The following is a 72,089-nucleotide window of genomic DNA, read 5'->3' as shown; positions in this document are numbered from 1 at the left end:
TCAATATAGTAGATACAAGGGCTTATGTTCTACTAACCTAGAAATAGTTTTATTCTCTCATTTACTTTGAATTGATCATGTTTACCACATTCTAGTTCAAACGCTCACTACTAGTAGTGATGCTCATGGTACTTGCTAATCTCCAACTCTTCGCACAAATGCGTGCAAAACCCTCAAGCATAATGCGATTCCCACACAATGATGTATTTGCTTGTTTCCTTTGATACCATGTTGCTATATGGATATTATATTTTTCCAAGTGGGAGAGCCTTTTTTATAGGGCTATCTAAAAATAAATACCTTAATCCTTTATGGATTTAATTATAGGAGTGGCTGTCCACTATCTATCCTCTTTTAAATAATAGATCAATTGTTTGGGAGCATGAAGGATCTTATATGCTCATTGATTTCTCTACCTTGTAAATTTGGTTTGCTAGTAGATAATACCATTCATACTATCCTCTACCTCCATAGCTATTTGAACCAAAATAAATGAAGAAATCCAACTATTTAAAAGTAGAGAATATGAAGTTGATGATCTTTTATTATTGCATCTCCCTCCTCTATAGTCATATGTCATTTTAGAATAATGTTTGTATATGGAACTGAAGTTAATGGTCTTTTATTATTGCATCTCCCTCCTCTATAGTCACATATGTCATTTTAGAATAATGTTTGTATATGGAATGTTTTTTTAGTCAAAATGCATTAATAAAGAGCCTAAAAGAGCTACTTAAATATTGATGGCATGAATTTGCATTGGGCTTTTTAATTTTTCATAGCATTGGGTCGCTTTCTATTTTTTAAAAAAGTCATAGCAATTTATCCCTTTATTTTTTGAATTAATAGATGTATTCTTGGAGAGTTCGGTCCATTTGTTTTTTAAATTAATAGATATGGCATTTACAAGAGATTACAACTTATTGTGTATGCTATCATTATGCTTCCCATAAAGTTTTTCAAAATTTAAAAGTAAAGGCAACAAAATCATCGTGAACTAGTGACCACATGCCTATTGAATGTGTACGCTCTCACATTATTTCTATTATAATTAGGAAAAATACATTCTTAGCTAAGATGGGTAAAGCAATGTGCCATCAATCTCCTTTCTACATCTAGGACTCCAAACATGTGAAGCAATGATGTTTGCTTATAATTGTCTATTAAAGCATCTGAAGGCCAGTACAAAGTGTTGGTAAACTGAAAGGAAAGCATAGAGTGAACACAAACTCAGAATACTTGCATATAGAATGAGGAAGAGTGAGGTCCTTATGTAGGCACCTCTTACATGCTCACTGACATCACTGATGACTTCAGAGCTCCACAATCATCTCCTCAATCTGCTCCTAGATTCTCTCAATCATCCTATGTGGCTTCTACCACCACCTAACTGTGCTTATGGGCACCTAACTGTGCCTTTAGCACTCACACATAGAAACCAAGGTGTGCTTGAGGCATACACCTTGAGATATCCCAACAAACCCCCCCTCAAGGAAATGCCTCAGGCTATGTCAAGGATACAGCTAGCACAAGGTGTCTCATGCCATCTCATGGTGGTCATGGATCTATCAATGGCTAGGATCTCAAGCTAGCAAGGGTTCCCATGGGTGTAAGGTAAATAAAAGGGATACAAAAGACCTTCCAATGGTTATCTCCCCTGCATGTACATGCACACAATGTCTGCAGGAGGTACCATGGAGCAAAACACATACACATGGCCTACATCATAAGGTGACTAGAGGTGTTTACAAAACACACAAAACACAATAGTTTATTTCATTCATTTTGGAGGACTATCCAGGCTGAGTACCTTGACTCAACATAAAAAGAGAGATCTGGAGCATACATAGAGATGATTTAAAAAGCATAATTTTCAAAGGATGCCTCATCTTGTGGAGGCACATCAACTGAAAGTAGATTGGCATTTTTTGTCTTTGAAGTTGCTTCCTTTTTGGCAACCATTATCTTGGCAATCTTCAACATGGAAGCCATGTTGGCATTTTCTTCCTTTGTAGCATAACAAGACATTGCTTTATGTTTTGGCTTTTCACATATTTTGCATAAGCAAGCCATGAGAGGGTCTAACCCAGGAATTGGGCAGTGTCTTCTCTCTTACAAGGCTAGAATAACAACTGAAAAGCTTCAAAATATAAGCATTCAATGTAGCAACAACTTGTGACCAAATTTCAATCAATGATGCTTTTTCTTACATGCTTCACAGAGGTGGCTAAATGAAAGCTTTCCAATCAAAACCAGGTATAGCAACTCAAAGCAAAGCTGAAGCCACAGTTGTACTAATGCTATTCAAAACTTCAAAAACTAAAAAATGCTAAAGTAGCATCTAATGTAGCATCACTTTCAAAACCTTGTCAAAACTATCAAAAACAAAGGCATGAACTTGGAGGGCTTGTATCTCACTCTCCAAATCAAAGAAAAAGGAGCTTTTTAAGGCAAAAGAAAGCTCATATACCACAAAAGGTCCACTGAGGAGGAGGGGCACAAATTTGTGTCAGATTGCCATAGCTTGCTTCTTCAATTTCGACTGGTTTTTCTCTGTTTTCACCTTGAATATGCAGCCATTGCTACTCAGATTCGAGCACAGGATAGCTCAAGGTATGGAGAAGCTCCCTCTGAAAGGAATTAGAGAAACATGGAACAGTCTCAAAGAAATCGTGGAAGACAGGTTCGACGATCTGTGCAAAATGGCGACTTGCAACGACGAAGATATGTTAATTCCTTACAGCCAAAGGTTTGCTTCTTTGAGATGTATCTCCAGTAGGAAGGGCTTGGAGAATGGCCGAGAAATGGAGGAGAACAGGCTTTAGCAAGATTTGGAAAGAAGGGGAAGAGATGGTGAAGAAGAAGATGGAGAAGAAGATGATGATGTGGCAGAAATGGGATCAAGGGGGATCAAAGTGCTCTGATACCATGTTGGTAAACTGAAAGGAAAGCATAGAGTGAACACAAACTCAGAATACTTGCATATAGAATGAGGGAGAGTGAGGTCCTTATGTAGGCACCTCTTACATGCTCACTGATATCACTGATGACTTCAGAGCTCCACAATCATCTCCTCAATCTGCTCCTAGATTCTCTCAATCATCCTATGTGGCTTCTACCACCACCTAACTATGCTTATGGGCACCTAACTGTGCCTCTAGCACTCACACATAGAAACCAAGGTGTGCCTGAGGCATACACCTTGAGATATCCCAACACAAAGAAGAATACTGTGCTGATGTAGATGGGAGTTCCTCATGCTGAGGTCTTACCATCAAATATGCATGATTAGAAACTCTGGGTGGATCCATGCTAACATGGGGTACATCTGCATCTAATCTCTCAAGACCAATGAGGCTCGAGTCACCATCGTAGATTGGTGCATACCCTGTGGCAATGTACAATCAAAGAAAGTTCTCTTTCCACTCATGGGATTTAATTACTTCCTTATGTATATATAAACATGTAAGTAATTACTTCCTTATGCATATATAAACATGTAAGTAATTTAATTAAAGGGATGGCCTCCTCTAGCGATGGTGATGGTGGTGGCAATGGCATTGGAGATAGGTTTTACCACCTTCAGCTAAGGACATCCACCATAGCCCTCGAGACTTGGAGGCTCTAGGTCACTATCATGAAGAAATAGCAAGTTAGATTCTATCATGCTAGATATAGGACAAAGCAAGAATGACGCGATGGACGCTGAACTCCTCGTACAAGGCGGCTCCCCCCATGTGGAGGATTGGAACATGCAAAGACCAGAAGCTTCTAAGGCACTAAGAATATTACTAAAAGATTTCAGGACCTCTCCTCACATCATTCCCTCATTTCGCAAAGTTTCAAGCTAAATAGAATACTCAAAGGCTTTCTCTTTCGCATCGCCCAAGAAAACTCGTCAGCCAAATGGACCAACTCAACAAGACTCAGTGCAGCAGACGTTGAAGGGGAGACCAATGTAGGACATGCCATGAGGCACCTATGTTTTAGCAATTCAAGGAGTGGAAGAAGCCTTTCCAAGGCTCCCCAAGCCCCAAAATAATCGGCTTGGGAGTAGCTCATGCCAAAAGCAAAGTGTATCTTCAACGAACCCAGTGACACAGTAGTTGAGCCAGGAGAACCGGTTGGGAAAGACTCTAGAACAGATGGAATCGCTCAACTGTAAAAGTTCACAATGGTATCCTCAACAATATGACAAAGTGGCTATGTTCATGCCTGGTAGTGTGATACATTCATGGCCCCTGCCCCCCTGCTATGTTCCTAGAAGGATGGATAAGGAATTTCTGGACACGTAAAGGTCTAAACGTGACAAGTATCCATTTCTTGAGAAATGAGTACATTGTTTTTTATTCGAAAATCCAAAAATGACGATGGAGGTACTATAGAAAGGTACATGGACGATTCAAAGTCAGCCTCTCTCAATCCAACTATGGGAGCCCTCCTTTAGTCTAGAATCGCCACCGCCTTCAAAAGCCCCTATTTGGGTGGAATTCGTTGATCTACCTTTATCACTTTTCCGAAGCCCTTTGTATCCCTCTAGGACAGTTTCTAAGACTAGAAATTGAGAGGTTTACTAGCCCCAAGGGCAACTGCAAGCTATGTATTAATGGATTTGGATGTAGATCCTCCAAATGCTATTCGCGTTTTAGATGGGGATGGAGCTGAGTTAATCCAAAAAGTCTTCTATAAAAATCTTACCAATTCATGTTTCCTATGTGGTTTAGGAGGACATTTCATTAAGGATTGCCCTTCCAGAGCTAATCGCAAGAAGGAGACACACCACTAGAGTCAAATCAGGTACCTCAACAATCAGAGAAGGTAGAAACAGAGGTCTCGACGGAAACCCATCTCCCAAAAGATAAAGAATAAAAGACTACAGAAGGACAGAGAGACCCAAGAAAATAGATAGTAGAAGAAGGAGCTTTGGCCATTAAGGAAAACATGGATGAAAGCTCAAGAGACGAGGAATTTGTGGCCAACACACAAAATTTTGAAACTCAACTAGAACAGGCGGATCACGCAGCTCTCTCACAGGAGGAGCAAGAGTTCACTGTGGTCAAAGGAAAAAAGAATCCTACTACAAAATGCAGCAAGCTCCTCAAAGAAGATCTTGGCCGAGAGAGAAAAAAGGAGGATGTCTAGGGGATGTCTTATCACCCCAAGCCAGTCCTGTGAATTTCAAGAAGTCGAGAAATAAAAATTCTACCCAATGATGATGAACAAAACACGAGAAAACTTTTCTTTTCTTAGCGTAAATGTTCAAGGGCTCTCCAATGAACTTAGGCTTGTAGCTGTAAAAGATGGCTAAGAACTAATAGACTTAAGCATGACTTCTTAGCCCTTCAAGAAGTCAAGATAGGAGGTGCAAAGTTAAGGTGACAGTTAAATCAAATAGATGACAAGAGAAAGTGGATCATAACAAATTACGAAGAAGGAAGAGGGGCACAGCTTTGGGTATTATAAATTACCTAGCCCAAGCTATTGGTAACATCAACACAATTTTCGATAGCCATGGAGTTGGTTGGACTTCATGCACCCAAATCTTTCCTATCAAGTGTTTACCATCTATGCTTCTAACTCCTCGAGAGATAGAAATCTACTTTGGTATAGAGATCTTATATTGGATAATGCCGTTCTACTAGGTGATTTTAACATGGTAGAAAGGAGTGACAGATGGAGCGGCCTGGGCAGTGTTATCAGAGGATGTGAACTTATAGCTTGGAATCAAGTTAAAGATCGAGCAGCTCTTGTTAATATCACAGAAGACACTTCCTTCACTTGGACAAATAATCAAATTGGAGCGCTACATAGAAAAGCCCACCTTGATAGAGTTTACTACTCTAGAAAGGTTTTAGATGAGGCATCCACCTCAAAAGCAGTGCCTTAGCCATGTTCTTCCACTCTTAGACCATAAACGCGTATGGGTTGAGCTGGATAAAGGTGAAGAGAAGATAACTAGATCTTGGTTCAAGGCCAACCCCTTCTTTTTTTAGTTGCCCTACATTAAAGGAGAAGGCACTAAGGATTTGGAACAGTGCTTTTGGGGGCACAACAAAATAACAAAAAAATGGATGAGGGCTACAGATAGAACAAAGATCTTTTTGAAGGCAATAAAGCACAGGGCAGAAAAAAAACGGAAGACTAGATCAGTGCTCTAGAGGGAGATTCCACTGAGTAGGAGCATTGCTGAGAAAAGCCAGAGATAAGTTAAAAGCAGAAGCTGAGGTCTTAGCCAAGCAAGCAAAAATATACACTCGAGAGTGGTGGGTGGGAAGAGCTGACAGAGCTAATGAGGACATGTTCAAAAGCCTTATGAAGAAACATGCCAAAGAGAGTTTAGATGCTTTACGGTTAGAAGGCAGACTAGTGCAAGATCATGAAGAAATCATAGAAGTAGTTCATGCCCATTTCCAAAAATTACTGGGAGAGACAAAAATCCTTTCAACAAAGAAGGCCAGAGTGTGAGAGCTATGCAGACGGTGGGTCAGGGAAAAAAAGGTCTCCAATCTTGATAGTAATTACAAGGACCTCTCCCTAGAAGAGTTAAAAGAGGCAATAGACCAAATGGGAAAGGGTAAGATGCCAGGAGAAGATGGATTATCGATAGAGTTTTATCAAACTTTTAGGGATACTGTGGGGTCCTATTTATTAATGCTCTAGAAAGAATCTAAAGAAAATGTTTTTTTGGACCCAAGGATTAATTTAGGAATGATAAAATTAATAACCAAAGGGGGTCAAAAGGATGAACTCAAGAATTGGCGACCACTGACAATGCTGAACTGCAGTTACAATTTTTTTGTGAAAGCACTCGCCATTAGACTGCAGCCAAAGATGCAAGCTTGGATCAAAGAGGAACAAAAGGGACTCATATAGGGTAGGCATATTCTGGAAGCCATCCTGACTCTTTGGGAAGGGCTCAAACTTGCAAAAGAAATCTAGCAGGACATCTGTTTCCTAAAAGTGGACTTTGACAAAGCCTACGATAGGATGGAATGGGGATTTATTCTGCTGTCACTAAAGGACTTTGGGGTTGGGCCAGTCTTTACCTTGTTTATAGATCTACTGTGTCAGGTTAGAGGGAAAATAGACATCAATGGTAAAGTCTCTTCTTCCTTCTCTCTAAAGAGATCCATCAGACAAGGTTGCCTCTAGCTCTGCTTTTATTTGCTATAGCCGGTAGATGCCTTGGGATGGGTAGTAAACGATGATTTGGTCATCATTGGAAACATCAAAGGGATCCAAGTAGAAGAGGGAAAACAAATCATTTGTGAACAATTTGTAGATGACACCAATCTAACACCTAGCAATGATGAGCACTGTTAGAAACACTTTGGAATGCTTTAATGTTTTCTGTCTAGCTTTAGGGTCCAGAATCAACCATGAAAAACTGGCATTTTTTGCATGAGGGGCCCTCCACCTCACTTTTTGATCAGTAAAGGCTGCAACGAAATAAAAAAAGGAGAAGTCTTCAGACTCTTAGGCATCCCCATGGGATTTGGATGCTCAATGAAAGACAAATGGGATTGGGTGATTGATCGACTCAAAGGCAAGATAAATAGTCTCCAATTAACACTAGCCAGATGGAACTTTGTGTTAAACCACTACATCTACCCTTTGATCATATACTTTATCTATTGTTGGGCTCCTACAGGAAAGATTTTGGTCCAAGTTAGTAGACTTTTCATATCTTTTCTGCGGGGAGGAGATGCAGACCACCATAAGGTTGCCAAGGTGAAGTGGTTTTTCTGTACGATGCCAAAAGAACTAGGAGGTCTGAGGATAGTAGATGCGGGAAAATCTTCTACTAGGTTCTTGGGACAATGGATCTTAAAAGCGTTGGAAGATCAAGGCTCAACTTGGGCCACACTGATACTTAGAAATATCAGAAGAGTCAAGCTTCGCAGCTGCAAACACTGGCAAAACATCCTGATAGGTACGATTCTTTTTGGCAAAGGAGAATGTGTTGCTAAAGGATCCAACCTATGGAAGGGTATGTGGGCAGCTTGGGAATCGATGAGACACTACATTAGATGGAGGGGGTTTTCAAGGAAGACAAGCACCTTCTACACAAAGGATTCAATTTGGTTTTCTCTAATCTGGCCAGAAGCAAGATTATGAGATGAGACTATCAAGGATGCTTTGATACTCAACAAAAAAGGAATCCGTATTTGGGAGGACATGAGGAACAGAGAGCAAGGGGATTGGCTGGATAACGGAACTCCGATGATCAGGTTTTGACTTAATAGATTCGATGTGTTGCTACTATAGGAGAGATAGAGACTATGGATCAGGGACTCTTCCGTGGATGGGCGGAAGATTGCAACCCTCTACTAAAGAATTTAGATGGGCAGGTCAAAATGAGTTACACAAGGTCCGTATCTGGGTTGAAGGACAAGAGGAACTAATGAAAAAGCTCAATCTAAAGTGGTGCAGAAGAGATTCATAAGAGGTGTGGACCAAAAGATTTTCAAAATTGTGGGATAAGGATATCCCTGAGAAATAGTCATGCTTGCTTTGGCTAATTTTGTAGTATAAGGAGTTTGGACAGCCAAGCCGCGTTAAGAATCGATCAAGAAGACAGATTCTACAAATGATACTGCAAAAATTTTGAAGACATTCCTCACCTCTTCCTCAACTATAGTTTCTCTAGATCTGTATGGGATATAGCGTACAAACATCTTTTTTCCATTCAATTACATGTATCTACTGCTTGGAGACACTCCGAGTAGAGCCCCATCAAACTGGAATGTCATTCATAGTTCTACTATTTGGACCATTTGGGTTCAAAGGTGCAATAAAGTTTTTAAGAATGTTCATGTGGATGCTAATGAGGTTTTACTGAATTTATGGATCAACACAAGAACGAGGTGAAAACCTCCAGAAGATCAAACAACTCCATCTGCAGGTGCAAGAGTGTCTCAAGAAGGAGGAAAATATGGCTAAAGATGAAGCTGTACTTCTGGCACAAATGCAATCCCTAGTGGACAAGGAGACACTAGAGGATGAGGGCCCCAGCCATGTGCTCTAGCAACAAGTCCAAGTAGCTACCCTCCAGACACCCAAATCCAATTTTCCCGCCCATCCCCACAACTCCCCTCAGACTCTCCCCGTTGCTTCTACTCCCTCTCCTATTGAGAGACCAACTTCGACTGGTTTTTTGGTGTACAGTTGCCCTCTATAGGCTCCCTACAATCCTATAGCCCCACCTTCCATGCAGCAAGCTTTCAAAAGACCGATATCCAGGTCCGACCGATTAAGTGCCATGTATAAGGTTCTACATGAAGAGACGACTTGTCTTGAACCCACTACTAAACACAGAACAAAGAACACTTGCCCCCATCCATTCATCCTAGGGATGATTGTGCTCAAAGTTACTTCACGTTTCGTGCCAAAAGTTCTAAGCCTCTGGAAGAGGCAAAATGATCCATGTGATGATTGCTCAGTGTTCCCTCTTACATCTACTCTATTTCAGAGCTACCACTTTGACCCATCTGACTCACTGTTTTAGTTTCTGCAATAGTTGCCTTGACGGTTTTGTTGGCTACAGCATTTCAGCTGACATGCAGTAGCAGCTTGTTGGTACTTTGGATATCTTGTTAAGTATACCCTCCCCATTGTATCTCACAAGGGTATGTTCCGAGAAGTTGTATGACTTGACATTTTGATATTATTAATATAAACCCTCATTTTTGAAAAAAAAAGTAATTTAATTAATATAAACCCATCGGTTGAACTCATGTAATAGAGTTAGGTGCAATTAGTGACCCCCTCAAGATTGTGCAGAGAGCATTAACACATGAACAACTAAAGAAAAGACCCACCTTAGATGTCATGGATTTCTTGAGGACCAACTTGTCATATGGGGACCAAGCCAGCTATGTGTCTAAGGAAACAAATGTAGTATGAGTGTTTTGTGGGGTTAAGAAAGGAGGTGTTGATAGATCTATACAATAGTATTCTCAACTTGTGCTAAAGACACAATCCATGCATTGCATAAGAGGAGCTACACAAGAGGCTAGCAGGGCAATAGCAATGAAAAGGTTGTCATGCTACTGCAATGTTTGTACTAAAGAGTCTTAGAGAAACTAGGATACTTTAAGAAACTGCACCAATAGAAAGCATGGTTTTATTGGGATTGCCACATCCTTGTAATTAGCTGCCTAATCAATTAAAAAGGCCCATCATAAGAATTTTTTCCCAATGCACGACACTTCATTTTCATGAGGGAAAAGCACAAAACCCCAAAACCCCTTTGAAGAGAGTTGCAAACTTTGTTGATCAAATGGTCATCCCATCTTGCAAGTCAGGTCATTGTAGGAGTTCAGTGGCTATTTGATTGGCTACAAGCTTGGTGGATAAAAAGAAGCATCATTAAGTCATCACACTTAATCCTAATCAAGCTCCGATGGCCACCACTTAATCTTTACCACACCATCATTTTGCTCTCCGCTCCATCATTATTATAAGTCTCCATGTTCCACCTATTGAATGCTAGCATGGTGGCAATTGATGACCAGCTGTGTGGTATTGTGTTTCCAAGTAGTTAAATTAGTTTAGTTAAGTTTCTGAGCTCTCTGCTCCATCATTATTATAAGTCTCCATGTCTTACCCTCGTCTTACCTATTGAATGCTAGCATGGTGGCAAATGATGACCAACCTGGTGGTGCTAGACTCTCTGCTCCATCATTATTATAAGTCTCCATGTCTCACCTATTACATGGCAATTGAAATAATTAATGATCAGCCTGGTAGTTGAAATTGTTGTGTTTTCAAGTAGATAAATTAGTTTAATAGTTTAATTTCTTGGCTATTTCAGATCATACACGGGCTAGCTTGGACTCTGATTGTCCAAAACTAGCTTGGTGGTTTTAACAGCAATATATAATTGTTGGGATATACTAAAAACAAGCATGGGTTTTATTATTTGGGATTTACAAAAACAATTTAATAAAGCCAACACGGTGGTTGTTTGAGATATAAGAAGCAGTCTCAATACAAATTTCATTTTGTAGGACAAGTGGACATATTGTTTCCCTGCAATTACTAGACTACATACATTTTCTTAGTACTATCTAAGTCGTCCTTGTCCACCGCTCCAAGACACCCCAAGATGTGCTCATGCATGTTTAAATCCAATTTGAAGACACTCTTGCCCTTCATTGTGGCACACGTTGCATCGGGAACTTAATAGCTCTTATTAGATGAGAGTACCCACACGTTTGTGGACTCTTATGTAGCAGTTCGTAATTGTGGCCTCTCTTGGATGTTTTTTAATACCAAAAAGCTATGACTACTACATCCCACTTCTCATAGGTTGTTCCCCAATTATCCTTAAATGTTTCCTCAACCTTGTACTTAGGTTTTGTGCACTGCAACAAAAAGTATGGGTCATCTTCCTCATTCTCCCCAGGATCTGTGACAACTGCAAAGTTATCCCCCTCTTCCAGATAGTCAGTGAGGTCATGGAAACTCTCCCCAAACTGTGGCGAGTCGTTTGTCTCTCCATTGTTTGTGACTCCATCTGAACGTAGAGGAAAAACTTGAACTCGATCCCATGTCTTCGTAGTTGCAATGTTCTCACAATCGTCACGATCCCCTATGATGCACACATTGCAGAAACAAGAAAGTTTTCTCGTTTTAATCAATTGGTTGTTTGAAAAGCCCCATATGCTGTGCAAACCACAAACTCCTTTAATTTTCTTGCAATCGTGTCGGCTTCTCCTTTGCACTTCATGGAACACTCTGCATACTATAGTATTCTTAAGGCTTTGTTTACTGTATGTTGAATGCGCTTCTGTGGAGAGGTTGGCTATAAGCCATGTTACAGCATCATGGGCATTATTGAGTTTTTTTGGAGGGCATGGTAACTGGTGTTTAAACATAGCTTTCTTAATAACAACACCGCATCCATCATGTTCACCCTCACCATGGCTAGACCCAAAGAAATTCCACATCATGTCTAGACTGCCCGGTCAGGGATTTGAACCTTGAGATGAAGTAGAATCCACATGCTGATTTAAATTGAGAGGCAGCACCATCTGACCACACCCAATGTTGTTTTATATTTCATGCATGGGGATTTTCCTTTTTCAACCATTCCCAATGCAGTAGAAAAGCATGCTACACAGATAGGGTGTCATGTTCCCTATCATCTGAAATGTAGAAATAATAAGATAGTTGCACTGACTTGGACTCCTGTGAGTCATCAAGCAAATTGGCATCAGGCATGGAAGAATCAAGCAAATGACTATACATGATATGCACAAGAATTGTTATCTGCTTGTTGTACTAGTGAGCACTTTGTATCTCATCTTGTTCTTGAAAAGAATAATTTTTTGCAAAATCTATGATAGATACAATAGTGTCACGGGGAAAATTGGCAAGGCATGTCCTGAACTGCTTATCTTGCCAGCCGGCTGTGAAATCGTAAATCACATATTTTGGGATGGATTGAACCACGTGACCTACAAGCTCCCTTGGTTGGGTGCTCCTATATGATAGTAGCCATCTCTTTTTATCAGATCCTTCAACATTGACATTTTCAAATCTCCTCCATTTTAGAGCAACGTGGTTGTCTTCCCTCATTTCATTTGGACTGACATTGAATGTCTTCTTCTTCAGCTTCAAACTGCAATGATTGCATGTGCCGTGAATGCATTCAATCCTGTGCCACTCACGGTCTCCCTTTGGACAAACCACTGGTTCTTACAAAGACTTTAGGCTACAAAACCTACCCTCCCTTGCAACACATGATGAGGATCTAGGTGGCCTACAGACTGCGCATTCTTTGGGGAGGCATGGGCATTGATCCCCATGGAGCAATGCTCCAACATGACTAGATCTCAAGTCATTCATAGCTTGCCGGGCCAGGTCAAAGTCTATGTGTGTTTTGCAATAACAAACATTCTTGTATTTGAGTTTCCTAACATACTAGGGCTTACAATGCTTAAAGCTCCTTTGCCCAATTGAAATGTTCAGATTCTTATCCCACAAACTTGAGATACAACTCCGTCTGCTGGCCCAACATGTGGGAACAACAAAACAATGAGCCCCCTTTTTGCTACTACTAAAAGAATACAAAACACAATCTAATTAAATTATATAATGAAGTAAAACAATTTCAACCACGGCTCTGGTTTAGGATAGTCACAATTTCAATCATTGGGCTCTGGTTTAGGACACGTTTAGGACAGTCACAATTTCAACCACCAGAATGGTTTGGGACACTGTCACAGTTTCAACCATCAAGATGGTCTAGCCTGACGGTCTCAACTTCACATATTAGACAATAACAAGTATATTTCTTTTCATTTCTGAATTTCACCACCATTAAAAAATAACAATATATTGCTTTTCATTTCTAAATTCCACAATTTAACAGTGGTATATGACCCGAATAGCAAGAAATTAAATTTAACAAATTTAAGTACTAAGAAACACAATAATTTCAACCACCGGGTTGGTCAATAACTAATGTTTGTTTAACCACACTAGTTTAGGACAATCACATAACTGGTGATTGAGCTGAAGCAGCCACAATTGCATGATGTTCCAACCATCGGGCTAGTTTAGGACAATCACATTTATGTTGCGAAATATCTCAGGGGGGTCACTATGTATAAACCCTCTATATCACGTGTGTTCAAGGCCTATATTTAAAATCTCTTATCTGTAAATTTTTTCATTAATAAAATGTACCCCTTTTCTATACAAATCTGTAAATTTTTTCCAAAACTATTTTAAATAGTCCCTTATGTATATTTATTTCTGTAAATTCTAGAAATAAAAAATATCCTTCTGTTGAACTCACGTGATAGGGTTACATATGATGAGTGACCCCCCCCGAGCGAAATATATTGTTGTTAATTTCTGCTCAACCATGCCACCGGGCTGGACAACAACTAATGTCTGTTCAACCACGCTGGTTCAGGACAATCACATCACTGGCGATTGAGTTGAACTAGCCTATGGTTGCATGATGTTCCACCACTAGGCTGGTTTAGGACAATCACATTTATGTTGGAAGATAGCATGGAAGCAACAGAAGATGGACACAATGAAAAGAAATGCTCATAGAATGAAGAACAATGAGAGCCATATGTAGGGCATCTCTACATGATCATTGACATCATCGATGACCTCTGACCAAAGGCCATCGAGCTCATCTATCCCCTAGAATCTAGCCAACATCTAGATGGCATCTACTCCCACCTAACTGTGCCTCTAACACACACATAGGACCAAAGGTGTGCTAACAAGGAGGCATTACCTTGATACATCCCAACAAACCCCCCCTCAAGGGAATGCCTCAGACTATGTCAACTGCTGACAAGGGCTCCCAAGGGTGAGGTACAAAAAAGGGATACAAAAAAACCCCCAAATAGTTATTTCCTAGCATGTGCAAATAGGCCTACAAGGGTACTATGGAGGGCACAAAACCCCCCCAAATGTTATCACCCTTGCATGTACAGACATACCTGTCTACAAGGGGTACCGAGAGGGCATAAAACACAACCCCCCCAATGGTTATCTCTTCTGCATGTACAGACACGCCTGTTTGCAAGAGGTACCATGAGGGAACACACAGTCACATGGCCTACATCATAAGGTGGCCAGAGGTGATTACAATGATAAAGACACACACAAAACAAGCGGAGTACAAAATATCATAGATATCTTTGCATACTCATAATGGCTACAAAAGGTTCAGAGTCCTTTTTGGAAACATGATCTGAGCAGGGCACCCTAGAAATGGAAATCCGCATTTTAGGAGCATAGAAGCTCTAGCTTGTTCCACAATTCATGTGCAGTGCAACCAAAATCCAAGTGATGCATGACTCGATCAGCCAAGGTTGAACCGATGAGGACAATAGCTTTGTTGTTGAGATGCTCCCAGGTTATAATTTTGTCTTTTCCCCTTACTAAATTCCATACTCCTTCTTTGATGAGAAGAAGCTGCAACTTGTTTTGCCAAATGAGGAAGTTTGGACCAAAAAATTTCTCCATAGTAGCAGATTGAGAAGACTCCATGAAATCTAAATATAGAAACTCAAGAACTGAAAAACAATTCATTTTGCAACACCTTATGACAAATGTCGCAGCAAACAGATGCAGGTTTGGAAAAGCAGTTTCTTATCATTCGATGCAAGAACTAGGAAATGTCAAAATTGTCAAAATGCACCGCTCTATCTTGCAAGTCCTCAGAGTTTGAAATAGGCTGATAGCTTCAGAGAATATTGTCACTGAACATACACATATCTCCTCCTAGTTGACCATAGAAAGAAAAGCAAGGGTGCTCTTCTTGCAGATATGAGCTCAGAGATACGCTTCCAATAGTGGAACCAATGTAGTAGGCCAACAATTTGTAGCAGAATGAAGTTCACCAATGGCCAACCCTTTAGAGCCATCACAATTGAGACCTGAATTATTGACTACTCTCTGCATCAAAGAAGCTTCAAGAGCTTCAACTTTGAGAGTATAAAACGACCATGAACAATGATGGTCGAGCACCAATAAACTCCTACAAATCTTTATCAATTGAAACAGTCAATGAAGAAAAAGAACACTCCCAATTAGAGAGTCCTTGAGAACCACGAGCGGTAGCCCGGAGTCTCCAAGGAATCTTAGCAAGTCTATTACTTAACGTCATCAGCACAGAGTAGATCAACAATAATAAACATTTTATTCTATGGAGAAAACAATTGTGGAACAACAACAGCAAGTGTTCCTAGAACAAATGTTTTTGGTGGGTACAAGCAGATCAGAATACGAAAGCCACGCTTCTGAGCTTCATCAATTATAGAAAAATTGTAAATGATGGATATTGCTATAGCACGACTAGGCCCTTGGCTAAACCTCCAATGACTTCACGCACTAGCAGTGGGTAGAATGCTGTGAACAGCATCCCAACCTCTCTATATTAGAATTAGTATAGCTGGAAGGGTAACTACAGAACACGAGTCTCTCACATTAGCAACCGATGTATAGAACCTCTCCTAGCATCTTCTGTGATGTTCAACTATATGCAAATCTTCTACGGCTGCCTTTAAGCTATAGAAATTAGAGGTTGTTCTTGTTGCAAATGGAAGAAACCCATCCACTGACTCGAAGTAAGCTTATGTCAAGAGTGTTGCAAGACCAAAGACACGCAGTGGAATATAGAGCTGAGGATGAGAGAGCTACAGACTTGGCAAGAGAAAGAAGAGGGAGAGAGCCACGAGAAGAATGACATCGAGCTCAAGGAGGATAGAACCGCTCTGATACCATGTTGGAAGATAGCATGGAAGCAACAGAAGATTGACACAATGAAAAGAACTGCTCATAGAATGAAGAACAATGAGAGCCATATGTAGGGCATCTCTACATGATCATTGACATCATCAATGACCTCTAACCAAAGGCCAGAGCTCATCTACTCCCCTAAAATCTAGCCAACATCTAGATGGCATCTACTCCCACCTAACTATGCCTCTAGCACACACATAGGACCAAAGGTGTGCTAACAAGGAGGAATTACCTTGATACATCCCAACAATTTAGTCCAAGCCTAGTTTAAGAAAAGAAACAAGTAAACTATCCCAAAGCTCAATCACAAACAACCACCGGGATGGATTAGGCACCACTGACATGTGTTGTATTTAGCATGTGTATGATGTGCTCTCCTCAAACACCTTTCATTTCGTCTGCTTCTTACAGATGTCGTTTCTATTTGGAGAAACTCTTGTATCTTCATGCCATTGTCACTATAGCAATGACTTCTGCACTTAGGCTGTTTCTCCTTTTCTTGCATTCTATTGAAGCCCATAGACTTCTCAGATCGGGATGATCGTGCATTGCTTTTGCTCTACTTTCAACCAGTGGAGCCACGTTGGTCCTTTTGATTGACAACATCTTCGACATTTTGCACCGAAGCCGTTTCTCCTTTGTTTCAGGGGACACCAACATAGCTAATGTCACCCTCTTTGCAACTAGTTGATCTAAGCTGTGTATCCCTTTCTTTTTCTGTAGGCCATTTCTTAGGTTAGAGAGCATCGCCTCTTGGGCGTGCATCTCCCAAGGTGGTTGTTACTCTACGAACTTTAGGGTGAAGGCTAAAGCTTGTGAAGACTCGAGACTAGTAATTACCTGAATGGCCTGATGTTGTTGCCTCAAATGCTCCCACCAATCGTGACACCACAGCTTGTGTTCTTCGCTTCGATGGCAATGATCGAATGCATGCATCTGACAAAAGGATGGATCAGTTGACACAAAATGAAAGCTCTAGAACAAAGTTGATTGATGAGATTAAGAACAATGATCGGCCTACTAAACGATTTGAAGAGTTGGCGTAGCACAGTCTTGATATCAAAGTGGAAGGATTTGTTCAAGTTTGGCTTGGCTCTACCCTTTCGAAAGATTTTCTCTCAAATTTCTCTCAAACAATAGAGCAAACTCAAGGATCTCTCAGTAAATCTCAACAAGGCTTTTCTCATAGTCTCTCACAAAGGGAAACTCACTCTCTCTCAGAATAAAGCTAGTCTTTCAATGAATGGAAATGCATGATGGAAATTTCTCTAGGTAGAAGAGAACTCTCAATCTAAAACTAAAACTAATCTTAGAGAAAACATGATCTCCTAAGGCATGTCTACAACTAATCTAGGAGACTATACCTAAGCTTTGATACCATGAGAAAACATGTGTGCCTCAGGATCTATGGAGTGCTCTAAGGTGGATGGAACCTATGTGGAAACATAATGAAGAGAGTAGGTTCCAAGATAGATTAGCTTGGACTCATAAACATAATCTTGAGCGTATATACATTTCTCTCTACTCAACAATACATGATAGGCCTCTTATATATAGAGTGCCCTCAGAATAGTCAACACTTGTGGGATCGTCTGATCCACATCTCTCCTTGTGGATATGCTTGATCCACATCTCCACATCATGTAGTCCACATCCTAGGGTGGCTACTTTAATTATTTCCTATTTGTGTTTGCTTTTCTAGTTTGATGGAATACAAAATTTTGTAATCACTGTAATCTATATCGTCCATTTCCATAATGTCCTCATGAGTTTCCTCCTGTATTTCTTCTTTGAATATAGCCTTACCCTTTCTAGCCCTTTCATCTCTTTCTGGAGTTGTCATTTTTTATATTTTTTTAAAAGTGAGAATTCTCCAGATATTATAAAGCACAAAGCTTTATAACATTTCCACATCATGTAGTCCACATCCTAGGGTGGCTACTTTAATTCTTTCCTATTTGTGTTTGCTTTTCTAGTTTGATGAATTCTGAATACGAAATTTTGTAATCTATATCGTCCATTTCCATAATGTCCTCATGAGTTTCCTCATGTATTTCTTCTTTGACTATAGCCTTACCCTTTCTAGCCCTTTCATCTCTTTCTGGAGTTGTCATTTTTTATATTTTTTTAAAAGTGAGAATTCTCTAGATATTATAAAGCACAAAGCTTTATAACAAAGAGAAAAAATTGTGATGCCCACTTCCCTATGAGTTATTCAAGGCCTTGGATTTGTGTTCGAAGTCATCATGCCTTTCTCACGACCTTGCATTCTAATTCTCCTTTGAATTCACTTTCCTTGATCTTGGTCTCCATAATCTTGCTCTCGAGTCCTTTTCTTTAAAGAAGTTGGTGAAGCTAGAAATTATGAAATTGTGGTGAGAGCTTAAACTCTTGAAGAGAGGAATGAAGGAAAGGATTTAGGACGGACCTTTGGAAAGAGAGGGCTTTGGAGAGGGGTATAAATAACTTGCTGATGTGGCTTTTTCAAATGTTTGAGACCTTTGATGATGTGGCAATGCTCTTCTTTCATATTTGTGTCTTGTCCAGGTCGTGTGTTGCCACCGTTTCCCTTCTTGAGATGCTCCCTTTGTCAAATGGTGGGCACTTCCATCTGTTACCCTCTAAAGTCTTTAATTTAGCACACCCATACAACAATTATGCCATACGATTCCAATAGGCAACCTCTCAAACATACTGTAGAGGTTCACGTAACGCTTGTCGGTGAAGTGATAAGGAGGGATTCTTTTGCTCATGTTCAGCTTACGCCTCCTGTCCCTGAGTCCCTAGCTTCTGACAACTTTTCTTATCTTATGTGCATCTCCATTTGTTGCGCTCAACCACGCTTTTCATTTCTACGATGCCTCTTGTGGTGATGAAGGAACGTGTAAGTTTTCAAATTGTGCATGCTTCTTAATAGCAAAGATTAATATGCAAATTAGTATCGGATTACTACAAGTCGGTTTTGACGATACATTTTCATGAACCTGCTACAAATGGTCGGCTGGCTTTGAGCATAAGAGTGCTTTCCCACGAGCTGAGAAGTCGGCATATGTGCCACCGAATGCCAAGAGAGCTTGCCGTTCCACCTTCAACCCCGCGATTGTAGGTGCCGATTCTTGGCAAATATATGTCCCGCTGGAGATTGATTCTGGGCCTCTACCCAGGCTTTGCGGGGCTATCCCATATCTCTCCATTTAGAGCTTCTGTAGCTCAACCCCATCCTGCAAAAACTTGCAAGCATAGCATTGCTAGTTTTGCCTCATGCAGGAAAGCACTCTAAGATGAAAATATCTTCACGATTAGATAGAGTCTGGACCAGACGCAACCTTTGTCAACCAAGCTATACAAATCTAAAATTGTCATGTCAAACTGATTTGGGTGGCATTGCGGAGCACACACATAGACGGCTTCACCACCATGAAAATGGTTCATGGTGGGTCCTTTGTTTCTTAGTTTCACTGCCGACGGACAGTCTCACTGCCAATCAAAAGTGTCAATTAGTATGAAAGCTGCTCATATATATGTCCATTGAATTGTTTTCTTTTTATTTTATAGTGTAGCTTTTATGTACTACAATAAGGGGGACTCATTAGCTGAGCATTAAAGTTTGGTTTATACACCAGCTAACGATTAAAATAACGAATGGGATAGCATCACTTTGAATCAACATCATAAGGCCTTCCTGAGCAATTACAACACTGAGAGAGCGTGAATGCTTATGGGTTAATATTAGATAGGAGAGAGATGTCATTTTAAATTACAGATTCTAAAAACAATTATAGATCGAAAAATCATTTTAAAAAGGTGCAAAATCAGGACACCAGGAGAACAAGAGTGCACATGTACATGTGGGCACTCCCTCCTAAGATAGTGGTAAGCTTGACTTTTGGATGCAAAGAGGAAGTAAAGAATTTTTTTAGTTATTAAAAGGAAGGCTACCATTGGGCTATTAAAAGATAGTTTTAGCATGAAGGTCAAAGCTTTGTAGAATGATCTCAATAAAAAGCAACCCAACTCAAATACCTTTTTGTAAAAATGGAAATTCACAAAAAACAATGGGCGGGATTTTTGGTTCCTCACGAGTGGAAATCATTGGCTGCCAGATGAAGGGGAGCACATCCGTTGGGGAATTTGTAAATGCAAATATGTGGCTGCCATTGTTGGAAACAGTGAAGTCACTGCTAGGGGATGCCTGGAACTAGGCCGGTAGACGTTATTGCTAATTCACAACAAGTTTTAGACAAACTTCTATGTGAGAAGAATTATAACTTTTAAGACTTTTAAAGTGAGAAAATCTAAATTCACACAAACAAAATATCAAACCCATTTTTTATGTCTTAAATCAGCCTTTCATAAGTGCTAAAAGAAATACTCCCAGATTCAAATGTTCGTTTTAATATATGAAAAATTTTCAAATGTTGGTTTTGATGTATGGAAAAAAAACAAGTCAGCAAGTGATAATGATTGGGCAGCCCAATTAGTGTCTCCGTTGTCATGAGTTTGGGCACTAGGCTCAATTGTGCCCACGCTTTAGTAGGACGGATTCTCCCTCACCTCCAGAGGCACCTACGCTTGGGGCAACGCACTAATTGTGACCCTGGCAGGTGACTCCTTGGGTATGGAGCAGGGTAAGAAAGAGGTCCTACCATGCTGGAAAAGAAAAAAGAAGAAGCAAGATGCGGCGGGGAAGGATAGGGAGAGGAGAAGGAACAAAACGTGCAAAAGAAAGAAAGGAAAAGGAGGAGGAGGAGACTACTCATGTAGATGCTATTATAGTTGAGGCCGAGCAATCTGGCTAGAATGCATCTCCCCCTCCACCACCACCTTCTATGCAACATGTGGGCAGGTGCTTCTAGGCTATTCTAACACCTACTATGAACCTTCGATTGGTGAGCAACGCCGCAGCCATCTCGGATCATTTGGGGCTCCAAACGGGCCCCACAACTCGAGAGTGGGCTGCCCTGAGAAATGCTCCATCTACCCTTAGTGCGGTCAGTCATGGGATGCCTTCTTGCACTTGCATGTAGCCTAGTTGGCAGTGTGCCAACTCTATCTGAAGCCGTCCAGCCATCAGGCCACACATGGCCCCCATCTGGTGTCCAAACCAAGACCTACTGGATAACCGAGCTACTCAAATGCCTTCTCCTCATATGGGGGGCTTACAAGTAGAGTTAGCTAGTTCCCGCGTAGTTACACGAAAGTGGAGCATTGATATCTAACAGTGAAAAGTAGAAACTTCTTCATCTTTCAATGAGCAATATGTACATTTTTCAAAATAAGTTTCAAACTATGCTTGAAAAGTTATGAAAATAGTTCTCATAAATGTCTCCAAAAGATTGATCAATATTTAAGACTAGTGAAAAATCATAATAGCCTATTGCAAATGACAACTCGTGACTCATTGTCATTTTTCATGACTCGCTATTATTGCATCTTTGTTAGATGCACCAACCAATGACAACAGGGTAGGGGTACCCCCCCAGACCTCCCATTCTTATTTGGTGTCGACGTGGCCTATGGGAGAAGGATACCTCCAGTTGCACCGTCAATCGCTCCAGTTGCATGGTGGCCACCACCACCTTGTGCTCGTCAATGGGATTCATTGCATGACAACGAGAGCCACAAGCTCCCTGCCATGCATGAATGCAAAGGTGGACAGAAATCTTCCCTCCTGTCACCCTGTCTCCATTCCCCGCCTCCCTCCTCGCCAGTCCAAGCTCAACGACGCCATGGCTAGCTCCACACCCGCAATGGTTGACCTCAACGAATACTACGATAGTTGTGATGCGGAGGAGGAGTTTGTGCCCAGCACTCAGGGGACTAAAGACATGGAGACATCGCATGAGGAGGACACCCATCACATTCGGGTGGATTCATCGTCGTCCCACCATGAAGTGATCGGAGGGCATGAACCAGTTCTTAGACTATGATGTCTGTGTTGAGAGTTGTGGTGCCATGAGCACATGTAGAGCAAAGGTATGAGCAAAGGGCAAGCTGCCACATGGCATGGAGGACATATCCCACATGTGAGCAAGCAAATGGATGTAAGTACCCTCACCCATAAAAGGGAGGTTCATTTGAAGTAATATCAATCAAGCACTTTGCACTATCTCAAGATTCTCTTTATGAGTCCAAGCTAATCTATCTTGGAACCTAATTGACTTGAGGTACATGTCATGAGCACTCTCTTCATCATCTTTGCACTTAGGTTGCATCCTCTTTAGATTAGTGTTGTACTAGGATGTTGTCTTAGTGACTAGGAGAGTACGATCCTCACTTTGTCATGGTATCAGAGCTTAGTTCTAGCTCTCCTACATTAGATGTAGATTTTAGGTTGAGAGATTTCCGTCCATAGTTCTTTAGTTGAGTACTCACTGAGAGTTTGAGATTGTCATAGAGTTCGATGAGGGCTTGCTTGTGAGGCTTTGCTACATCCCATGAACTCGGCCATGCTGCAACCTATCTCTACAACACCCGGCGCAGGTTGTCACTTCAGCCCTTCAGCATGAATCGTATTTTCAAAAGGTCATTTGCTTGTAGAACCGAGGGAGGTGTAGGTACATTTTAAGGTGCCCAAGCTCACAACGCTCTCACCCACGACAAACTCTCAAACGAAGCTCACAGGACGAGACCTCTCCTACCTACAGCAACAGCGACTACAGCTAAGGAGGTGGCCGAGTTTTTTACCCACAGTCAGTGCATGCACTACAGTCGTCTTCAACAAACAGCGCATCTTCCACAGTGTGCCTCTCCTCACAATGCACACAGTTTGTAAATCTCGCCTCACGGTCGAGCATCACTAGTAGACTAGCAGCTCTCTGCATTAGCCTTCTACAAGGCACCACGGCTCATGACCAACGACCTTGCAACAAGCCGCTCCATCACCTCGACTAAGGTTGCCTCTGCAAACCTTCTACAGCTTCCGTTTGGTGTGTATCCCCTCAGCGCCTTCAGACACGTGACTCGACCAGCAGGAGCGCCAGGCCGTCAGCTTCCACGCCCATGCAAACTAGCCCACTGCCTCGACTGAATGATAGCTTCTCTAGCAGTGACGCCCATGGCTCGCAGCCCCTCGACAAGCCCGCATGAATGCCTTTCCAAGGCAACTCCAGCCAGTCTTCAACGACCGTGACCACAGAAAAAGCTTATCACCGGCCTACTTCATTGACTCCACACCAGCGACTCGACTTCAGCCTCCTCCACGAGAAACTCTACAGACGTCTCCATCACGATCAATAGCAGCGTCGTCGCCATTATTTTTTTCCTGTGGCGAGATAAAACTTTACCCGGGTTAAGTTAGTCAACCCTGGGTTTGGGACTAGTTACCTGTCTACCACGTGGCAGGATAAGATTTAGCCATGGTTTAAGTTTTCTTAGACTTGAGTTAACTCAGTCTGGTTAGAAAACTGCCACATGGCATAGTGCCACCCAAGCACAGTCTCTTTGTAAGCACAATTTGAATTCTACATGTGAATCCTTGTGCCACATCATCAAGACCCCCTCTTCTTCATAGAATCTTCGACAAGCCATAACTTGCAATCCAGGAGGAATTTGCACACGCTCCAAAAAGGAAAAGTGATCGCCTTTTTGAGCTCTACACACCGGTCAACTCGAATTTTTTGTATGCAATTAGAAACTACCAGATTTGAAAGTATCATCAAACTGGTAAGACCTTTACAATGGCAATCCGCACCCCAACTATTGAAAAGTTCATCGGGGATGGATTTCACACATGGTCTACACAAATGAGATATCTCTTGATGCACCAAAAGCTTTGGAAGACTGTAAAAGAAGACATACCCACTGCACAAAATGATGCTTGGAAGGAAAAAGATGAAGCAGCACTATCACTCATTGGATTGCACTTGGGTCCAAACATAATTCATCATATAGAATCCAAAGATCATGCCAAAGATGCATGGGATGAGTTGAACACAGTGTTTGGTGCAAAAGCCAAAAACCAAGAAATCCATCTTAAGATTGAATTCTATGGTATGCACATGGGCTTCAATGAATCCATGGCACAATTTGTCAACAAAATCAAAAGCATTATGACTCAACTAGAGGGCATAAATGCAAAAGTAGGAGAGAAAGATGCACTTGCAATTCTCCTTAAAAGCATGCCTGCAGAGTATAGTGCATTGACAACCACTTTGAAGAATTTACCAAATCCAAAGTTTGAAGAATGTGTATCCTCTCTTCTCGAAAAAGAAAGAGAGTTGAAGGCATCGACATTGACATCGACATCAACACGCAACAGCTATAATGAAGAACAAGCATTATTCAGTAAAACATCAGCGAAATGCTACCATTGCGGAAGGACGAGGCGGAAGGATGGGTCACTATCAAAGTGACTGCAGATTGAAGAACAAACCAAAGTGTCACCATTGCAAGAAGCTGGGACACAAGGAAGAAGATTGCAGATTGAAGAACCAACAGGTCAACTACGTGGAGTCGTCATCAAGCCATGAGCCAAAAGATGACATCAATGGAATGTATTGAAAAGCCAAAAAAAAAAAAACCTTGCCAATCTTGCCTATATTTTGTAAATCAAGCCTGACCACCTGAGAGTAGCCATGTAGGCACCCAGGGGAGGATTTAATCTTGTAACTCACATCTGACCACCTTGCAGTAGCCAAAGGATCATGACACCAAGGGGAGGTGTTAGAGTTGTGGTGCCATGAGCACATGTAGAGCAAAGGTATGAGCAAAGGGCAAGCTGCCACATGGCATGGAGGACATATCCCACATGTGAGCAAGCAAATGGATGTAAGTACCCTCACCTATAAAATGGAGGTTCATTTGAAGTAATATCAATCAAGCACTTTGCACTATCTCAAGATTCTCTTTATGAGTCCAAGCTAATCTATCTTGGAACCTAATTGACTTGAGGTACATGTCATGAGCACTCTCTTCATCATCTTTGCACTTAGGTTGCATCCTCCTTAGATTAGTGTTGTACTAGGATGTTGTCTTAGTGACTAGGAGAGTACGATCCTCACTTTGTCAGTCTGTGGATGGCTAGACATCGTACGTGGAGGCGCATCAACTACAATGATGGGAGCGGTGGTCGCAAGCATCCCCCCTCCACCTCCTGGCAATTGGACATGTCGGGCACGTCCAAAGCCCAACCCATATCGCCCAATTTCTCCTTCCTTTTCGTCTACTCCCAATGCTCCTTCTTCTCGCCTTCTTCCTCTCAATACTCTCTTAGCTCGCCCTCCATCCTGTCCTATGCTACCAGCAAACATCACACCTTCTAGCCGCCCCCCTACCATCTTGTTCGACCGAGCTACTCTCCCCTCTTCCATGCCCATACTCATCTCTGATGACTTACAAGGCAAGCATAGCACTTGGGCTACACCTACAAAAGGAGGAGCACAAGGACGACAGAACTAGTGGGTTCAAGATGTGCTCACGTCCTCATAGAGAAGAAAAAGGAGATGGAGATTGAATGTCGCAAGGGAGGAATTTGTGCCCTCATGAAGCATCGATGGCACTACATTTCAGAGCTTTGAATTGCAACAGGAGTGCAGCACTCAAAGACGCAATGCAAGTCAAAATGGGAGAAATTGAATGGTGTCTTTCATCGCATCTACAACTACGAACGGAACGTACCGTCCAGATGCTCCAGTTTACTAGAATATGACAGAGCTGAGGAGAGGAGGGCCGCTTGCCTCCATGTGGATGACTTGCCCAAAGGGGTTTACAAGAAGCTCGTCTCTTTCTTTGGTGGAGACTGAGATGTTGATCGTGGTCCTATCCTCTTTCAATCGGGTTCTAAGGAAGGCGCCCCGCATGATGGTGATTATGAAAAATCTATCTGGACATCCTACTTTGCATCTCTTGAACTTCTTCCTCTCATTGTTGAACAAAACTTTCTGACTTTCTTGTTGCATCCTTCATTGTTTGTTAGATGAATCAAGCACTGCATTGTCCTGTGTGAGAAATTTTTTTGATTGCATTGAATCCTTGCAGTGTGTGTGGCTTTTGGTGTCTTGTCTTTGTTTCCTGAAGACAAATAATGCTGGAGTCCATTATTTTTGTGGTTCCCTCAATGTTCACGATGTATTTTGCTAGCGATCTTGTGTTTAGTGATGCCATCAAAATTTGTTTGTTTTGCCTTCGCTGCTGTCTGTTGATGGGAGCTCTAGACTATCGTTACCCAAGATGCGTTCATGTTGAGTCTATGCATCTCGTCTTGCACATCTTTATCGACATGGAAGTTTTCATTTCTAATTGGTTCTAGTAGGTACAACCTTTCAATGTCCTTGACTCGAGATAGCGCTGTGTATGCTAGCCCATGTCCTTGTCCTCCCTTTGGTGAGAAAGTGAGCCTTTCCAATGTTAGCCCTTGTGCACGATGTATTGTTCTTGCAGTTGCTGGCTGTATAGGAAATTGTTCTCGAGTGAGGATGCTTGTTTTTTATGGCCCTACTTGTACCTCTTTCACAATTCTTCCAGTGGATGTTGAACCCATCATGAAAACTCCATTGGTGCCGTTTACCAAGCTATCTTGTTGGTTGATGTTTCCCAAGTAGAGTTCTACTAGCATTCCTTCTTTTATCTCAATTTTGGTGTGTAGGCCGCATGTGTTTCTTGGATCCTCTAGTGTTTGTGTTCTACTGCATGTTGCGTGTGAGAAGTGATCCCTTGCAAGAAGTGCATGCTTTTGCCCAGTGCAAAGATGCATTATTGTGTTGTTGTGTTTTCTTGTTTGCAAATTTGTGTAGTATAGGTGGGGGAATGTGTGGTCTAGTGGTGCTAGGTGCAAGCATGTTTTGTTGATGTAGTCTAAGTCTTTGGTTGTGTGGGTGCATTTCCTGAATGAGTTGAGTGTGTTTATGAATACACCATTGCTTTGGTGCATGATAGATTGTAGCTCAAAGCATTTGGGTTTTGTTTGCCAATATGTCTCTGCAAGACATTCTAGTTCTCTCTCAGCTATTTTGAAGACCCACGAATCTTTGACTGGCTTGGCCTGGTAGAAGTCTCCACATGTAATGATGTCTACATCTACAAAGAAGTGTGTGTGATCTCTTTTCAAAGTACACATTCTTAAATATGTGAAATTCATTGTCCTTCTCCCAACCAAGGAGATTCATCAACAACAATAAGTTGAACTTGTGAATATAGAGCTGCCAATGTGTCCAACCTCTCTCTTAGCAAAGATGTCAAGTTGTTTGTGTGTGTAGGAAGGTGCAAGGTGGAGTGAAATCTGTTACCATTAATATTACGTGGTGCTTTTCTAATGTCGCGAGCAAGAGCGCTATGGGGAGGTTGCAGTCAATATGTTCCAAATTCCTGTGGTAGTGTCTAAGCAAGCCTTGCACTATAAGGAGTAGAAGATATGTTTTGCCCATCCCCGCCCCTCCAGTAAGAAACAAGTGTATTTTTTCTTGTGGGTCTAGATGTTTTTGCAACATTACATCATCAAATAGCTCACGTTGCTCCTTGTTCAGTGATCTTATCTTTTGGAAGTACTCAGCATTGTCCATTACAACCTGCTCTTTGGTGTGACCATATATTGGTCGCTCTTGAGATGACTTTTGATATCACGGGCATGTCTAAGGATATATCGTAGGAGTTCTCTTTTTGTGGTTCGTTGCTTGGAGTCGGGCTTCTGCTATTTTTGTTGTCGTTTGTGATGTTTGTAGGAAGACTTTTTATGTCATTTGTTGTCATGGTACTAGTAGTTGTAATTCCCTTTGTTCATGCATATTATATCATCATTTGCGTAGTAGGCTTCTTTCCAAGTCCTGTGGCTCTCAATTGCTCCTCATCCTCTCTGAAGGGGCAATAAAGAAGAAGTTGTTCATGGTAGTGATTATCAGGGTCTTTAAATTTGTTGAACTTGACAAGCCTCAAGATTTTTGGTTTCTCTCTTTTCTTGGAAGTATTGTTGGCGTGGTTGTATTCGATGGTGAATGTTGCCAGACATAAGTCGTCCATGTGCTGTCGGTCGCTATATTTGTCGATGATGCTATGTCAAGAAATGTCGGTGGAGTCATTGTTGAGTGCCTGCAGTTTGTCTTTACCCTTTAGAATGAATGCTCTTTTCCCCTTCTCATTTGTGTTTATGAATTGGAAGTCTCTACTGCATCTGTGCAAAGGTAGTGACAGAGTCATGAATGCTGTGAGCTCATTTGCTGAGTGTGCATAAAAGTATTTCCCATTTTCCTTAATCTCTCTTGCATGGGATTGTTCTCCTGCAAGCATGTTGTCAATGTGTCGTGCATTGATTGCATGAGCGTGATGTCCATTTTTGTGATGTACGAGGTGCAGTACGATGCAGTAGTGTATGGGTCCAAGATGAACTGTATGTCCATGTTAGATTGCCAGAGGAAGTTGATCTTTTTGTTGAAAGCATTTGTGAAGATGTCCTTTGGCTCACGCTTTAGGAATAACTTGGTTTTGATATTGAAGCCCTTAATGATAGGATGTATGTTTGTATGTCTATTTGCAGAGTGTCCAACCACTGTGGGAATGTAAGGTCCCCTATTGTCTCGATTCTTTAAATTCCTTGCTAGATCCAAATACAGGCTTCCTTGACATTGTACTATGGTGCTTGTTCAACCCACAAAATCCCATGCTCATGTTGGCTACCTCTACTTTGGAACTCTGTGACAAAGAAGAAATCAGCTACCCCGCCTATTATCAAGGTGTCCTTGCGCAATAAGTGGATCATATTTTGTAATTTGTGCATGTAGTATCGAGCACATAGCGAGGGGTTTTGTCTAATGAGTTGCATGATGTTTGGCTCCTAGAATGTTGTATTTTGTGGTGGAGTCCCTACGTTATACTTTGTTTTGAGAGCGCTCACTAAAAGTTCCCACATCCGTTCGGCACAAGAGAAAGTAACCAAGAACATGGTGGCTCCAATTGATGCATCATTGCAAATGCTTCTTTGCGTAGTCTTTCCTTGTGGTCGGGCGAGGTTCGAAGGTTTTCAAAGTCTCTATATCCTATCCCTGATTTCATTAACTCTTCAATGTTCATGTTATTCTTGACATCTTTTGCACATAGCAATTTATTTTTTAGCATTTATTTTCTTAAGCGCACCCATATGGATTGCATCGCTCGATGGATCAAAACCTTTATAGCTTGAAAAAAAAGATTTGTAATGTTATGAGCAAATTTCAATGACTTGTGCATTTTGATTCTCTGAAGGCGCCACATAAATCACCTGTGTTTCAAAATCTATGACTTCCTCTGTGCTAACTAGGTTGTGTATCAATGTGTCGGTTTCTATCTATTTTAGGTATTTTGATAAGAGAGGATGCTTTGTCACAGGACAAGCAAAAGACATTGTCTCCATCTCTTGATATCTTGTTTCCCTTGCATATGGCACATGCACTCTCATAAAGGGCTGAATTAACACCCGTTACTGTCAAGGTCCCAATCACCTACAAAGTCCCTCAATGGCCTTAGTGAGACTTTTAAAATCATTCGCACAAAATCTTGGCTGGTGACGGGGACAGTAAACAAGTAGACCTGGTTGCCATATCCAATGTGCTAGATGTGTGTAGTGAAGACATGCGAGAGATAGGAGGTTGGGAGCGATGGATCTTTGATGGGCATGATTATGGTGATGTCAAGCATATTTAACACAATAGGTTGGGTGTTCTTATTGCATCCAACATTGTGCAATATGAACTTTGCCTCTCCAAAAACTTTGAATTTGTCCGCAATTTTGACAAAGTCAGAGCGTTGGTTGCTCTAAAAAGTGAGCTATTCACATGTGTTCAAAAGTGTAGAGTAAAAGTTTTAGATTTGAGCTGTAAGAGTGGAGAGAGTCATAGACAAAAAAAATTAGAGATGTATCAATCCTTTGAAATTAAGTGGGTGTCTTACTATTATTAGATCCTTAGGCAGGTCACCATCTCCCACAATCAGCTCGGCAAGAGTTGCAAAAGGTAGCAGGCGCCCCTCACCCTTATTTACTAGATTCCTACATCTCTCCTTGTATTGGTAGATGGTTCCCTGGGGACAAATTTCTGGCACCACAGCAAATGGTTCTATCCTTTCGACTCTAGTAGAGGGGTCAAAGGCAATGCTGTAGTCGGTAGTCCCTCCATCATTCCTAGGGTTTCTAAAACAAAATGGAGAAGTTGGTTAACCTAATATAGTCACCTATGTTCAACAACTTCACAAACTCTCCATAAAAGAGCTCGTCAATATGCAAGGTTATGAAACCTAGGCCGTGACCCTATCAACTAGATCAACTTTCAAACATCTTTGATAGTTTACATTTGAAAACATGTAGGTTCCTTATTCAACACCTTCCCATCAAAAATACAATTCTTGATTGTAAGATCGATTTCAAAAACTGGACAACTTTGACAACTGGCTCTATTTCAGGGCCACACCAGTTGTGTGCTTCATCAAAGCAGGCACATTCACATTGCCTACACAAGGCAGGTACTCTTCTTTTACCTCTACCAGTTTTTCCTTGCTTTCATCAAGAGAATCTACTTCATCTACCTTTCTTTTTGGACAACGCTTTGTAGCCACAGTTGTTTTCACAGTAGGTGGTGGTGAGGAACTTAAGAGAGAAGCAACACCACCTACAAGGGATGGAATCACAACATGTACACTCAAAGGAGAGATACTAGTTGGAAGAGCACTATCTCTCTTTGTTTGAGGGTGCACAACATCTATTTCAACAAACTTAAATGTGTTAGAGTTGACAATGATATGTTTTTGTCTTAGTTGTTTGTTAAAGTGAAATAATAGTATGAATAGAGAATTGCAACATTGGAGGTTTTGATTTAACTCAAATCAAAAGGACCTAACATATATACAAATATATTAATACATGGAGAAGTAGTTCCTATTGCTACAATGTTTTCGTATATATTTTTTCTTTTATGACGTAGTTATCTTCTCTTTAAATCCATTTAATAACAATGTAGCAATTGATACCATTTTTTCCAGCAAACCACAACACTTTATTTTTTATCTTTTAGTTTGATTATAGGAAAAAAGAAATGTGGGGGAATAGGGCTTATTTCCTCTTTAAATTCATTTATAAATATTGCAAAAGATGATAACATTCTTTTACTGACTCATAACAATTTTGTTTGTCTTTTAATTTGATTAGCGAAATCGAGATGTGGGGGGCTATATAACCTATACGCCATTCAAACATTCACAAACTTGGACACTCAGTCACACATAATGCAATAAAGCAAGCACAAAATATACGCCAAAACATTAAATTCATTTACAAATATTGCAGGAAATGATAGCATTATTTTATTGATTCATAACAATTTTGTTTGTCTTTTATTTTGATTAGTGAAATCGGGATGTGGGGGGCTATATAACCTATATGCCATTCAAACATTCACAAACTTGGAGACAGTCACACATATTGCAATAAAACAAGCAGGCAATATACAACAAAACATGATGTGTCACTAACTGTTAAGCCACAGTGCCATTGACTGTCAAATGACACTTACTTCCTTCTAAGGCCTTACCAACGCTGTTAGCAAACCAGCATCATCAAAACCCAACCATACAGCTTAAATCCCTACGATCAAACCCACACAACAAAGCTAATGCTGCAACTAAGGACCTTACAAACTATACTGCTACAAGAAACATGTCGCTTGAACATGCTAAGTAGTCCCGTCTCGTCATGGAGTAGCATAATACTAAGCTAAAATTCTTCCTAAACGTCATGGAGTATCCTAACATACACAACGAACACCACTCACCACTCTATTCTCCTCTACACAACAAAGCACAGAACCCTCGGGACACGGGCATGCTTAGATACTCATGTCTTCTCTACACAACATATCATTGAACCCCCAAGACACATACGCAACCACTTGCCAATCCATTCTCCTCAATGCAGCAAACCACCAAACCCCAGGCCACACGCACATGCTTCATTCTCCTCTACACAGCAGACCACCGAACCTCGAGCACATAGGTGCAAGCATGAACTTCTTCTCCTCAACACAACAAATCACCGAACCCCACACGGCACACACGCATGCTTCGTTCTCCTCTACACACCAGACCGCTGAAGCCTGAGGACACAGGCGCAAGCATGCACTTCAAGAAAAATACCACCCAAATGTCCTACGTTTCTACGTCTGCAATAGGCACAACCCCAAAAAATCCCATCCACAACACTTGCATGTACTGCAAACCAAGGATCATAACCAACAACTACAAAGAAAGCATTCAGCTCTACGACCTTCGGAGTCAGCCATCTCTGTATCAAAATATGTGCAGCAAGAGTCACATAGTGCGTGTACAACCATCACAATCTCACACCTATCCAAGGATAGCCATAGGGCAAAGCATGATTGGGATCACTTATAATATCCAAATAACTCCCATGACAAATTTTGTCATTCAAGTTTGTGTGGTGCATGTGAATGTATGAAATGCATGCTATGTCAACCCACTGGTACAACTACTTTACCACAAAATGGTATTGGTAGCCTATTGCATTCTACCCATCCGTTGCATGAGGCCTAGATCCTTTTCTAGAATTTGGTACTTTGTTGGGATCCTGAGGGAGTATTGGAGCATTTCTAGCATCTAAGGGACTGAACGAGCACCAATACCTACACCACATACATAGTGCAATGAGGGAGGCCATATTAACAATGAGGGATCAAAAGCAAAACAAATTGATAAGAGCTTACATTTTTTAAAGCAACCAAGAATCGTCTTTTGACTTTCTGAGGGGCCCATCCTCTCTATGTTCCTTCTTTTGGATACGAAAGCTTTTAGGGAACATAGAGTTTTGGCTCTCTCCCTCTTTGAAGTCATCAACATGATCCATTTTGATGTATCCTATGTGAAAAACCTTGTATCAAGAGCCAAGGTATTCAAAAGCTCCCAACGTAGGTTGCTCACATTGAATAAATCAATGGGAGGTGTCTGCAATTTGCTAATATCATATCCAAAATAGGTTGGTTTTAAGCAAATCATTTTTTCTCTACGTCTTGAATCCTATCATTGAAGAAGTTGAGAAATAGGCAAGAGAATGTTAAAAGAACACACCAAGCATGGAGTGAAAAGAAAGGGATGACGTACGCAGTCACTGGTAAGGAAGCCATGGGGTCATTGGTAGTGAGGAAGCTTCACTGAGATCCCTTTGTAATTCTTGAAGGATGCCCACCTTAAACTGACCTGGACCTATAGAGAGAAACCCTCACCAATAAATATTTGTTCCCTTTATAAAGAAGACAAGGCACTCCACTTTCTATTCAGTGTCGAAAAGGAACAATCCATAATGATATAAAATGCCGTTATATCCTTCATTTTCAAATTCACAATAGGTCTACACATCTGGTAATCGTAATCTCAAAGAGACAATGCCTCTTGAAATCAATTTCTCTCTTTGGAAGTACATTATCTACTCTCATAGCTCTATATCCTTAGAGAGGTCTGATAGGTTAATTAACCCAGATTATATACCTTTTGAACGGGGGATAAGGAGAGGTAAATTATTACTTCAAGGAACAAGGAGATCATAAGGGGGGAGGGGGGTGAAGACTAATGGAGGAAAGTAAGGGAGGGTGTCAGAAAGGGGAGTAAGTGGTGGATAAGGGAGGGGATTAATGGAGGGAAGTACCCTAGATAGGATTGAAAGTAGGGAATAAGGAATGGTCGATAAGGAAGGCGGCTTAAAGTGGGGGTAAGGGAGGGGAAAATTTGTTGAAAAGCTAAGTATCTCAAAGCATCTTCCTCCATTTCTTCGATACTGTGGACTTAGTCTCCACGAAATATGAATCTTCATGAAAGATTGATAAAAGAAATGTTGATGGAACGAATATTTCTTGCTATTTAGTACTGACCCCTAGTCTCGCAGACACAAATTTCCATTTTTTATAAGAGGGAAGAGTAAGAAATAAGACAAAGCCAGCTTACAAACTGCAGGCCAAATGGTGAAGATGAGTGTGAATCTTGTGGGGAAAAGGCAGTGCAGAATGGGGAAAAGCTGGTGCAGAATTGTGAACGTATGTGCACTTATTCTCTTCCTAAGTTTGGTATTTTTAATTTCTCTTGAACCAAACTTAGGATTAAAAATACCAAACTTAGGATACTTGGTATTTCTATTTTTATCAATACTATGGACTTAGTCTCCACGAAATATGACCATGTTTTAACTCATGCTCTTCTTAAGTTTGATATTTTTATTTTCTCTTCAACCAAATCTAGGATTAAAAATACCAAACTTAGGATACTTGGTATTTTATTTTTATCGATACTATAGACTTAGTTTGGTATTTTTATTTTCTATTGTATCCTATGTTTGTTATTTTTATTTTATTAATGGAGGGAAGTAAGGGATAGGATTAAAGTAGGGAATAAGGGGTGGTCGATAAGGGAGGCATAAGAGAGGGGAAATTTTGTTGAAAAGCTAAGTATCTCAGAGCATCTTCCTCCATTGCTTTGATACTATGGACTTAGTCTCCACAAAATATGAATCTTAGTCTCCACATACTATGCTTTGATACTATGGACTTGTCTCCACGAAATATGAATCTTCATGAAAGATTGATAAAAGAAATGTCAATGGAACAAATATTTCTTGTTATTTAGTGCTGACCCCTAGTCTCACAAACACAAATTTCCATTTTATAAGAGGTAAGAGTCAGCAATAAGACAAAGCCATCTTATAGACTGCATGCTTGGCTTGCCAAATGGTGAAGATGAGTGCAAATCCTCTAGGGAAATGGCAGTGCAATCCCTTTCCATCATTCATGCAATCCCTTTCTTCATTCATGCAATCACTTATTTCCATCATTCAATATGCAATCCTTTTCTTGGAAGTGGAAGTGGCAGGGGAAGGGAAAGGGGAAGGAAAAGAGAAGGAAAAGAAAGGGGAAAGAGAAGGAAAACACAACAAATACTATCGGAGCGCGTCTATAGGTGTGTCTAACAGCACGTCTATAGGCATGACTGTATGTTTTCCCAAACATACGCATCCATAGATGCATTGTTAGACGCATCTATAAATGCGCTCCGACAGATGCCTTTTTCTAAGAACTTGAAAAGGACATGTGCCCGACCACACTAGTACAAAAAACATCCGTTCGACCTACATACGACAAAGGACGAATCCAAAGAGAGCAACTTCCAAAGAAGATCAACCATCAAGAGACTTACCTTGGATAAAGGTATGGAAGGTTCTTGTCCTTCTTCAAAGTTGCTTCTCTTTCTTCTCTTCCTTGTTCACCCTCTACTTCTCTTTCTTCTTCTCCTTGTTCACCCTCTTCTCTTGTGTCCTTGGGGATGATTATGTAAGATTGGAGATGAGTGTGGGTGCTTGGAGATAAGTGTGGATGCTCGGAGCTATGTCTGTTAATAGGAAAGCAAGCCGCGTGATGTTAAAAGTATGTGAAGAAAAGAAAGCGCGCTAAAAGTAGGTTTGAAAATCAGCTCGCAGTCTATGCGTCTATTTGCGCATCTAAAAGTGCGTCTATTAATGCATCTAAAGTACGTTTTAAACGTGCCTATAGACGCACTCCACAGTACAAATGCACTGTTAGACATGCTTTTAGATGCTCCACAGAGTTTTGACATTTACAACTCATCCAAGAATAAATTTTTTGGGTTGTTTATATGTAGGATGTCTTCATCTTCAACAAGTAGCTCCAGTGAGGATGAATCCCTCCATACCGCCATCACAAAATGTGGTTGGAGCAAAAAATCAAATGTATGTGTGATCGATGTCGAGGAAACATATATTGTGCATGCAGAATTACACTCAATCACGTCTCAAAGTATGGAGAATGGGATGTGACCGTAAACATGGTAAGTGTTAAAGAGTTAAGGTTGATTGAGATACATATGGGTATTCATGTGTTTGAGTTATGATCCCGTTTTAATTTGATACAGGATGCAGTGCCACACCTGCATATGTTGCCCTATGCTCATCATGAGGAGGCGAAGCATCGGCGATATGAGGTGGGATCTTCAAGCGGGACCGTTACGGATGCATGGAGTGATGGTGATAGTAGCCCTCCGCCATTACCTCATGAGGCCGTGTTTGATGATATGGTGTGGGATATATATGTCCATCAATCCTCAGGTAGGGATGATAGCATGGAGTAGGATGATCTTTTTACCACAACATCAAGTCCATTGTTTGAGCGGTGCACATTCTCTGTTCTACGTGCCTCCCTTGAGTTACTAAACTTGCAGACCATCTATGGATGGAGCAATGCAAGTTTGAATGCATTACTCAAGTAAGCTTTAAAGTCTATTTTGCAAACATGGTGAATTATGCTAGTGGCTCAATTACTCGAATGCTTTTTCTGATTTATGGTCTTCACGTGTAGGCTATTGTGTAAAATGCTTCCAAGGGAGAATAAATTATCGACCTCAAGAGATATGGCAAGGCAACATGTGACCTCTGTTGGAGGATTAGATTACAAGTGCATCCATGCATGCGTCAACGATTGCGTTCTATTTCGTGGACCACATAAGCACCCCTTATAGTGTATGGCCAGTGATATTGGTGAATTATAATCTTCCACCCTCTATGGCGATTAAGAAAGGACATGTTATGTTATCCCTTCTAATTCCAGGGAAACATAAAGTCAAAAATCTTGATGTTTATTTGGAGCCTTTGATTGACGAGCTAGAGATACTTTGGAGAGGTATCGAGGTGCATGATGTGAGCAGGCCTCCCTCATCACAAGACTTCAATTGCAAAAGTAGTCTTGATGTGGACGATGCATGACTTCCCAGGCAATGGCGAGTGTTCAGGTAAGCATTGCACTTTTAATTATGAGTAGGCAATCGATGTGGCACCCTAAACCCACCTTGAACTCTTAATTGCATCTAATGTTCAGGTCTCAATACATCGAGTTACCATGCATGTCCTATTTGTGGTCCTTTGCTAGTTGCCTCATGGGCAGATGCATTGAATAAGGTCATCTATGAGGATCACCATCGATTTCTCCCACCTGGTCAGCCTAGATCTGTCGCCCCTTGGAATGAAGTCCCTCCACAGTCACTCACTGCAGGAGATTGGATGAGAATTTGGGACGAATCCACGACTCCTCCACCACTTGGCATGAGCCGATAAGGGTTTGTAAACTATTATGTGCTATATTGAATGGAAATAAAGATTGCCCGCTAACACCAACTTTTGTTTAGATACTCCATCTTTTATCGTTTACCATATTGGTCCCACCTCAAGATCAATCACTTGCTTGATCCCATGCATATCTTCAAGAATGTGGCATCTACCATTTGGGAACATTTGAATGGGACACGAGATTCCATAGGCATAAGGGAGGATCTATGCACCATAGGGAAGATGCGTGAAGCTTGGCCATAAGAGAGGCCAAATGGGCGTGTATTTTTACCTCATGCACCATGGAGGTTATCAAAGCTAGAGATGGTGGCACGGTGAAGCGAGCTATCACTACAATTTGTACTCCCACTGGATGCATTGAGTGTTTGAAGGGGGCCTTCACAAAGAGCAAGAAAAGAGGTGTAGAGCAATTATATGGCTTGAAATCTCATGATTGGCACAAGATGCTCCAAGTAAGTATTTTATGTGCATAATATCTTTTTCCTTCCAAATTTGTGAGTGAATTAGAAGCAACTATCAACCATTCCTCGTGTGTTTAGTTCATACTACCTACTAGCATTTCTCATAGTGCATCAAAAAACGTGAAGGATTGTACTTTACAGGATACAAAATGTGAAGCGTATCAATGCTCCATGCAAGGTGTTCATATTGCTAATATGACATACTTTTTCCTTTCTAGGTATGTGAGCTCAAAGGAAATAGATCCCACCACGCTTGAGAATGCTCGAGTTATGTCAGTGGAGGTGGTTTGTTTAGTGGAGGAGACATTTCCATGTCCTATTCTCACAAGCCAACTACATCTCATAGTGCATTTGGTGGATGAGATTGCTATATGCAGTACTGTACATGCACGATCGTTGTTCTTCCTCGAGCACTTCATGAAGACCTTGAAGGGTTTCGTGAGACAAAATGCAAGACCCGAAGGTAGCATGGCCGAGGGTTGGTTGGTACAAGAGTCACTTGTATATATTTCTGAGTTTCTTGTTGATGTGGATAGCTCTCTTCCACAACTATGGAGAGATGATGAAGACCTAAGGATGACCTCTATTGTGCCTCAAGGGAAAGGACGCAACAAAGTATTAGACACGGAGTTGTTTAATAATATCAAACTCTATTGCATGCTTAATAGTAATGTGATGAAAAGATGGGTGACAAGAGACAAGGATGCAAAGGCGAGAAGACAAGGAGAAAGGGCCCTCTTTCGTACACACCATGGATCTCGTGTGCCATATCCTCAACATCTAAGAGCACTTCCAAAGGATATTCATGTGGATTGGCTACTTGACGAAATGGAGAGAGCAGAGAGAGATGAGGGGATGCATATCACAATGGAAGAATGGGAGTTTGCTAGGGGATGCATGAGCAAGGTCGGTACATAGAATGTTATGCATAAGTTAGGAGCTTTCAACAATTTAGATTGCTTATTTAATTGATTTTGTCTTGGTGTAGTGTACTATGTTCAATGCTATATGGTGTGAGGGCAAGCATTTTCAAACCCAATGGATTGATGATAAGAGAAACACACAAGATTGCGGCGTCATTGCTAGCTTTGAGGGAGCCAATGGAGCCATGGATGATTATTGTGGCATAATCCAAGATATTATTAAGCTTGACTTTCGATGCTTCTTTGTGTATGTTTTGGATGTAAATTGGTTTAAGGACGTGGTGGAAAGAGGCCCTAATGCAACAATCAAATGCCATGCAAGTGGCTTTGTAACTATTGACTCCACAAAGTTTTGGCAAGTAAGAAGGACACACTAGTACTACCGCAACAATGTGAACAGGTATTGTACACACATATAAAAATACTCACTTTTAAATATTTGATACCTTCGATGCAAGGAAAATAACATGATTGTATTTATGTTTGAGTTAGGTTGTCTATCAACCAATGGTGGATAATAATAGGTGGTGGCATGTCATACCTATTCCAAAGTGATGTATAGTACATTTACTAATATGGAGCGTATGGAGGATGATCATGGTCATGGAGGTGATGATGACCGTGATACGAGAGAGGAGGATGGTTATGAGATGGGAGATACAGATATTGAGGCCATTAACCGTGAGGACGAGCCTACCATTGGTGATGCTAATTTTGATGAGCACATGAGTAGCACAAGTAGTAGTGGGTTGAATGTATATGTAGATCTCAACACTGGTTTGGATTTTGAAGTAGATAGTTTGGCAAGGGTTGATCTCATTGAGGATAAGATTGAACCGTAGCCCATCATTGATATTGGCAAAACTATTTTACATATTTTCTCATTCTCCTCACCTCACTTTATTTTTGTATATGTGAGTTTGCCAAAAAGCATTGATATTTTTGTTAAAATTACATGCTTTGGTAATCATGGGCAATGTTAGGAAAGCAGTGATGTACATTTATCAACCTGCACCAAAATTTCACTTTTTGTATTCTCTATTTTGCATCTAAATCTGCATCTAAATTCGCGTCTAAGTCACAGTGCAGATGCGCTAATAGACGCGCTAATAGATACGCTATTAGACGTGCCCATATTTTTGCTATTCTAGCAGTGCCTATAGATGCGCCTACTATTTTGGGCATCTATAGTTGCTTTGTGTTGTTGTGGTTGAACACAAGCAGTTGTACATTGAGCACAACTAGTTCCATGAATTTTGTTTCTTGGTGAAGAGTTGGGCTAAGCTTGGTCGGCCTCATTCTACTCATCCACTTCCATTCTCACCATTTGTTGTTGTGTGTGATGAGATTTTTGTAGGAGACTATTAAGTTGTTGTGGATGATTGATGTGTTTGCATTTTCTTTTCCTTGCCTTGTCATCATGTGTATCACTTCATGTGTTCTTTGCACATGTGCCATAGGATACACATGTCTATGATGAGTGGCTGTAATAAGGGAATCCTTGAATGAAGCCAAGAGGGTGTTGGGTATGATTTAGGAAGCTACTCCAAACACGAGTAAGAAGACATTATTTAGTGCACATACATTATTATATGTTTATGTATGTGGATGATCCATATCAGAAGCATCAAGTGAGAAGACAAAGAATCAACAAAGGTAGGTACACCATCTCCTTTAACTAAGGATAGCAAAGTTGACACTCCAAGGTAGAAAGGAACACAGTTTGATCTTGAATGGGAAGATATTAATGTGGAGGTTGGGGAAAACTCCCACCAACTCTCCTAGAAAATAAAAGGGCAAGTCTCCATTGAAGTCAGCCAAAAATTTGGTATTAGATGATGAGACCTTGTGTTACCTTCTATGTAAATGCAACAGGATGCCTCCTAAGAGGAAGAGGATAGTTACAAACAATATTGTTTACTTTGTGCTGTGTCCTTTTTATGTTTAGGACTTGGTCTCCTTAATTTATTATCATCCAAACTGAAAGTTTTGGGTCTACTAATTCTTTTGCCCTATGTTTGATACCTTTTGCAACATTTTTCCTGATACTAGGTCAGGTCTGACATGCAAGTGACTATAAAGATGACATGCAACCGGTATATGGTTTCTCAAAAGCTAGTCTAGGTGGTAGTAGCAAAGAAGGGAAAACATCCAGTGAGAAGGCAGATAAGTCAAGAAAGACATGTCTAAGTTTTGGGGAAACCCATACCCACTAGTGAAAGACCTCCCCCTTTGTCTCCTACTAGTAGAGTGGAAACTCCTAGGTGGAAAGGAACATGTAATGATGTTGAATGGAGAGTCGCTAATGTGGAAAATGTGGCAACTCCTCATGACTCTCCCAAAAAATCAAAGGGCAAGTCTCCTCATACATCTCTTAACAAATCAAGGAAAAAACTCCTCGCAAATTTTCTAAAAAATCAAAGTCACCTAAGAAGTTACTCTTAAATTAGGTGTCAAATGAGGAGGAGAATGCCCCCCCTGTGTAAGCTATAATACATAAACATAAAGGTGTTCCTGATAAGGGGAAGTGGATAGGTATTGATGTGTAGGTTGGGGAAAGCCCTCTTAATTCTGGCACAAGTTAGACTTGAATATGGTGTCAAATGGGAAAGATAACACCTCCCTGTGTCATCTTATAAGATAAACATAAAGTGGTGCCTCAAAGAAGATGAATGGAAATAATGGAAACATAGATGTGTGTGTGAGTTGGCATGTATGCCAAACTTTGTAAGGGGAATCCCTCCTTTTTAATGATATTTATGATCAATGTGAATGAATTCCCTTCTTGTCTCATCTCCTCTGTTTTACTTGATTATTTGCCTTGTATTTACAACATTTTAGGTATGATGATCTTTAGTTATTTATTGACATGTAGGAAGAACAAATGTATCTCTTGTACAATGGGAATACTGAAAAGTATTAGGCAAAGGAACACAATTAACACAAGCTCAAGTAGATCTAATTGTCATCAAATTCCTACTCAGAGGATGCCAAAGGTGTTGGGCCTTTAGCAAATGCACAACCAATTGATCTATAAACATAGGGTGATATGTTTGATGTTCCTATATCAAATCACATTAGGATGGATAGTTTTGAACCAAAGGGTTAATAGGAGGATGCCAAGGTTGGTATATAGCTAGTTGATCTACAAGTAGTAGGTGATCTGACCAATGTGTCTATATCAAAGCAAACTGGCATGGATGGTTTTGATCCAAAGGATTCAATGGAGGATGCCAAGGTCGATGTGGTGCACAAATCTCCTTTGGAAAGTCAGTATATCAACATCATGGATGAGGTCTTGCATGGCATCCTCACCAATGAATCTGTCATGGAGGTTGTGCAAGAGGAGGTCCCTTGGAGACTAAGAGATACAATTAAGGACAATCTTGCAAGAACAGATGAAAAGAATCCCTCATCAAAACCTCTGACTTCTATAAGAAAAATAATGGTTCTTAAGATGAATGGTCTACTCCTAAAATGACTAATGTCATGGGGCATGCCACTTTTCCTAACTAAAACACACCAATCTAGAATTGCAAAAGTGCATACAACCCTTGTCTAATGTTGTTTGAATTGAAACTAAGATGTTATTTTGGGCCACCAAGTTACAATTTGACCTCATTATTTGGCCCTCTTGTACCATGATGAACATCATGATTGCTATGAATGCCTGCTTTCCATAACTTTGGAACATTCATGGTTTCTTTCACTATAGGGTATTGGCTAGTTTTTGACACATATTTCGATGAAAAATGTGTAGGAATTTTTTTGTTACTATTTGCAAAAACATTAGTACGGCCATTGGTATGTCTGTCAAAATATGCACGTCAGTATCAACATCAACCCTAATAAAATATGATAGTATTTCATAGCGTCAATATGGCCGTTGGGCCCCAATGTTGTGTTTTCAAAAAAAGTTACTTTTGGAGAAGAATGGGGCTTGTTTTAGCTTGACTCTGCCCCACTATATATATTTTATTACATTGTAATATAAAAATGAATGCATGCCATCCAAGCTAAAAAATTGCAAAATTGCTTGAAACTCTCACATAATTTATTATTACAAACGTTTCCTTTTGAAGAGGATAATTCAAAAAGCAATGAGAGGTACAAATGGAAAAAATAGGAAGGATAGCTAAATCTAAGCTAAAATATTGATCATCCTCCTCATCTTCATCCTCCTCCTATTGATCTCCACCAGTCTCACCTCTTGCACCCTCCGGTCCCCCATCTCCTCCCTCTTTGTCCTTGCTTATGTCCTCGCTCAGGGCGGCAGTGCCCTAGGAATGTTGCGTGAAACAATTTAGAAAATATAACTAAATCTTGATTGTAAAAAGGAAAGTTCAAGCATGATTGAGAACAAGGAGTATCAAAGACTTACATGGTGGCTCCCCACAATTGACAAGTGCTCCCACATGGTCCAACTTCTTGAAGAGAGCCTAGCTACCAAGGCTAATATGCATATCTATACTCCTCTGTACACATTTGGCCAACTCCAAAATACTTGTGCACCCAAATTAAAAACATTAGATGAAGTGCCATGAGCAAAATAATGTATTCAAACCAAACTAAATGTAGCACACAAATATAGAGCAAATATATACTTAGCAACCACGCATCCATTCCTTTCTTGCCACTACACTCAAGATGTGAAGTACCTTTGTTCCATTTACATACTCGTGTGATGCCTTCCGTTGGTTGTCTGAGTTCTCTGATTTGTCTTGAATATCCACCTTGGCCCTCCTGCAATCAACTCTATTCACTTGAGGAGGATTGGGCTTGCCCTCCCTCATCACATTGCAAATATTTGATCGGTGATGTTTGAGTACATAGCACATGCATCTAACATGTAGCAAGTATCAAGCTTACGACCATGCAGTACTGTGTAATTTTGCGTGAGCATCTCTATGACATAAGCCAGAGGTTACCTTGTCCTTGCAGATGCTACAAAAGAGAAATTTGACAAAAGCACCATATTGTTATGCGCCACATGAAGCGTATGAGGATATTTTGGAGATGCTTTTCGATTCCTAATGTTAATGATGCTAGATCATTGGTGAAAACTTTGAACACCTTAGGAAATCTTTGAAAGGATAGACATTCAACACATAATAATGGAGTTGAGTTTTGATGCATAATTTATTTTTTTCTTTTCGTCACTAAAGGTATGACTATGTGTATGTGTCCTTACTGCTTAAGCTGCTGTTGCACAAGGTAAGGTAGGTCCCTAGTCTTGAAATCCATAATTCTCCTTTAAAGAGAGACAATAGTCCGATTCTACTCTTAAATATTTCTTCTTATTCAAATTCATGATCCTATTAGAAATTTCCCATGGATGAAATGCGACATGGGTGGAAAAAGATTAATTGTTTTGGTAAATTTCCTTATTTCCCATGGATGAAATGCGACATGGGTGGAAAAAGATCAGTTGTTTTGGTAAATTTCCTTATTTCTTGCATCCTTCCTTTTTTATGCTGGTAAATTTCCTTGTTTCTTGCATCCTTCTTTTTTTATGCAAGGTCTTTTACAATCCCATGATTTCTTTTGATTTGGGTATGTGTCATGGTTTATATATTGTAAATCTCTACAAAGAGAGATACATAATGCTTTTTTAGGCTTTATTTTTTGTGTTAACATAATATAAGATGAGCTACCATGTCTCCTTGCACATAGCTACTACAAACATTATGTATCCTCCAGTTATGGATTCATTTTAAGTATGGGAGTTCATGTAGCTCAATTAAGAATTTAACTCCATCTCTGCATGTCGTTATGTGTGGCCTTTATGGCTTTATTATCCAAGCTTGTAAGAGTATTATGGCAAAGTCAATATTCCTACTCCTAAATCTTTTCCTATCCCTTGTTTCTTTATGATATTTAGCAATAGCTATTTACTATGTTGTATTCTTGATTACAATAACAAACAATCAAAGCTTATAACAAAATTTTAGTCCTAGGCAATATTCTCAACAAATTTGCTAGATAAATGTAGGTAGCAGGTTTTGACCTTCGTAGCATAAACTCTGTGCTTTCAAGCAAGACTTTCAAACTTTTTGTTTGTGTGTGTCTTTTTTCAAGCACGATTTATGTGCTTTATAGCTTAATCTATGTGCTTTATAGCCCATCCCTCCATCATCGTCCTTAGGAAACATTTTCATGTTTGGCAGTGGTTCTATTGTACGTCATGTTAGAATAGTAGGGCACGACATAAATATGTGGTCAGTTGCAAGCGAGAGTACATAAGACAAGTCCTATAAGCAAAGCTGTTACACATGTAGCTGCTAAGCATCATTGAGGTCTCCATAAATGTTAAGACAACAATGTGATTGGCCTTTTTGACAAATGATGCTTACTTGATAAGTTGTTCATATATTAGGATACGAGCAGCCCATGCTATATCAACCAGAACGGGCTACCCAATCCATGGAGGGTGTGCTCGCATTTAACATCATGCAGGGTGTGCTCGCATTGAACATCAAGCACAATCTAGTTGTCCAGCGTTACCTCATGATGTTCAAATGCCCCCATCGAAAGCTCAGGCTATGCATATTGCTCACTCACTTAATCTGAGAGCACTCAACCAATAGCCCATTTGATCTCATAGCCAACGCACAAACACAATTTAAATTCCCTCTCCGTCCTTCATTGGTGTCACATCATAATTTTTCAAAGCCATTGTCTTCAATTTAATAAAGTAAAAACATGTTTCCGGTGGATGTGGTCGTTTGAGTTTCAAAGACCCATTAAACTCAAAGACCCATGTAAGTAGGACGAACGACGTATGGTAATTAGTTGATTAGTTTCCGAAAGCATGATGAGAGGGCTTTCTAATATGATTAGATTGGGAAGCGTGATGAGACGAACCGTTGCGTCCCTTTTACTACCGAACTTCAAAATGCATTTCACATGGAGGAATGCCGTTTTGGCTTCAACGAGAAAGGCTGTTAGTACCTTAGACGAATTCTACAACCACTGACGACGTAAGGAGTGCGCTTTACTAGAGAAGACCCAGACGAACACCAGCTGAACTCTCAAGACGCGAACACTAACTGGGTTTTGTGGCTAACGGCCGTAAACATACCGTGATCATGATGCCTGGAACTTAGCTGGATTCAACTGAAAGATGAAGGGACTCATCCGGACCCCCTGCCTAACTTGTTTCTGCTTTTGTAGAAGTAAAAAAAGAGAGCGCGCAGCCGACTGGAAAGCCGTGCAAGAATCATACGATTCCGATGATAATGTGGCTGCCTTGAATGAGCAGGCAGACCAATACTCCGTCGATGACGACACCGCTTGCCCGACTAGACACAAGCTCTCGGATATTTCTGAAGAGGAAGCCAATGATGTTGAAGAAGAGCCCATTCGAACTGAGGAAGCCCACTATAATCTCCCGCCAGTGCTCAGAAATAGAGCGGAAATGGTTGATGAATATGAGGACTCGGCCAAGGTTATTGCCCATACCAAATCAGACGCAAACCAGGCAACGAATGCGACAAGCAGTGCCCGTGTGCACAATATAGATCCCGAACAGGTGAATTTTCCGCGCTTTGCAACAATACCTGCAATCGATCACAGCCCCGAGATGCAGGCAGATAAACAAAACAGGGATGGAACTGGGATTGCCACTGGCGATACCCGAGAGCGAGTGGATGGTCAAGGCTCCGCGAATATTCATGGCGGCACTGAGCAATCAGATCAAGGTGAGGCTGATGAAAAATTGGTTGAAGGCCCTGCGTGAGAGTTTCCATAAAGTTCTACAAACATGGCAAACACTTCGAAAAGCCGGCTTCCCGATGTCTTGAAAGCCGATCATGCGCGTAGCATCAGAACAAGCTCATTCGCCAGACTCCAAAGTTTGTTGCGTGTGATTGTTCTTTGATCCTCCCTGTTCGATTGCATTTTTCTTGACCTTGTTAGCCTCGAGCATAACTTTTAACACTTTTATTTTATTACTTTGTGTCTCTCCTCTTCCACAATGGTTACAATCTCCTCCCTTCATCTCCTTACTTCTACTTAATGATGATTTTCACCACTCCTCATCTCCCCTCACCCTAATGTGCATTTCTGCATGGATATACTCAAAGGTGACATGAGGTAGGGGTAGGATTAATGTGACGTAGACACCTATTTAGAATCGTCTACTTATAGCTACAGAGGTGCGTAGGACTATTTGTAGGAAAAGAGAGAGAGAGAGAGAGAGCGAGAGAGAGAGAGAGAGAGAGAGGGAGAGAGAGAGTTTGTGGAAAGGGGGGGGGTCATCATAAAGAGGCAAAAAAAGATGACGTGGTGGTTGGGAGAAGGCCTAAATTGTGAAGGCATGGTACATCTAGAATGATTGGTTATAAAAGCCACAAGCTAGCAACATGGGAAAATGCCCATGAGTAGTGAAGAAGAGAGCATCATTCCAATTGTAGTAGAGAAGATACACATCACTCCAATTGCAAAGGGAGCAAAGAAGTCAATAATTTGACACTCATGGGGCTATTGCGCCTAAATTATAAGATGTTTTTAATAGTATGCCTTTTTGTTTAATAGTATGCCCTTTCCTTTTTTATAAAATATTAAAAGTAAAGATTTTGAGCTATTATTGAATAGGGTCATGGGAATCATAAAGCCATTTAAGCCATCAATTTTGTGTGGGAACAACACGTTATTTGGATGCAAGATTGTTTTTCATTCATGTTAACAATAATGAGTGATGTATGTAGTTTGAGGGATCTATCTATCATGTGGCAATCTACAGAAATTGGTCTATAACATCTGTATAGCTTAATGCATACATGAAAAACTTTTCTTTTCTTGCAACTTCTTGGTACTTGGTTGGCAACATGCGTAGACTAGTCATATGTCTTAAAAGTAAAATTATAAAAGGCATTGCTACCTCGAGTAGAGTGTATAAAAATTATCTAAAATATCTATGAGGGAATGAAGGTTAATGAAAACATATTAGCTAGTTTTGTACAAATTTACATCTTTCCTTGAGAATCGAATGACTTACAAACTTCCTAATAGTAGGTTCTTTAAAGGACGAAGATGGCATGAGGAAATAAGATTCTTGACTTTGGGAAAAAGTATAAGGAATATGAGGTGGATATAGTTAAGGATGGAAAATCAATTAACCAAAATGGAAAAGAGTATAGCTGATTACAAAGCAAACAAGGAGACAATGCTCATTCTTTGCAGTCTTCACCTTCTTGAGGTCGATCTCTGTGTGCTACTTGAAAGTTGAATCATGGCCCGCTCTTCAGGCTCAGGGAGAACATCTCAAACATGTACCAAACCATGTGAGTGCACAAGAATGGTATTTTTGAAAGACATAGGGGTATATTAAAAATTTTAATGTATAGATATAGGAGGGTTATAGGGGACCTAGGGGGTTGGGGTGAAGGGGCCTATATGTCTTTTCAATACTACTCATGATGTATCTTCTCATGCATAGGGGGACCTAGTGGGAGTGGGGTGTAGGGACCTATATGTCTCGCCCAATACTAGTGATGATATATCTTCTCAAAACGAAGCTTCTTTGTTAGTTCTAAAGTTGTAAAATAAGAGGTTCTATGTCTTTTTCTTGCTCACATATTTCACATATACACAAGTGTCAATTCTCAAGAGCTAGTAAATTAAAAAGTTCATGTTTTTTCTTGCTCACTTCGATGTCAACATGAGGGTACTTTTTGAGATTGTTTCATACACCCAGATGGCCTAAGAACATAACTAAGCACTATGGAATGTATAAGGTTGAAGAGAATCAGAAGTTCATACAGTGGTGTCTTCCATATATCTTGAATAAGATAGAAGAAATACCTTCCGTGCTCAAATTTGTTGGAATGCTACTCATAGATATAGCACATATATTTTATGGCTATACTAGACATGAAGGATGGAAGCTAAAAGATATAGAAGTGACATGCAAGCTTCTATTGGCATGGCGTATCATAAAAGAGGAATCGGAGGGACCAAATTCATCACCCTTGGAACATGTTGCAGCAGGTAAGATTTCATTACTTCATATCTCTTAAATCAATACTACTACTTAATATTTGACTAAATTGTAATGTGCATTTCATTGCCTTTGAATAGGAAATGCTGAGATGTTAGATGATGTTTTGAGACATGAATCACATGACAATTCATGGTGTTATGATTTTGAAAGAAGTATCTATGGGTATCTCTCCATCTGTATAAATAATTGCATGAATGAGATGACCTACATGCAATATCATAGTAGAATCTTATTCACTAGAGTTCAAAATAAGCTATATACTGAGAAGGATGGATGGCTACCAGATGAGCAATTTGTGCGAGCAATGCATAAGTTGGTGAAACTACCTATAGGCACTTGCAGTGATGAAAGTACAATAGTTGTGCACAAGGAATGGCACAATAAATGCATGCTAGTTGCATCTTTCGAAAAGATAGCAATAGAGCTATTCAAAAATGCTGATTCATTGCCTCCAGTTCCATGTAAAAGCATAATGCAGAAGAAAGGAGTGGTGGTAGGTCCATCAAAGCCTAAAGTCATGATGCTAAGTCCATGGGAGCATGCTGAGCTTAGCACCTATTGGAGGGAGACTGTAGTTGTGGGGGCTACAAAGTGTTCTACTCAAAGATTTTTATGAATGAGATAAAGTATGCTGTTGCAGATAGTGTCATATTGCATAGCACTTCAAAATCTTCAATTTTACAAGCTGCAAGACTTTGTGCCTTTTTCTCTCATGAACATCTTGGAGAACTTCAAGTCTTTGCCACTATACAGTACTTCAACTCGGGTAATGACTTGAGTGTACTTCAAATAAATGAAGCAATGGGAATGAGAGTCCTTACAGACAATGAGTACTCAGAAAGGTCTTTGGGGATTTGGAATGTTGGTGATATATGCCATACAGTGTTTCTTTATGCCATGTGGAACAGAACGTGAGTGGATTATTTATGAAATTCATGACTTCACATATCATAGCCACCTATTACAGAGTGGAAGGCCTGGTTGTGTGCCACCATGGTTGGAGGTAGGAGATATTGTCATGGTGATGTTTGATGAGGCCTCATCAACTTCTCATATGGCTGTTGTTAGGGTTGTCAACAAAGAATTACGAAAGGTTCAGTTAGGGTTTATGTGCAAGGATTTGGATACAGGGGAGTTGATAGTAGTGAGAGAAGATGTCACTTGGTGGGATTGGAAGATGTGCATTGAGTTCATAAATGGGTGGTGGATAACAACTGAAGAGAGGATAATGATAATCAACAACATTCAACATACAAGGAGTGTACGGTGGAAAGAATTGGTTAGTATGCAAGTCTTTGGTTTAATATCTTTGTTGCATTTAAAGATTTCAATTTTTAAATTTCTATTATTGTATACTATCTTCCTATCTTAGCTTATAGGGATGATAGATAACTATTATTGCCTGGAAGTTTGACTTATATACTGATATCACTGGCATCCTTTTAGCAACATAGAAATATATTAATTTTATTGAATCCAACTTTCACATGAGGGAGGGATATCAAGTACATTTTACAAATCTTTAGCCTAGGCCCTTACACCAACAACCCAAGGTAGCCCGAGAAAATCCATATGCACTCATGTGCAGCCACAATTAGGTGCCAAGCACACCAGGTCACCTGTATATCAACTTGGGGTAGCCTGGGCACAATTAGGTGTGAAGGGCACGATGCATGGTGAATCAGCCGTGGTGTGGTAATAAGGGATAGGAAAAAAGGTTGTAAAAGTCAATGCACATGGACAGGAACAAAGCTAATGATGCAAGTCATCACACGGTAGAGCTTCCTATAAAACTAGTCCTGGAGCAACAATGTCTAGCACACCACCCACTAGTAGGGACATTTGAGTTGCAGCAGCAAGCCCTAAAAATGTCCATGATTCTAGTATAGTTTGCAGCAATATCAACCTCGAGGTTTCTCTGTAATTCGACCTATTTGTCCTAAATTAGCTCCCTGATGAAACTTTATTAAACCTTGATGTTCATTGTCTCAGAATAGAATATTGGGTTTTTGGCAATCACAGTGCAACACAGGTTGTTGTGCAAAGGATCACCATCATATCCCCTTCAAGGGCATCCATGTCTTCCAGTATCCGATGCACAGGCGGTTGTGCAAATTGCTTTTGTACTCATCATCTATCCAAGTTGATTGTGTCTTTTTGAGCCACATGATGGTCCTGACGCAGGTAGACCATTTGGTATTCCAATCACATCCCATTTTGTAACATGACCACAAAAAGTAATACCTATCTAATATGTGATCCCATAAATCCATCTCTCGAGGGGAAGAAATGGAGATGCAAGATGATGGTGACAACGGAGATGGAGGTTTTGAGGGTGATGCTAAATCTTTTCGTCCATACTCCTCCACTCCCTTCAACCCAGTGGATATATCCTTTGACTTACCTCAGCGCCTTTTTGAGCCTGACTTCTTGTCAAACTTCTCGAGTGACGTCGACGCTTGCTTGCCTCAGCTCCCAGACCACCTCAACATAGCTGACGAACGCTGCTTTCCCGCTCTTGTCTCCAACTAGTTTGAGGAATGTGAAATGCCACCCTTGTGTTATGGAGCTCGAATGGTTTCCCAAAATGGAAGAGGAGGACAAGGAGGAGGAGTTGTGCGCCCCTCTTATGTGCATGCAACTCAGAAGCCACGGGGTGGCTTCTTTAGCCTCCCCTCAGGATCGAATTCTTTTGCTGGCTCTCTTAGTACAGAGGGGACCTTGGTGGCCAGAGACCTACAAAAGCCCACATCACGCAGTCTCTCTAGCGTAGAGAAGCAGCTGGCAGCAGTGAAGGAAGAGCCTCAGGCACCGGTGCTAGCTCTGCATCCAAGCATTTACTCAACCAAAGTAGTGAAGGCAGAACCATGCAAAGCGATCAAACAAGAGACAATGGAGGTCGACCAACTGCAACTGGCGACAGAGTTCCCTCAACTAGTGGAGGCTCCTTTGGCAAAGACTAAAGAGGAGATAGAGTCTATTCTATGCCGACTCCACGAGACCCAAGGCTACCTGCAATTGACGAGGAAGAAATTGAGGACCTCTCGCCATCGGGCATCATAGAACCCCAGCATGTTGCACAACTAGATAAGGATGGAGCACAATACCCTATGGAGTGAATCCTGTAGATGGAGAAGGTAAGTCAGTAAAGGCTTTCTTGGATGACAATTTGCTTCAAGACTCTCTGGTCTGGCTAAGGACCCATGCTTGGTGTAAGGCCCCCTCTCACTTTCATTGGGTCCTGGATCAAGATGAATTGGATTAGGAAAGGTATGAATGTCTTGAATGTAAGATTTCTCAAGAAAGGCTTTTTTGTCTTTCTGTTTGAAAAACCAGAAATGGCCTCTGGAGCCATGCAATATGGTCTTTGGACTATTAGGAATCAGCCCTTGTATCTTGAGTGGCGGTTGAAAGAATTTTCCCCTGATACTCCTAGGTCAACTAAGATTCCTATTTTGGTGGAGCTCCCAGACTTACCTCTTTATTTATGCAACCAACTTCCCTCCTTATGGAGTGGGGGCTAGGAGAAGTCCTTGGAGTAGAGCAAGAAAATCTTATCAATCCCAAAGGAAATCCCCAGTTTTGCATTAAAATGGACGTAGCAGAAGCGATGCCTAAAATTCTTACCATTCTTAACAAAAATGGTAGTGTTTTTAGGGAGCAACCTCTTTCTTATAAAAATCTCCCTCATTCTTGTTTTCTGTGTGGACTGTCCACTCAGTGGTCAAGAATTGTCCTCTAAAGAGACCCAAAGCAAAGGAGCCATATGCCAATGCTGCCAACCAGCCCTCTCCCACTGAAAAGTGGGTACCTAAAACTTAGAACCCTCCTACTAAAAGCCATAGAAGGAGTGAAAAAGATATCAGATAGTCTTAAACAATCAATAAGAATTTTTTTGATCTCTCAAGGAACAAGAGGAGAGTTTGGAGAAGAGGGACATTGTCTATCAAGATGATAACATGGTCATAGAGGCTGGTTGGTCCAAAGAATTTGAGGAGGATGTTAATACGGATGATGCAATGGAAGAAGCAAAAGCTAGTGAGGAAGACACACTAGTCAAGGCAAGGCATTCACAGTAATTCAGCATAAGAGAAGACAACAATCCAAAGCAACCATAGTGCTAGTGAATAGCCCTAACCCCAGGGCTAAAAAGGGGCATAAGAAGAATGTTAGATAAATCAATGACTTTCTTGACTCTCAATGTCAGAGGATTGATGGATCCTTGTAGGAGTGAAGAATTAACTTTTTGGCTAGGAGCTAATTTACTATCATCTCTCTTTTTAGCATTGCAAGAAGTCAAGGCAAGTAGGTCTACTCTTGAAGATAGACTAAAAGTAATAGATAGAAGAAGGATTTGGTATTACACTACTCATGAAGTTGGCAAAGGGGGCACAACTCTAGGTATCTTGTCCCACCACAAGGATTGTATTTCTCATAACAGATGATTAATGCTGCAATGTTGTGTGAAAGAAGTTTTCATTATGTTTATGCTCCTAATTTAGTTTCAGAAAGGAGGGGTTTATGGGAATCTCTACAATGCCCAGATGGCAATTGCATATTAATGGGTGACTTCCATATGGTAGAGAACAAAACCGACCGATGGAAGGGAATGCGAACATGCATTAGAGGATTTGAATTACTTGCTTGGGAAGATTGTAAAGAACACTAGCAGATGGTTGATGTTAGTAACAATAGTGAGTTTACTTGGTGCTAGACCAACAATAGAGAGTTTATAGAAGGGAGGCTAGACTAGACAGATTCTATATTTCCCAAAACCTGCTAAACAGACATTTTTCTTTAAGAGTGGTAACATACTCTTCTTTAAGCTTATCAGACCACAAGCCTATCTTGTTGAGATGTGATTTTGACTTTGGGGAGAGGAGTCCCTCCTGGTTCAAAGTTGACCCCAAACTTTTCTAGTTTAAGAGTGTGCAGAACCTAATAAAGATGGCTTGGCATAGTGCTTTCTCAAAGCATACCTTAGCATCACATGCTTGGGAAATGGCTGTCAAGGATACTCAAAATATTCTAAGAACAGCCAGAAAGAAAAGGGCTCAGATTACAGCTGAAAGGATGGATTGCATTCAAGTTAATATCAGCACTTTAGAGCAAAAAGCTAGAGAGGGTGATGAAGAGGCTCATGCAGACTTAAACAAGCAAAAAGAGAGCTCAGAAAGCAAGAATAACTCATACTAAATGATTCCAAAGTGTACTATAGAGACTGGTGGCTGGAAAGATTGACAGGCCCACTAAGGAAACCTTCAGAATTATCAGAAGGAAAAGATGTCAAGAGGAGATTACCCTCCTTAAAAGACCAAATGGTCCTCAATTAAACAACCCTGAGGAGAATATTAAATATATTCAGAACCACTTCAAGGATCTACTCTCTAGCACTTGCCCTCCTAATGAGGACACCTGGAGAGCAAGATAGCTTTGCATGGATGATTTTTTCAAGCTAGTTTTGTTAAGAAGCTTAAACTTTATATTGGCATTGAAAGTTTATATGTACTTTAAAAATAAACAATTGAAAGATTAGCCAGGATTTGAAACTTTTATGCAAAACATATAAAGTTTCGCTGAGATTTACATTTTTTACTTCAAAATTCAAAAGAACATATATAAAAGTATACTACACCCTATCAATATTGTGAAACTAAAAAAATGAGCTTGATAAACTTTTGCTAATATTTTATATTAGTATATAAGCATAGCTTCGATAGAAACATCCCATGTAGCTCTGCCAAATAATAAGGGATAAAGCTGTTAAATTTTTTGACCTCCCCTATCTAGAAATACCCTTCAGTCTAGAGGAGTTGAAAGAAGCTGTGAATGTCATAGCAGATGGGAAGACCCTATGGGAAGATGGTCTACCTATTGAATTCTACAAATCTTTTTGGGAGCCAATTGGACCATACCTTTTACTGCTATGGTAGGAAATTGTTATGGAAGGTTATCTTCCTTCACATAAATGGAGGAATTATAAAATTATAAAAAAAGACCTCTTACAATGTTAAAATGTAGCTACAAGATATTTGCCAAAGCTTTGGCTCTAAGGATTCAAGGTAAAATGAAGAATTGGGTTCTTCCAGAACAAAAAGGGTTCATCAAAGGACGTCACCTTCTTGAATCTATCATCAACATTTGGAAAGTGTGAGTATGCTAAGGAAACCAAACATGATATATGTTTTCTTAAGGTGGACTTTGATAAAGCCTATGACAGGCTGGAGTGGGACTTTATAATTCAATCTTTGCAAGATATGGGAATGGGCCCCTTCTTTGTCTCTAGTGTTAAGCTTTTGCTCACTAATGCTATGGCTAGGGTCAATGTCAATGGTATTATGAGTGACCCCTTCTTTCTCAAGAGATCAATTACACAAGGCTGCCCTCTAGCTCCTCTTTTATTTGCAATTGATGTAGATTCTCTAGGATGGCTTCTTAGAAGTCAAGTACAAGAGGGATCTCTGAAAGGGATAGAACTCAGTAATGGTAAACAATTATTATGCCAACAATTTGCTGATGATACCACCCTAACTCCTAGAAACACTGATCAAGATGTCAGGTGTGTAATGGACTGCTTGGAAGTTTTTTGTCAAGCCTCAAGTTCATGTATTAATCACTCCAAAATAGGATATGCTACTCTCAGTGGAAAAGATCAAGTGGTTTCCAAGTTGGTCTCCATCCAAAACTAGTTTGGACAGAATTATTAGGCTATGTAGATCCTTTTTATGGGGGGGGGGTCTAACAAAATTTCTAAGGTAAGATGGGAATATTGTATCAAACCCAAAGAAGAAGGGGGTTTAGGGGTGATTGACATTTGCTCTACTGCCAAAAAACTTTCTGCCACCTGGATTATCAAATCTGCTCTACATCCAGAGGAGGATTGGGCCCAGTTGCTGTTGAGAAACATGAATTATATTAGACCATGCAGGCACCTAACTTGAAAAAGTATCCCTTTATTTCTGTTCTTTTTAACCCTGAACCTTGTAAATACAAGGGAAGTCCCCTATGGAAGTTTATCTGGGGAGCTTTTGAAGAGATAAAAGCTTATATCCTCTTCTCTGGAAAAGGTAGCTTCATGTCAATTGATTCTATTTGGGTGCCTTCTATATTTAGATCTGCCACTCTATCAGATGATCAGTTCATAGTTGTTGCAGCTAGCTTGTTCAAGAAAGGGCTTCAAACTTGGGGGTAGCTTTGGAATAGAGAACATATTAGATGGAAATCCTGGCTTGAAATCAGAAGAGAGTTCTCTTTAACCAATCAACATCAGAGACTGATCATGGGGAGACTGGAATTATGGCAAGGGGATGTGACATGGAAGGGAGGGTCAGTACTGTGCATGCACAAGGAGTTTAGTTGGGTGGGTTGCTCCTCTTTATTACCCATCCCAACCCCCACTACTAATATGGAGGATCTATTTAGAACTCTTAACAAAAGTTGGAAATTGAATGATGACAGAGCCAAATGGTACTTCAGATTCCACAGAATTTGGATTAGGAATGTGCCTGACAAAATGTCTTGTCTTGCTTGGCTAATACTTCATAAGTCAGTATGGTCTAACTCAAGAGGACTCATTATTGGTAAAGGGGATGGCAAGTGTATGAGATGTCTAAATTCTGTTGAAGATGTCTTCCATCTTTTTGTTGCTTGCCCTCATGCCAGAAAAGTATGGAAATTTATTCAAATGGAATGTGGTGAGCCAGTTAACTAGAAAGCTATTCTTCTAGGAGATGCTTGCAGGATAAGGCATGAGCCTTGGTTTCTCATCAGGGCCAGGCACAAGCGCTCTTGTTTTATTTCATATGATCATGCAAAGTTACCCCTTTTTCTTCAAAGAAGATCTACAACAACTGGGGTTCCCCTACCCTTTTCCCTAGGCTCAGCACCTCATCATCTTCATGTCTCTTCAAGCAAAGCTCCCTCTACTTTTGCTACTGCTGGTCCCATTCACTCTACCTCTACTATTGGTTGCCTCTCCATCAATTCCCCTTTTGTGGTTGTGGACCCATCAAAACAGCCTCAAGATTCCTCTCTTGGAGCCAACATTCAGATCTTTGGTTCTGGTTCTTTTGCTCAGCTCACTCCTTTCCTTGCTGATCTCACTCAGGTGTCCTCTATGTCTATTGACCCTCTCCAGGGCCTTTCTGCTGCCCAGGGACATTCTATAGATACTACTGTTGCTCAGGGACACTCCATAGGCAATTTTGCTACTGTTGCTGCCTCAGATTCCAAGGAAGAAACTTCTAGCTTTTCATTTCATCTTTGAAAAGACACTCTTAACCTCTCTAGGAATTTATACTTTAGTTGTTCTTTAGGATGTAAGGCCTCTTTTAGCCACAACAGACAGCTCTAGTTCTATGTTTTTGACGTATCACATGATTTAAAGCAATACTTTTCTGCCCAAAAATAAATAAATCCATCTCTCATTGAGATACATGATTACCCTAATGCCAGCCTTCTAATGAGGTACTCTTGGCTTGGATCACAATTGGATAGTAAAATCGCTATGTGGGTGTGTATTGGTGTCACAGAATTAAGTCTAGTTATTGTAGCAAAGAAAGACAGTCGAGAAAGCCTCTTATTGTCTCCAGTCACTTTCAACACAACAATACTACATAAAGCACAACAAATTGTAAATTGTAGAAGATACACAAGCTAGAAAGAACTAAGTTACTGGCATCCACAGATGTGGGAAACCTGCCCTAAATGGGTTTGCAAACTTCCAACAGAAGCTAAGCTACGAACACTCGCGATCTGTTTCACTTCCCATGGCACATCCCTCATTCGCACTTCAAATGCCTCCTTTTGTGCAGCTCGAAACTTGTGGGCCTCGATTATCCTCTTACCTTCTTCTCTCTTCTTATGTTACTTTTTTGTTGCTACTCCAATATTCTCTTGGAATCCTTTAGAATACGGGCCTTTTGGCCTTACGATGTATTGATTGTGTGCTAGAATGAGGCTGTTTGTGTAATCAACAAATGCTCTCTAGAGTTGGCCTTTGAATTGTGGTTGCCTCTTTAGTAGCTCTTAAGGATGTTCACAATGCATGATCTCCCATCCTTGGAACCCACTCATGTAAGGCAGACTATGTTATTGGATCACAAAGGGTGGTCATGCCTCCATAGCAGCCCCCTCCTTGTTTACTTTTTGGTTTAGGGGGGGGGGTTGTGTGTGGCAATTGTTTACTTTTTGGTTTGGGGGGGGGTTGTGTGTGGCAGCCCGTGGACCATGTCTTCAGTTGAATTCTATCAGTAAAACTATATCCTCATTAGTGTCCTCACTTTGTACAACATTTGAAAGGTTAGAGTCACTTGATTCTATCATGCACTTAAATAGCTTGAGGAATCTTCTTTGTAATGCACAACCTTCAATGATCAAGCTATTTGTCCCTCAAGGATTTTCAAAATAGCAACATCTATATTCTGGCAGTGTATCCGTGGGAACGATATTGTTATTCAAGTTGTCGAGCTAGATAGTTGTGGCTTTGAAGACAACTTGTATGTACAATTTGCTTCCAATTGCCTCTTGGTGATTCTTTCAAGCTCAAATGTGGATATTTGCGTGTAAAGATTTTTGCAGTACTATGTCTAGGGGCTGTAAGTTGTAACCTTTATGATGTATGGGTAAGCAAGATGACAAGCTCCAACTTCACCTTACTTGCATGACCATCTACCATAAAAAGTGTTAGCTCTTAGATATGTATTACTCTAGCAATGCAACCTCTTCCACATTGGCAAAACATAATGTGATTAATGATTTCCTTATATCACATGTCAGATCAGTGTATGGGTCCGCTCTTGCAAGGACTTTCATAACCTTGTCTGGGCAATATGTGTAACAAAAGCAAAGAGAAACACGCGCCCAAGATGGAGGAAAGATACTTGAGAAGGAGCAAACGTAGATAAGCGAGATCCCATGCTCATACCACTGGGGCAGGCCCTGGAGAGATCTATATCTTGTAGTTGACCCAAAGCTTGTCATTCAATCAGGGCATTGTAGGAACCACCTCTTGAGATGCCATCAGGGGGGGCGACTGCCACACTCCTAGATCACAATCTAGCTTCACCAGAGCTCATCCCTCCCATAGTCATAATCTTTAGGTTTGCATTTGGTCGATCTCTAGAAGCGGATCCTAGTGACACTCTGTCCCCCTCAAGCCCACAACTTGTTCTTGTTGCCAAGGGAGGGTAGGCACCTCTGTGACCCCATCATCTCGACCCCTGCGTGAGTCAGTTTCCCTCGCTTATAACAAAATATGTGTTTGATTTTGATGAGTTCTTGATCCTGCTTGTGCCATCAGTGGGATTCCCAAGGCGGATAATTCTCCTAGTCTTTGGAAGTCCCCTGGGAGAAGAACCTTGTGGTACTAGGAGGAGCCACTCTGTTGGGAGGGCCTCTTTGATTGTTGTCCGTTTGGAGGCCACCCCTCTGGTAGAAGCTGTCACAATCTAAAGAGTCTAGACCTTTGAATGACGAAAGATGTTTCTTCATACTCTCAAGGAGCATGTTGGCCCACTCTCCCATCCCCCCTAGGTGATCTATAAGCACTCGTGTCATTGTCTGCCCTCACTATCGATCACCCAGCTATTCTAGAAGATAGGCTACTTGTTTATCTCCCCTTGGCAGCTAAAAGGTAACTGACCCAAGCACTGTCGCTTGCCATGTGATACTGTTAAGAGGCTATGAAGAAAAGGAGAGTGTGGTTGCCTCACTGGCATGGTTGTGAAGATCCACCTTAAAGAAGGCTGCCATTCCCCCCTAGCTTGAGATGGCAAGAACGAAGCCCCTCCTGCATCAAGAGCTTCTAAGTCAGCCCTCTTGGTGTGAGGGCTTGGTCGAACGGACGCCGTAGGTTAGTTGCTCTATTTTGCACCACGGTTCTATCGTGTGGTCGGTGGCCTATTTCGGGACCAACCTCCAATCGGCTGTTTTGGGTCGACTGGGTCGGTCTCCCAATTGAGTCTAACCGACTACGACGGGTGGCTATATAAAAGCAAGCCCATGAAGCCCATATTCATCACTGGCTATAGCAACCCTGATTCCTTAGCATCCAGCCTCCGTCCTCTACTGTTTCCAGCATGCCATCGAAGCTTCTCACACAGTGTTGGTCGACCAACTACCTCCACTGGTGAAACCTCTGGCATCGACCTTCTGTGTCTCTGACGTGCCGACGGCTCCAACTCTCTGCACATGTAAACATCAACAGCCTGCAACAGCGGCAGCTCTCGGATCCCTCAGCGCCAACGCCTCTCCTCATGCTACGCCATCAACAAGCTGCCACCAATAGCCTCGACTACTCACCGGCTCCAACGCCCATGCAAAGGCTCCATAGCCTACAACGATAGTGACCTATACACCAGCTCCTGCATCTCTGCCAGCAACGTGCTCCCCATCAACCTAGTGCCCAAGCACACACAGCACCACCTGCAGCTGCTTCTACGGTGGCGGTGCCCTTGTGATCAACGAAGCTTCTACGAGCAATGACCTCTCAAGCTTCAATAGCCCTCCTTCATACGTGATGCCGCGCCTCCATCCAGCTTGATACTGCTCCCAGCGATAGATGACGTTTCTCTACATCCTCAAGCAGACCGATGAAAAGAATTGATCATTGTTATGCTAAAGGCTAAGGATGAGAACGGAGGGTCGCTAATGCGCAACAAAGTGCTGGATATTCTGCTTTTCTTGCTATCTCGCTACCATCAGCCGAAATTTTGGTGATCCCGCAACCCTGCAGCGGGCCTTCAACCATCCACAAAGTCTCCTCCAAGGTTCTCTACCAAAAAGACACGTGGCAATAGATGGAGAAGACATGTGGCAAGATAAGATGTAGCTATGGTTAAATTTAACTTAGCTTGGTCAATGATTAAGTAAACCCAAGTCTGGTCAACTCAACCCACACTAACCCATGGTTAGATTAAGTTCAGGGCTAGTTAAGTGCCACCTAAGCACAGAGACCCTTGCTAAGCATAGTATGGAATTCAGCATGTGAATCCCTGTGCCACATCATCAAAGGCCCTCTTCTTCACAGAAACTTCGACAAGCCATAACTTGCAATCCAAGAAGAATTTGGACACACTCCAAAAAGGAAAAGTGATCGTCTTTTTGAGCTCTACGTGCTTGTCAGATCAGAATCATTGTATGCAATTAGACACTGCCAATATTGAAAGAAATCAATTGGTAAGACCTTTGCAACCAATGAAAAAGCAACGCATGAATGCAGAAAGCATGCCAAAAGCACAAGTGCATGAGATGACCATAGCTCGAAACATGGCATCCACACACAAAGCATCAAGGCACATGGAAGAACAAAGCATCATGTAGGTAGCTACACCAAACAAAGAAGCAAACGAGTCGTCATCAAGCCATGAGCCAAAAGGTGACATCAATGGAATGTATTGAAAACAAAAACCTTGCCAACCTTGCCTATGTTTTGTAAATCAAGCTTGACCACCTGACAGTAGCTATGAAAGCACCCAGGGGAGGTATTGACATGTAAAAACCACACTTGACCACCTTAAGTAGCAATGCAAGCACTAAGGGGAGGTGATGGAATGTAACTCACATCTGACCACCTTGCAGTAGCCAAAGGATCATGGCACCAAGGGGAGGTGTTGAGAGTTGTGGTGCCATGAGCACATATAGAGCAAAGGTATGAGCAAAGGGAAAGGTGCCACATGGCATGGAGGAGATATCCCACATGTGAGCAAGCAAATGGATGTAAGTATCCTCACCTATAAAAGGGAGGTTCATTTGAAGTAATATAAATCAAGCACTTTGCACTATCTCAAGATTCTCTTTATGAGTCCAAGCTAATCTATCTTGGAACCTAATTGACTTGAGGTACATGTCATGAGCACTCTCTTCATCATGTCTCCACATAGGTTCCATCCACCTCAGAGTGCTCCATAGATCCTGAGGCACGCTTGTTTTGTCAAACTGGAGAAGATTTGGCTTTCTGGGCTGGATCAAAGAAAGGTAAGGGTAAGGACTCTGGTAACCCATCTTATTCTGATGATAAAAAGAGAAAGAAGATCAAATGCTTCTATTGCAACAAGGCAGGCAACAAGCAGAATGAGTGCCGGAAGAAGATTGCAGATGAGAAGAACGGAGTAAAGAAAGAGTCTAGCAACAATGCGCAGGCAGTACCAGTAGAGCTGTTTATAGCAATTGAGGAGATTTGCACGGAGGCAGTTCATGTACCTGCAGATGAACCTTGGATTATTGATAGTGGTGCATCACGCCACATGACCAGTCGGAAGGATTGGTATACCTCTCTACATCCGGTAGGGAATGACATCCTGGTAGCAATCGGCAATGATGCAAAATGTCCAGCAAAAGGAAAAGGTACGATTTCTCTCAAGTCAGATGGAGTTGTAAAACAGTTGTCCGATGTTCTTTATGTGCCAGACATCAAGAGGAACTTGCTGTCCGTTTCTGCGATCATGGATCGGGACCTCAAAGTTCAATTCGATAAGAATGGCACACAGATTTTGGATCTTCAAGGGAAGGTCATTGGTAAAGGTACACAGTGAAACAACATCTACGAACTCTCAGCTTTCAGTGCTCAAGCCAATGTGAGCAACACTAAGCTGTGGCATGAGAGGTTTGGTCATCTAAACCTTAGTTCTTTAAAGGAGATGCATAAAAGTGGATGATTGCAGACCTGCCAAAAATTACAGATCTGCCTGATGTATGTGAAGCTTGCATGATGGGCAGGCAGCATCGGTAGCCCTTTCCTAAAGAGGCCAGTAGGGCAAAGGCTCCTCTAGAGCTCATTCACACAGACCTCTGTGAAAAGATGGAGATGGAAGCTTTGGGTGGTTCCTACTACTTCATGACGCTAATCGACGACTACAGTAGAAGGATATGGATATACTTCCTGAAGACTAAAGATGAGGCTTTTAGTAAGTTCAAAGAATGGCATGTAATGGTCGAGAAAGAAACGGGGAGGAAGGTGAAGAAGTTGAGATCAGACAGAGGTGGTGAGTTCACATCAAGTGAATTCAAAAGTTACTGCAAAAGTCACGGGATCAAGAGGCAGAAACCCCCGCTACATACACCACAGCAAAATGGAGTAGCAGAGCGCAAGATGCGCGTCATCTACGAAATGGGCAGGAGTACGATGAAAGGGAAAGATTTGCCAAAGACTTTCTGGGTTGAAGCATGTAACACAATAGTTTACATTCTGAATCGTAGCTACACGAAGGCTGTGAATGGGATGACTCCATTGCAGGCCTTTTCTAGTAAGAAACCTTCACCTGCACATTTCAGAGTTTTTGGATGTGACTGTTTTGTGCATGTCCCTGATGCTAACAAGACCAAATGGGAACCAAAGAGCCGGAAGTGTATTTTCTTGGGCTATAGTGAAGAGGCAAAGGGTTACCGTCTCTATAATCCTGTTACCAAGAAGGTAATAGTAAGTCGTGATGTGGCCTTCTCAGAACAGTCGCATCAATTGGAGGAGGATGATTCCTTCCTGGACAACTAGGACCAGGATATCCATCCAGTACAACCACCAACAGCAGACCGAACTCCCCCAACGGTGCTTGGGAGGATTCAAGATAAAGAAGAGGAAGAAGAGCCTGCAGAACCACAATGGCAACAGCCATTCCCGAAGTGGGTAAAGCAGCTTTTGAACGACAGAGAACCTCCAGCCATTGAGGAGGAACCATCCGAACATTACCGGTCCAAGAGATTAGAGGAGCAAAGAAGGGCGCAAGAACCTCGCAAGAACACTTGGTCAACTACGCTTTGATGACAGAGGTGATCCGTGCTGAAGAACCCAAGTGTCTTGAAGAGGCATAGGGTGATGATAGGTGGATGGAGGCTATGCAATCGGAGTATGGCTCCATAATGAAGAACAACACTCGGGACCTTGTGGATTGACCACCAAAACGCAAGGTAATTGGCACCAAGTGGGTGTACAAGACCAAGTACAAGTCTGATGGCACGTTGGATAAGTACAAGGCTCGGTTCATGGCAAAAGGATTCACACAGGTACATGGTTTTGATTATCAGGATACTTTTACTCCCATAGCTCAACTAACCACAATTCGCAGTATTTTGGCTTTAGCAACACAGGAAAGTTGGCCCGTGTTTCAGATGGATGTAAAATCCACCTTTTTGAATGGAGATCTCAAGGAGGAGGTATACGTGGAACAACCGCCAGGTTTTGTGGTCCCCGGTTCAGAAGGTAAAGTCTGTAAACTAAAGAAGGCACTTTACGGGCTGAAACAGGCCCCACAAGCATGGTACCAGCGGATTGATGCCTACTTTCTGCAAAACGGGTTTAGGAGGAGCCCATCTCATGCCAATTTTTATAACTACAGAGAAGGAGGCACGTGTATGATCGTGGTCCTTTATGTGGACGACCGTGTCATAACAGGGAACCATGAAGAAAAGATCTCGTAGACAAAGCAGTTGCTAGGAAGAGAGTTTGAAATGATAGACCTTGGACTGATGCATTTCTATTTGGGGATTGAAGTTTGGCAAGAGCCAAAACAAATCATCTCGCAGCTGAAGTATACTGGAGAGATACTGAAGGCATTTGGCTTGGCTAAGTGCAAGACAGTTGGCACCCCTATGGACGTTGACGTGAAGCTCTCAAACGAGGATTCATCACCACTGGTGGATGAAGCAAAGTACAGAAGGCTTGTGGGCAGTTTGATTTACTTGTGCAACACACGGCCGGACATCAGTTTTGTGACTGGTATACTAAGCAGGTTTTCCAATAAGCCCCAGGAGAACCATTGGAGGGCAGGGATGCATGTGTTGAAATACATCAAAGGCACACTTGATTATGGCATCACCTATACCAAGGGCAACACCTTGACCAAATTCTGTAACTTGGATTGGGTAGGAGATGTGGACAGCAGGAGATCAGTGACAGGTTACTGTTTCTCACTTGGATCTGGAGCTGTGTCATGGGTCAGCAAGAAGCAACCCACAATTGCTCTTTCTTCTACCGAGGCTAAGTACAAAAATCAGCATGTTTTGCTTCTTGTGAGGCAGTGTGGTTGAGGAGGATTTTAGGGGACTTGGGGTGCAGTGCAGAACAACCTACGCAGTTATCATGTGACAATCAGAGTTGCATGGCAATTGCAAAGAACCTTGTGTTCCACGCTCGCACAAAACACATTGAGATTCAATATCACTTTGTATGCGAGATCATCATGGATGGAGAGGTCAACTTGGTGTACTGTCCGACTACAGAGAATGCTGCGGACATCTTCATGAAGGCTCTTGGAAGAGACTTGTTGGAGAGGCATCTTCATCGACTTGGCATTGGGCCGAAAAAGTAAGTTCACTTGTGGGTGGACATTGAGGGGGGGTGTTAGATATCAATGCTCCACTCTCATGTAACTACACGGGAACCAGCTAACTCTACTTATAAGCCCCCCATATGAGGAGAAGGCATTTGAATAGCTCGGTTATCTGGTAGGTCCTGGTTTGGACACCAGATGGGGGCCATGTGTGGCTTGATGGCTGAACGGCTTCAGATAGAGTTGGCACACTGCCAACTAGGCTCTATTCTGCATCACAGTTCTATCGTGCAATCGGTGACCTATTTTGGGACCGACCTCCAGTCGGCCGTTTTGGGTTGACTGGGTCAGTCTCCCAATTGAGTCTAACCGACTACGACTGGTGGCTATATAAGAGCAAGCTCGTGAAGCCCATATTCATCACTGGCTATAGCAACCCTGATTCCTTAGCATCCAGCCTCCATCCTCTACTGTTTCCAGCATGCCATCGAAGCTTCTCTCACAGGAGTGCACGGCTGGGAGGCAGCACCATCTATTGTATCAGTTTTACAGTAATCAAATTTTTGATTCTCCATACTATCTGTTTTTCTCTCTTGCATACGAGATCATGTTATCTGTTGAGCACAGACGTTGTATTGTTTTCTTACATTCACATCAAATGACAAATTGAAAAAAACAAGATCAATGATACGATCTAATATTCTTTGAAGCTACTAATAATTCGTGCATGTCTACGTAAAGTATAATACATTACTTACTTAGAATTACGAAAATGTGCTTTTTCTTCTACGAAAACTTCATCCCAATCATTGAAGTTCATCCTTATCATTGAATTAGAGAATATATGTGGTGTTAAGATAAGTAGGTATATGTCATCCATAGAGAAAGAAGAGGCTTGTTGAAAGAAAATATTTCGATAGATGCAAAAAGAAAATCAAATATCTAAACGATCAAATTTTAGACGATTGTGAGTAGTATAATTTAGTGGTTTACTTTATTTTGATCTAAATATGAATCATGAAATAAAAATTGTTGTCCTTTTTAAAAATGATGTAAATCTAGATTCTAGAATCCACTTTGTTGTGATAAAGTTGAACGGAAAAAAATTTCCATCAATGAAACAAAATTTTCATCCGAAAAAAAAAAATTTATAACATGAGTGAATGCAAATGTCATTCTAGTATAAGGAAAAACATTTCACCACGTAAAACTTTCATCGATGGAAAAATTTTGTCAACGGAAATTTTTTTCCATCGACGAAAATTTCAATCCGTCGACCGGGGGGGGGAAAAATTCATTGATGAAATCTGGGTTCAATGGATTCTGGAATCCCAAAATTCATCAACGAAGAAAAATTCCATCGACGGATTGAAATTTTCGTCGACGGAAATTTCCCGTCGATGAAAGTTTTACGTGATGAAGCTTTTTGAACAATATTTTTGTTCATTCATAAATTGAAATTCATCTTTTTTCATATGAAATTTTGTTCTATTAACAAAACTTTCCATTTTTTAAGACAAAAAAATCATTATGTTCACGCTTGTCAACATAGTGGATTCCAGAATCCAAAACTTCATGAATTTTTCAAAAAGACAATTGTTAGCATACTCATGCTTCCAAATCTAGCCCTTTTAAACTAAAAGCTATATTTTTGCAAAGTCTAGAGCTCTGAATCGAACCAATAGACCGAAACATAGTAAATAATAAATTGTACTAATAAAGACCATTTACAATTTGACCATTTGAGTCGTTGGGCTTTTATCTAAATCTAGATACATGCTTGCTTTGAATAAACCTCTTCTATGGTCGTGGACTCCATATATACCTACCCATCTTAACATCAAAATATATTAAAATTCAACCATTTGAACAACTGTGTATAAAAAAGAAAAGTTGTTTTGTTAGACAATGCACTAAAAGTGTTTCATCAAATTGTATTACATCTTAAAGTCACATCATTTTATGAATTATCAATTAGTGGATAGCATGCTATGTACAACAAGTATTCTAGAAATGTGTACTTATCCATGAGGGCAATGTTGTTACTTATGTGGAAGTCAATTCATAAAAAATTCTTTCAACCAATGGACTTCAGGGAACATATCATCTAGAGGTGCTTAAGCAATGCAATAAAAGAAAAAAAAAAGAAATTCATCGATGTGTGGACATGCTTAATTTATAGGATGTAGAAATCCTTGTATATGGATTTGAGTTAAAAATATATGGGCACTTGCATGAAAAACAATTGATATTTTAAAGAAAAAGCTCTAACGACTCTCTTAGTTTAATGAAGGAGTTCCTTCTTCTTTGTAATTTATCGTGTTTTTCAAATTAAAGAAGAGAACACTTTTTTCAATTGATATTACTAGACATTTTTGGGTTCTGGAGTAAATGGTAAGTAATATTTTATGCATTCTTTTTTCATAAAAGTACTAGTTTTTTAAATGTTTGACATGAAGTGTATATTTTGTCCCTCTAATTTTGACAAAATGCACATTTTTTGGGATTTTTTCCAAAAAAGGAGTTGACTTGTCGTTTGCATGATTTTGCTGTCATTTTTTATGAGTCAGTGTTCAATGCATGGGGACCGTTTTAGCCGTCATTCCACACTGATGTAGATGACGCATGGGAACGGCCTCTAAGGAGAAGTACTCCCTCCAAAAACAATCAATAGCCCATCTTTTCTATATTCAATGGCATGGTACTTGGTGGTTCCACATTTCCTTAGGTCGTGAGCCTAGGTCTCCACCATCCGAATATACTATTATCATTACCACTCAATTCATATGCACTCCAGGTAAGGTGGTCTTTCATATATATGGCCACATCCCCTGTGACTTCCAAAGACCATAATCTACAACATGGGTAAAACAAGCAATCCAACTAATCCAAGGTGAACTAGTCATAAAACACTCCCCAACTAGTTGTTGTGAAAGCCAGTAGTGGGTAGGTTCCCTTTTCATATTTGCTCCATTAATTCCTTATTGCTTTATCATTAGCTTGGTGGTGTGGTGGGAAGTTCTCTAGCACATCCATATCAATCCATGCCAATCCATTTGTTAATCATTATCTCCCTAAGCCAACTAATCAATGGAGGGTAGGTGGAGCACTATCTCCCACGCACAATATCAATGATCATAGGGGAACTATCAAAATTAATACAAAACCAATTAGGTGCTATACATAGTCCCCATGCAAGGAATCTACAAGGATCCCCAAGTGTAAGTGTGTGTGTGTGTGTGTGTGTGTGTGTGTGTGCGTGTGTGTGCGTGCACGTGTGTGTGCATGCATGTGCATGTGCTCGTGTGTGTGTGTGTGTGTGTGTGTGTGTGTGTGTGTGTGTGTGTGGAATGAGAAATGTTTTATTGATAGAATTTAAAATAAAATGAAGTAGCATCACTAGAGGGTGAACATTTTCTTTAAGAAAAAAGAAAAATGTGAGAAGTTGCGCTTTGATAAGTCATTGGCAGCATCATTTTTATTGAAGAGGGGAGTTTGCCTACCTGCCACCATCCAACAAGCAAAACAATAAGAACCAGTTTTAACTTTAGTTGGGAAGACAAGTGTCATAAACACCCCTCCCTTGTTATCGGAGTCACAATAAAAATGAACACTTGGCCATACACTTATCAAGCTTACTGTAAATACAAGATTGTTTCGGTAGAAGAATGAGTTTAGAGGTTATAGAGAGAGGAATATTGAACCTTTGTAGAAGGGGGGTAGGTGAGAGGAGTGTGGAAGGGGAGGGGTTTGTGGAAGAAGTGTGGAGGAGGAATAGTGATGCTAGAAGGTATAGTTATTAAACAACCAAGCAACTTGAGCTTAAAATAGAGGGAAATTTAATAGAAATTAATAGAAAAAGAAAAAGAGGGGGGGGGGGAGAGGGGAATTAATGTAAAATAAGGGGGGGGAGGGGGGGGAAGGGAAGTGTAATTGTACGGGTAATTAAGAAGAAAGGAATTTAAACAAAGGGCAGAGTTAAGAAGAGGAGAAAATAATTCTTAAAAAAGAGATAATCTAACTAAAGGTACGCCAAAAATAAAAAGATTTGGATGTGGATGCCAATCCATAAGACGAGACATTAAGGAGAGGTGGGGGGTTTGAGAAGTGTGAAGAAAATAATGAAATTTCAAGAACCATAGATTAAACAGGGAGGTTTAGAGGAGGAAAATACCATACATGAAATTTAGATGTTAGTGTAGAGGGGGAGAGGTTTAGAGGAGGTGGGGCATGAAAAGAAAAGGGAAAGAAGTATTGAATAGATAAGGGAGAGAGGATGTTAAAGAACTAAGGGGAAGAACTGATTGAAATAGGGCAGGGGGGGTTGGTTTGTAACTACATACTTAAATGAAGGGCAAGGTGGGGTAAAGAGTAGGTGGGCAAGAAGGGGGGGGGGGGGGGGTGTTAAAGACCAAGATCATTAAGGTTAAGAAAAAACCTTTAGGAAGAAAGGGCAACCCTAAGTCGTAAAGAGCATGCTGATCGAGGCAGCAGTAATGGAGCAAAGACTTGAAATGGGTGGCAAGTTGTTCAAACTTCAAGGTACGAAGCCAAAGATAGAGCCACATGCGGTGTGGGTCACTATGTCATGCCAGTCGTATGTCGATGTAGGAGGCTACGAGCAATCGACCAGAGAGCAACCAGTAGGAGGGAAAAGTATAGGACATTGGGGTAGAGAAGAAGCTACTTATTAGGGGACGACGGGCACGAACTACAACGCGGTGCATGAGTAGCAAGGTTGGAGATTCGAGAAGAAGTAACTATGATGCGGGCACGAATAGTAAAGTGGGATTGAGAGGTATGTGAGGGGGTACATAAGGCGAGCAATGGTTAAAGTAGAAGGGGAGTGAGAGATGGAGCTGCCATCCCGAGGAGAATTTAGACAGCCGGGTTTGGGGGATTAGACAGTCGGGGTCCAAGGGTTTAGACAGTCGGGGTCAGGGGGGTTGTTGGTTAGGTTAGGTGGAATTGGTAGAGTTAGGTTTACATAGTGAATATATTATGTATTTAAGAAAAAAGTAGTAATAATGAGAAAGAATAATGAAATAATTTTACAAATTAGGAGAAATTAAGGCAAATTTTTTGTTAAGAAGATAAGGAGAAAGTATTAGAAAAGAAAATAACAAGAGATAAATAACCAAAAAATCAAGAAAAGAATAGATTGAGTAATTAGGGGAAGAGCATGGAAAAAGTAGAAAAGGGGGAAATCAAGAGCTTTTCGGAGGTGGTTTGTCAAAAGAGATTAATAAAAATTTGGTAATTTATACTTTTTTGGATAAGAATGAATAACTAAGGGGAGGAAATTAATGATAGGACTAGGAGAATAAAACCGTCTGGAAATGGAATAGGGGGGGTTTGGAGTTTCTAGAGAGAAAATTAAGGAAATTTAGGGGGAAATAGAAAAGCTTAGGGATAATTAGGAAACAATAGGGGAAAATAGGAAAGATTAGGAGGGAGAGTGAGAGAGAGAGAGAGAGAGAGAGAGAGAGAGAGAGAGAGAGAGAGAGAGAGAGAGAGAGAGAGAGAGAGAGAGAGAGAGAGAGCAAGGAAAGGAAACTAAAAAAATGTTAAAAGCAGAAGTACTATAAAAACGGGAACAAAATAGTGAAAAAGAAGGAAAATAAAGGGGAGAATACAAAATTTTATAGGAAATATCAAACAATAAATTAAATTAAAAGGGAAAAATGAAAAATAAGGGAAAGAGGGTAAAAATAAAGGGGAGAAGAGAGAGAGAGAGAGAGAGAGAGAGAGAAAGAAAGTAGGGAAAAATAGGCAAAAATTAAGGAAATTTTAGAAAACTATTTAGGAAAAAATTAAAAAGTAAAGAAATTTAGAAATAATGGAAATAATAGGGAGAATTAGGAAATAATTAGCAAAATTAGAAAAAAATATAGGAACAACTAGGGAAAAATAGGGGAGAATAGAAAAAATTAGGAGAAAAATATGAAAATTAAAAAAGGTGCTAGAATGGGGTAAACTGAGAGGTTTTAGGGGAGTTTAGGAGAAAGAGAGGGGAGAAAAGAGTAGAGAAAGGGTGAGGGAAAATTTCTAGAGAGAGGGAGAAAGGGGGAAAGGTAGTATAAAAGGGTTTTCAAGGGATTATAAAGGGAAGAAAAGTAATTAGTATTTTCAAGAGGAAAAGAGGATAGTAAGTGTGTGTGTGTGTGTACCCACCTTTGCCCCAGTAGGATACAACACACTAGGTGAGACAATAGGTCATCATGTAGTGTGATGACCTACTATCTACCCAAAGAGAAAAGAAGTATTGAGAAGTGCAATTTAAAGTAATGGAAAAGGAATGGAAGAGAAGTACTTGAGTCTTGCAAGTGCGGGAGAATTTCAGAAGTTTAACCCAATCATTGAAGGAGAGGATTTTAATGAGTAAGGGGGAGTTTTTTGCAAGGGCATTGAGATCATGAGTCCTAATGAAAGAAAAGAACTCAAAAACCTAGAAACAAGAGAGTACCACTTGAGAGGCATAAGAGGGAGCAAGAACAGGGTTGTTGAGGGTCTTTGATTGGAGCGAGACATCCCAAGAATGTTTCTGAAAGGACAAAGGGAAGAAAAGGAGTACCAAGTTAGATCAAGAAGTAAAAAAGCCAAAGAAAGGCCTTAATGACTTAAATGTCCTATGTGCAACCATCCAAAGCTGCAGGGGAAAGTGTGTGTGTGTGTGTGTAGAAGACATTACAACACCCCTTTCCATAGTGAAGAGATGATAATTTAGAGTAGGAATGAGAAATGTTTTATTGATAAACTTTAAAATAAAATGAAGTAGCATCATTAGAGGGTAAACATTTTTTTTAAGAAAAAAGGAAAATGTGAGAAGTTTGGCTTTGATAAGTTGTTGGTAGCATCATTTTTATTGAAGAGGGGAGTTTGCCTACCTACCACCATCCAACAAGCAAAACAGTAAGAATCAATTTTAACTTTAGTTGGGAAGACATGTGTCATAAACACCCCTCCCTTGTTATCGAAGTCACAATAAAAATTAACACTTGGCCATATACTTATCAAGCTTACTATAAATACAAGATTGTTTGGGTAGAAGTATGAGTTTAGAGGTTACAG

The 72,089-nt window shown here is 40.8% G+C and overlaps 1 protein-coding gene across 1 annotated transcript; it reads left to right on the top strand.

Annotated features, from left to right (window-relative positions):
• Positions 1–48,580: 48,580 nt before the first annotated feature.
• Positions 48,581–49,671, top strand: LOC147903491 (uncharacterized). Its single transcript, XM_087371840.1, has 3 exons — positions 48,581–48,743; positions 48,834–49,349; positions 49,397–49,671. Exons 1-3 carry the CDS (start codon positions 48,581–48,583, stop codon positions 49,669–49,671), a joined length of 954 nt encoding a protein of 317 aa, XP_087227966.1.
• The last annotated feature ends 22,418 nt before the right edge of the window (positions 49,672–72,089 follow it).

The sequence above is a fragment of the Dipteris shenzhenensis genome, chromosome 3 (assembly GCF_047967505.1).
Source record: "Dipteris shenzhenensis isolate YYH24624 ecotype China chromosome 3, Dip_SZ_1.0, whole genome shotgun sequence".
NCBI lineage: Eukaryota > Viridiplantae > Streptophyta > Polypodiopsida > Gleicheniales > Dipteridaceae > Dipteris > Dipteris shenzhenensis.
Note: the sequence above shows the minus strand (reverse complement) of the source record. Positions and strands in the feature narration are given on the sequence as shown.

Excerpts from the sequence above, each read along its gene's own strand:
- LOC147903491 (XM_087371840.1), top strand. The coding sequence starts at position 48,581 with ATGCTACTCATAGATATAGCACATATATTTTATGGCTATACTAGACAT. Across the intron at positions 48,744-48,833 it reads CTTGGAACATGTTGCAGCAG|GAAATGCTGAGATGTTAGAT; the intron begins GTAAGATTTCAT and ends GCCTTTGAATAG. Across the intron at positions 49,350-49,396 it reads AGTTGTGGGGGCTACAAAGT|ATAGTGTCATATTGCATAGC; the intron begins GTTCTACTCAAA and ends ATGCTGTTGCAG.